Source organism: Notechis scutatus, chromosome 7 (assembly GCF_049901735.1).
Source record: "Notechis scutatus isolate UNSWTSFEM ecotype Mainland chromosome 7, rNotScu1.2, whole genome shotgun sequence".
In the NCBI taxonomy this organism is placed as follows: domain Eukaryota; kingdom Metazoa; phylum Chordata; class Lepidosauria; order Squamata; family Elapidae; genus Notechis; species Notechis scutatus.
Genome location: NC_142015.1, coordinates 26,574,829 through 26,646,484, shown reverse-complemented (window position 1 = coordinate 26,646,484; position 71,656 = coordinate 26,574,829). Strand labels below are relative to the sequence as shown.

The 71,656-nt window shown below is 44.3% G+C and overlaps 1 protein-coding gene across 2 annotated transcripts; it reads left to right on the top strand.

Annotated features, from left to right (window-relative positions):
* The first annotated feature begins 33,249 nt into the window (after positions 1-33,249).
* On the top strand, positions 33,250-69,557 carry DRD2 (dopamine receptor D2). 2 transcript variants are annotated; one of them, XM_087969759.1, is made up of 8 exons: positions 33,250-33,877; positions 62,845-63,145; positions 64,673-64,782; positions 64,970-65,106; positions 66,069-66,265; positions 66,665-66,751; positions 67,609-67,939; positions 68,652-69,557. In XM_087969759.1, the coding sequence occupies exons 2-8, from the start codon at positions 62,873-62,875 to the stop codon at positions 68,843-68,845; spliced, it is 1,329 nt and encodes a 442-aa protein (XP_087825885.1). In that variant the 5' UTR covers positions 33,250-33,877; positions 62,845-62,872; the 3' UTR covers positions 68,846-69,557. The 2 variants fall into 2 exon arrangements, with proteins under 2 accessions (XP_087825885.1, XP_087825887.1); XM_087969761.1 differs by having other exon boundaries at positions 62,842-63,145.
* The last annotated feature ends 2,099 nt before the right edge of the window (positions 69,558-71,656 follow it).

The following is a 71,656-nucleotide window of genomic DNA, read 5'->3' as shown; positions in this document are numbered from 1 at the left end:
TTGCCAAGGTTGGACACCCCTGCGTTAGAGGTCCACATGGACTGTCCTGAAGGATTCCTTTGAATGGCCTTTCCCCAGACCACCGCTAAGCAGAAGAATTTTCTGCAATGGGTTTTTCTAGAGCTTTCCCATGCTTTCCTTACTTCTCCTTCCCTTTCTTCTCCTCTTTCTCCTTGAAAAAAATCTTCAAATTTCTGCAAAGTATCTAAATAAGCAAGGAGTAGGGTTTCATGTATTGCAGGCATAGTAAAATGTGTAGCAAAAATGGACAAGAGGTTTGTTTTAGTGCAAATTGGAAACATGATTCCCCATAACTTGGACCCATGCTGGCGTTCTTAGGGTCGTGTGATGACAATCAGCCAAAAAAGCAATCAACACATTTGTACACACAAAGGCAAAGTGCTTGCTTCATATGCAAATAACCCATGATTACGAATGTGGTTTTTTTTTTTGCCTTTTCTATTAATGTCTTTCTGAAAAAAAGCAGCGACAAAGAAATATATCCACATAGATGCACAAATAGGCTCAATCCTAGCCCTAATCCAATTGAGCTCAATGGGGTTCCATCACTCGGGGGGAGAGAGAATAGGAGGCTGAGAGAAGATTTGTAGGAAAATCGGAGTGGCAGCACCCAAAAAAGTATAAGCAGATCAAGCCACGTGCTGCTAAGGAACATGCATTGGTTGAGGATGCTCAAATTGGGAAAATATTCCATCGGTATCTCTAATTCTTCCGTCCACCAAATATTGTCTTTTTTTCCTTTCTTCCTGGAGGGAGAGAATCTTTTTCATGTCCAGATGCTTGACTTGATCTGGATCAATTAAAAATATATATGAATTGCCTATGATCCATGTTTCTCTCTACTCAAGATACAATTTTCCCCCTTTTTTGTGGTGGTCTTATTCTTTTCCTAAGCACCGTGTCTTAGACTGTTGGATCTACTCGAGGTAGGAAGATCTCTTCCATAGGACTGGGCTATTCTTTTGCAGAAGCATCTACATGCACTAAAAATTCTGGAGATGTTGGGGACATCATCAGGAGTGGGGTATCTTTAGAACTGGGGACCTGTCCCTTGCTCACCGTAGTTCTTTACACCTGGGGATTTGTGGGTGAATTTTGTTTGCTCTGGCCAAACTGAACAAGGTTTTTCTCTTCGCCAAAGGAAAAAAATTAAATATATATCTATATATCCAACTGAAGAGAACAGCTGTAGGCCATCCTTCTGCCTCTGTCAGCTGGGTTGCTAATCCAGCCAAGTGACTGAGCACATCGCAACAAGTCATCCTCTTGTCTTTTCAAAAAGGTATACAAAGGGTGACATGGCAGCCTCCGCAGTTTACTAACACTGAGATTTCTTCCAGATGAAAAGGCCACTTATGTGGGGATTGCCATGGTTAGAATGCCTTCATTTATTTAGTTTATCATGGCCAAAAGTCATGTTCCTAGAAGTGTTCCAGATAAATTAAATGTTAAGATTCTAGGAGATGGAGATAAACTTTATTTCCCCGCTCCCTCCCTCCCTCTCTCTCTCAAAAGCACAAGGAGCTATTTTCTTTGTCTTCTCACTGTATTCATGTCTTCTAAATATATCCCAGAGCTTCTTGAAGGAGCAGAAAACAGACCCATCAGTTACCACAGCATACCACTCATCCAACCAGAACTATCCAGAGGTGAAGTCTGACTTTTCTGTTTATGTTGTCCTGTGGTTGCCATCCAAGTGGCCACAACCAACTTGGGTTAGTGTCACACATTTTGAATTAACATCAGCCCAACATTTCCCCAGATGTTCATAGTGGAATCAAAACAGGAGTAGGTGGATGGAAAGGCATGAATATAATATGTAAAGGCAACCTAATGGGTCCTTTTTCAGAATTACCTTCTTGTGTGCAATGAGAAACATGGTTCTGTTTTCAAGAGCTGTACTTTGGCCAATTCAGCATGGCAGTCCTTAAACTTTCTTCAAGCCAGTTTCATGGAATTAAGCATGCTTTATACACAGCATGTGTAAGACCTTCAGCCAATTACAAATTGGGTCTTAGTGAAGGAGTTTGGGAGACATTTGAAATTCACCTGCGGGGGAAAAAATCCATGATCAGATCAGTAGTTTTACTGAGCTTGATGGAATGAAGAAGGTTGGATAGATGGACACTCTGTCTTCCCAACCTTCTCAGAGAAATGTTTAGGTTTGAGGCCGTACCTCAACTTCATTGGTTTCTCTCGGTGGGGACTAATGCCCAATGTCTCATCATGTCATTGCTCAAATGGTGCAATTCTGTATCGTTTGTGATGGTGATGCCACATGTGTGACGATCTTGTCATTTCTACCAGATGCTTATGGTCAGCTTCTTCCATCTTCTGAAGCACCTTTGCCTCAGCTCTCATCAACTGAGATTCCAAACCAAAGAATCTCCACAAATGGAGTGGGAACATAAGAGAAAAGAAATAGATGCTAAGACAGACCTTCCATGTCTTACAAGAAGAATTCCTCTGGGTTGGAGCCACATTGGGCAGGGTGCGAAGGTAGACTTTTGGGAGCCTAGGGCCAAGACCCAAATGTATTTCCACTTAACCAGACATCTAGAATGGAAGGAGCTGTCTGTCTTTTGGGGCAAGGTTTTAATCTAGTTGGCTCTTTTTAATAGGTGTGTTGTTAAGTTTGTGATTTATGCCTTTAATTTTTATTCTTGTGACGGTTCACTGACTTGAGCCCCACTTTGATCCAAAGCCAAAGGCTCTAAGAATAAGTCAGTCAATCCACTGAGGCACACTTGGCCTCCAGAAACCCGGGAACGCAGGAGGAATCCTAATACCCATTTAGTCGTACGAGGCCATTTAACCTTGAACAGCTTTTATTTTAGGCAATACAGCAGGATGACAGATTTCTTCCACTGCAGGAGCCGAGGATCTCAGCCGGCAAGTAGGCGAAGGGGTGTATGTGTGTCACTCTGCATGTGCAATGAGGTTTTTGTGAACTTTACTTTGCCTGTCTCTGGGGAAGCAACCCCACATGTTGGAGAGACTTGGTCGGTCTTGTAAGGGAAGCTCCTCTCCTTCTGCAAATATTGACACCTTTGCTTGGTGTTTCTCATTAGCCCCCTTGAAGATAGAGAGCAAAATGGACCCTGAATTCCCTGTAGAATCCTGGCTCCGCAATTGTCTTTGGTTTCCTTTCACTTACCTGTCTGAGAGTAGACGCCAGATTGTGCTGCCCTTTGCCAGAGAAAGCATGGTTGATTTATGTAGCTGTGTAAAGATTGGGGGCGAGAGGGTGTTGATACGCAACATTTGTTTTATTTCCAGACCTGGAGCATAATGAGGTTCTCTCTGAATTTAGAAGGCTTCCGCTCCGGTGGTATTAAGGACCTGATAGTTCTGGGCTGAGGAGATTGAAGCTTTTGTTGGGTGCGTGATATTTGTTGTGTGTATTGATCAGATACTCCATCTGTTTGTTGTTTATGAGGACTGTGGAGTGGTTTGATCAGGTTACCACGAATGAATGAATGAATGAATGAGGAAGGAAGGAAGGAGAAATAAAGAAAGAAAGAAAGAAAGAAAGAAAGAAAGAAAGAAAGAAAGAAAGAAAGAAAGAAAGAAAGAAAGAAAGAAAGAAAGAAAGAAAGAAAAAGAAAGAAAGAAAGAAAGAAAGATTAAGAAAGAAATTATGCAAGCAAGCTTTAGGGATTCTGACAATACTATAAATCTACCTGTAGATCTTTCTAATATGATCATAATAAAGACCATCAAAAGAAGCAGAGCGTTATTTGAGTTCAGCCAACTCACATTTCATAAATTGTGAACTTCTGTTTCACCTCCTTGGCTCGTCCACATATCAGGCTGTATCCTGACTTGTTTAATCACGTTTGGCTGGCATTTTACAACACATGGAGCCTAACTTGCAGGTCTCCTATCACCAGGCCAGGTTCACATGACAACATGCTAAACACATGCTAAACATGCTAAAGAAATGTTGTAAAGAACATTGTGTAAAGAAATATTGTCTCCTGTATGTTGTGTCACCCATGTTGTTTGATTAGCACATTGATGGCTCTTATGGGCCTCCAGATCTGCCAATAATGTGCCTGCGAAATACAGAGATGTCCGTATTTCCTAATTTGACGTCCTCTGGTTGTGTGTCAGTGCCCAGATTTTCCAAAACAACTTGAGGCCTCCAGGTGTCATATTAAATCACCTCTAGTGGAACATAAATTTCTTGCTAACAAATGCTGAGGATAAACATCAGGATGATCTACACCACAAACATTTCCCTTACCAGGAGCACTGTTAGTTTTTACATGAATCTTTGCTAGAACTTCTGACCATGGATGGAAACACAAATCCACTATAGCATCATTCTCTTCTCTCAACTTTCAACAGACAGCCCTATGAAGCTGGCATCAATTTCTTCTACATTTCCCTTTCAACTCATCTTCAAAGACTTTGTTTAATTTTTCAGCATCAATAGATGCATATTTTAATTATACTTCTGATTTAAAAAAAAAAAAACTCCAGCGGAGCGTTGGGTCTGTTGTCCTTCCATTCAAATACATTTAGTCCATGCTACAGATGTCATCCCTACCTTGCCTTTAAAAAAAAAAGGAAGGAAGGAGCCCCCTCCCCTTTCCAAAGCTGTGAACTGTAAAATGTGAAAAGGGCCAGCCGTATCCCTTGGAACAGCATCAGTTCAAAGGCTTTTGCCGGGCCCTCCTAGAGTAGATAAAAGCCGGCTAGAAATGGCCTTCATTGTTTCCAAAGAACACCTTCCCATAATTGCAAGCCATCCAGGGCTTTGATGGCATGGCTGAGCGGGCTTCAGAAATGCACCTGGCCATCTCGGCACACATTTAGAGCAGAGGAGAATAGCTTAAATGCCTCTGAAAAGTTAGCTTTATCTCTGCAAGCCAGATGAGAGAATATTACAGCCCTATCGTACTTAGTCAGATGTCCATCTGAGGAACGCTGTGGCACCTTTGGATAGCCATTCCCAGCGCCTGCTCTTGGAATCAGGAAGTTTTTCACCATAACATCCCATTTTGGCAAAAAAACCAGAATAATAGAATAACAGGGTTGGAAGGGAGCTTGGAGGTCTTCTAATCCAACCTCCTGCACATGCAGGAGATCCTACAACATTCTGGACAAATAGCTGTCCAGTGTCTTCTTGAAGCCTCCAGTGATGGAGCACCCACAACTTCTGAAGGCAAGCTATTCCATGGGTTGATTATTCTCACTGTCAGCAAGTTTCTCCTGAGTTCTAGGTTGCTTCTCTCCTTGATTAGTTTCCATCCCTTGTTTCTTTCCTGCCTTTGGAGAATAAGTTGATCTCTCCTTTGAGGCAGCCCCTCAAATATTGGAACACTGCTTTCATGTCACCCCAATCCTTCTTTTCATTAAACTAGCCCAAGGGTCTTCAGACTTGACAGCTTTAAGGCTTGTGGACTTCCAACTCCCAGAATTCCCCCTCCAGTCATGTTAGCTCAGGAATTCTGGGAGTTGAAGTCCACAAGTCTTAAAACTTGTCAAGTCGGAAGACCCTTGAACTAGCCATACTCAATTCTTGCAACGGTTCTTCATGTGTTTTAGCCTCCAGTCCCCTAATCACTCCTCTGTCAGGATTCCAGCGATTGCCCAAATTAAATCATGAGCCTATGCTTGTTTCCAAGTTGCCATCCTCAAGTTGTTGACCATTAAAACTCACAACTTGTGGAGAGGCTCTGAAAACCAAACCAAAGACTTTTGAAGCTTGCTTAGGGTCTCTGGGCTCAGAGAGCAGATCTTGTCCTTCTCATCTTTGTCTTTTTGGCTCATTATGCTGTACTAGGAACAACCAGATGACACAAACACAGTGATCTGATGCAAACCCTCCTATTTGTGGGCCCAGCATATACTCATTAGCCCCATTCCTGGCAAAATCCCGGGTTGCTTCTTCTGTCTCCTTTGTCGCTCTTCTGGCTGTGTGACAATCATTGCCGCAGGGAAAAGAAGACTCAAAAGAAACTTTACAACAGTCTTGTCAGTTCTGCTCATCTGGACCATTGTCCGATTAACCATGCTTGGCTAAGAACAGGCCACCCATTGTGTTTCTTACTCTGTATAGATTTATCTAACATCTTCAATCGAAAAGCATTATCTGTTGGCAGCATGTCCTTCAGGAGCATCCAATAATGAACCTTGGCTTTGAGATGGAGTTCAAAGGAAGAAGAGCAAGAACCTGTGAAGAGGGTACAGAAGGAGGCAGCCTCTGAAGAACCACATTGGGTGGGCCTTTCCTCAACTCTTCAGTCTCTTGGAGCAGAACTCCTTTTTCCAACTGCCAGCCCAGCTAACATTACATCTTTCAGGAGAAACACATGTCCTGTGAACATTTGGAAGAAGGTACCTCTTGCTTAATGGCCCCCAGAGTAAACCAAACAGCCAGTCTGCAAAATAATAAGAATGAAGGGGGGGCTCAGCATTTTTCATGGTAAGTTGAACTTTCTGCCTTCTAGTCTTCACACCAAACTTCCTGTCTTTTCCAAAGTAGCAGTAGCACTACAGCACTTACTTAGATTTATATACCGTTCCGTAATGCTTTACAGCACTCTCTGGGCACTTTACAATATTGCCCCCCCCCCCAACAATCTGGCTCCACATTTTACTGATCTCGGAAGGATGGAAGGCTGAGTCAACCTTGAGACCCATCAGGATCAAACTCCAGACTGTGGGCAGAGTCACCCTGCGATACTGCATTCTAACCCCTGTGCCACCACGGACTCTAAGGGTTAGTTCACTAGCAATGTAGGATTCAAAGAACAGGATTGGAATGAAACTTGGCTATAGTATAAGTTCTGCAAGAAATAGTTCTTGGGCTTTATTTAATCCCCAAAGGGGACTCTGAGTCCTGAAGCAACAAGCGAGCCCTGGGAGCGACTTCCAGAATGGAGACACACTCTTCATCAGCAAAGCCTGGCTTGGATGTTAACTCCTCCAGGTCTCAAAGGGTTTCCCCTTCATGGCTCCACAGGCAAAAGAGGTTAAGGACCACCATCTTTGCAGTGCAACAGAGCTCTTTCCCGGTTGAACAATGTATGACAGGAAGGAGCTTGAGGCAAATATTTATAATCGTTCCAAATGGAAAGCAGAACACAAAGAGAGACTGACAGGCACTTGTCATCAGGAACACCAAACTGGAATCAGAACGGTGGAAGAAGGGCGATTGCTGAAGGCAGGTTGGGAAACTGGGTTTTGTGAAACTGTGTTGCTCCAGAAAGAAGGCATTGGGGTGTGTAATTATACCCCAGTGAGAGAAAGGCCTTGAGGGCAGTGGGAATAACTGGAATTGGATCACAACAAGCCTGTTTTTCTGGGTGACATGGTTTGGGACGAGGGCCACAACTGTTGTGGGACCCATTTGTTCATTTCTCCTTCCCCATATTCTCAACTTTTGGCCTCTCCAATGGATGGATTGGTGATCTTTTCAGCATGAGGGACTCTTGTTAATGTTGTGGTTCGTTGGCAGCCTGTGCAGACGGCAGCGGAATGGACAGTGGGGAAGAACAGGGACCAGTCCGGGAGTCGGGGGACTCGGATGAGGGTCCTGTGTCCAATGCAGAGATGGGGCCAGGACCATCTGGGAGTGGGGGGCTGACTCTGGAGCCTCCGGAGTCTGGTAGCAGCAAGGCAGAGGAACAAGGGGAGCCTGTTCCCAGTGCGCATATGCACAGAGCTGCTAGAAGGCAAGAACAGCTGAGACAAAAGGGGCAAATCGGGAGTAAGGCTTGGAGGTGATTGCCCCTCCCCTAAGGTATAAAGGAAGTGCAAAGGTAGAGAAACCTTTGCAGGAAGCAAAGTCGTTCACTCTGTTCAGATTCAACCTTGAAGCTCTGCATGGACTTTGTACTTTGGTTAGTTTTTTTAATAGTTCATTTGGCACATTAGTTGTTGGCAGCAATTCAAAGGAGATAAAGGTGGGTGCTTATCTCAAGGGACTGTTTGGGACTCATTACAGGCTGGGAATGAACATAATTCCCAGCATTGAAATAAACAAGAGTTGTTTGGACTAAGCGTGTGCTTAATTACAGCCTCAGGAAGCCTTGGTCAGAAAAGTTAAATGCCAAAATATGAGACACGTGTGGGCAAGGTTTTCAGATACTGCTCGGAAGTATTGTGGTGGTTCCAATCTAGATACAGATTAGATAGAGATGTCCAACCCTCTGCCCAAGCAGACCCTTCACCATTTTTGACAGATGGCAGTCCAGTCTCTTCTTGAAAGCTTCCAGTGATCTACTAGATCATGTCCGAAAGTGCCATTGATTGGCACGTCTGGCAGGCAGCTGCGGACCTGAGGGTTGTAGAAGAAAGAGGAGAAGCAGAGGATGTGTGGAGAATGAGAAGAGTCAGGCTTTCTCCACTGCTTGCCCGCACTTGCTCCTCGTGGCACCATCCAGGCTCGAAAATGATCCGTATTGATCTCTGCCTGGGCCAGTTGGGGCCTCTCTCAAATGTCCTTGAAGAGGAACAAACCAGGGAGGCCAAAAATGAGCCGTTTGCTCCGCTGGGAGCAGGCAGGCTGTGATCCCTTGTGGGGAAGAAAAAACAGGCCCAGATTTGGTTTCAATCTTCTCCCCTCAAGTTGTCTTTTGGTCATGCTGGCCAGGAAACAGGATATTTCTAATGACTGCAGTGGTGACTCAGTGGCTAAGGCGCTGAGCTTGTTGATCAGAAAGGTCGGCAGTTTGGCGGTTTGAATCCCTAGCGCCCTGTAGCAGAGTGAGCTCCTGTTACTTGTCCCAGTAGCTTCTGCTAACCTAGCAGTTCAAAACCATGTGAAAAATGCAAGTAGAAAAATAGGGACCACCTTTGGTGGGAAGGGAACAGCGTTCCATGAGCCTTCAAAGGCGTTTAGTCCTGCAAACCACATGACCACGGAGACGTCTTTGGACAGCGCTGGCTCTTTGCTTTGTAATGGAGAGGAGCATTGTGCAGTAGAGCTGGGAATGACTAGCAAGGACGTGCAAGGGGAACCTTTACCTCCTTTTTAACCCAAGATTGGGCCTCATAAAACACTCGACATTGCTCATCCCAAAGCAAACACTGCCCTGTTTGAAATGGGTCTTCCACGGATGTGGCTGAATTATCACCACCATTCCTTAACTTTGAAAATTATCTGCCCCAACTTAAACATGGAGAGATTTAAACACCAGAAGCAACCACTGGAGCTGAATAGTAATGAATAAGAACGCGGATAAGGGTCAATGCAACAGATTTAAATACATATATGAGAAGACTGCCAAGAATCCCTTTCAAACTCTAATGAACCACTTTTTATTCTTTTGTACCTGAAGGTATTGTCTGAGAGATAAATCCAAGAAAAGGAAGTTAAATCCAACCTAAAAGCTTAATGAAAACCTGCCAACCAAAATAGGGGTCTCTGGGGAATGGAGCCAAGGAAGGTAATGTTATCTGCACCCGACTTGGAAATGAGGATATGTAGGGAATTAAGCCGCTTGTGGCATGAAAGATTAGCAAGGAATTCCTTCCAATGATGGAAAACTTCCATTTCACCCTCACACCCAGCTCTCATTGCTCTTTAACCAGTGGAGCATGAATACAGCACAAGAGCAAAACATTTTGCATCTTAACAGAATATCAGAGCTAGAAGGGACCTTGGAGGTCTTCTAGTCCACCCCCCCCTGCTCAAGCAGGAGACCCTATACCATTCCATGGCTGTCCAGTCTTTTCTTAAAAACCTCCAGTGACGGAGCACCCACAACTTCTGAAGGTAAGCCGTTCCATATTTTAATTGTTCTCACTGTCAGGAAATGTCTCCATAGTTCTAGGTTGCTTCTCTCCTTGATTAGTTTCCATCCGTTGCTTCTTGTCCTGCCCTCAGGTGCTTTGGAGAATAGCTTGACTCCCTCTTCTTTGTGGCAGTCCCTGAGATATCGGAACATAGCTATCATATCTCCCCTAGTCCTTCTCTTCACTAGACTAGACATCCCCAATTCCTCCAACCGCTCTTCAAATAAGTGGTGGGACTCATCTCCGGGGGGGGGGGGATGAGTCTGCCTACCGAGATGAGGTGGACCAATGGTTGCTTTTGTGGTGTGGAGACAATAACTTGGTCCTCAACACCAATAAGACCAAGGAGCTTATAGTGGATTATAGAAGGAACAGATCAGACATCCAGCCCTTGCTTATCAAGAGAGACCAAGTGGAGCAAGTGGCTGGTTTTAAGTTTCTGGGTGTTACCCTAAAAGAGGACCTGACCTGGGGGGCTCCCATTGCAGCCCTGGTCAAAAGGGCCCAGCAGAGGTTATATTACCTGAGACTTCTCAGAAGACAACAACTGGATGAAAAACAGTTGGTGACCTTCTACCGCTGCACCATAGAGAGTATCTTAACTTACTGCACCTTTCTATAGTTTGCCAATTGCACAATGGCAGATAGGAAAGCACTTCAGAGGGTGAACATCATTGCCCAGAAGATCATTGATTGCCCTCTCCCCTCTTTGGAAGAGCTTTATAGCTCCCGCTGCCTTAAGAAAGCTCAAAACATTCTCAAAGATCCATCTCATCCTGGGCAGCCTTTTTTTGAACTATTATCACCTGGCAGACGGTACAGAATAATAAAAACAAGGACAAATAGGCTGAAAAATAGCTTCTATCCCAGGGCAGTAGCTCTTTTGAATTCTGCTGTATAGTGCAGTGTTGGTGTGTTGTCGGGGGTTTTCGGTTCAATGTGTGGAGGTGAAGGATGTGTGTTTGTGTTTATTTTCATGGTCATGATGTGCACTGAAGATGGTGTTTGATTTCGTTGTATGAGGTGCAATGACAATAAACTAAACTAAACTAAACTAAAACGTATCTTTTAGCCTCCAGCCCCTGAATCATCTTTGTTGCTTTTCTCTGTACCCTTTCCAGAGTGTCTACATCTTTTGTATAATATGGTATCCAAAACTGGCAGATTAAACCCTAGACTGTCTATTTGCTGGTGGGGAAGTTTAGTCCACACCTACCTCTTTAGACCCTAGTCTGCCTACAGCTCTAGAGCTGGGTCATTAATTTGCCAGTAAAAAGCTGATTATAAAGACAAAGAACTATTGATAGGGCAATGAAGCCGGAGAGGAATTTGGGCCAGCGCGTCCAATGCCAAATTTCTTTACTCATAACCCCATCTCTGCAAAAATTTGCATGGGAAAAAAATCACACCTAAGAATATTTATATCACATTTTAATACATATTTAATAATGTTTCCACTTTCAAAACACATATTTAAATGCACATTAGATTATGCTTGCACAGCAGGCTTTGCTACTTGGGCAAGTTATGGTCTGCATATTAATTCAAGAAGTGCAGATCAGAATATATTGTATTACGTTGGGCCAGGACGGGACCACTCCAGTGTCCTTTCTGGAGCCTGCAGAAAAACAGAATGGAAGCTGAACATCTGTGAGCACAGACAGAGCATTTATGATCCCTAGCTTGAAAGAGGAACTTTGGCATGCAAGAATCAAAGATGTCATATTTTTTTTAAATCTTGCATCAATAATCCGACATTTCTGCAACTGAGTCCAGACATTTAGAGAATGATAGAATATGATAGAAAAAGGCGGTTGAAATCCTTGGTAATAGTTTGAGAAGCAGCCAAAAGAAGAGACATTTTTATTAAAAAACTGGTCCAATGTCTTCTTAAATTAAGTTTTTTTCTCCTCAACTTCCAAACAGGCTTGCTTCTTGGTGCCAACATAATCATATTCACATTTGTCTTTCATAGTCTCTGTCTTTGGGGGCTCTGCTTTTTCATTACAAATTTCTTCACCAATTTTTTTAATCTTTCTTTTTGTCGGCTGGCATTATTTTGAGGATGACATTTTCCCAAAGATTAGAAATGAGAATCTGGCAAGGAATGGGTTGGTTTTGTTTTTTTTGCAAGTGTCAAGCTCGCTGAATAATAACAGTTTCACTCCACAAAGGAAAGTAAATACCTCGGGGCCTCACCTTTAAGAAGGTATTTTGCTAACAACACCCCAAAGAGTTGCAAATTTAAAATCCTGCATTGATTGTAGATTGGGGAAATGAGTTTTGTTATGGAAGAAGAGGTTGGTCTTTCATACCTAATTATCTCTGATAAGTTTGCACCCTTGTGAACTGGAGATGTAAATTGTTGAGGATTTATAACTTTGTGTAATAACCACGAGGTGATAAGGGATGAGCAGGGATGGAGAAATGTTTCAGGAACAAAAAGAGAACAGGGTGAGAGAAATATCTGCTATCCAATATTGGCTCACACCACACCATTCAATCATGGTTTGCTTAGCTATAGTTTATCAGATAAACTACAGTGGCGGGTGTTCCCAATAGCATGTTAGGTGATTAATCATGGTTTGCATGACATAGGGGCTGAGTTTGTACATCATAAAAAGCTAAATCCCAGCAACTATTAATCCATCAAAATATACATTATTGTCAAAAGCAGACCATAAACCTAACCCTTAAAAGCAATTCCAGAAATAGAGAGGCACAAGTAATACATATTAACTTTCATTTTTAAATTGCTTTCCTCATTTGCTGGGTGTTTAGCTTTGATCACTTGGCAGTTGGGTTTGACTACAACTCCCATCATTCTCAGTAAAACTTAATTTCTATCATAAAGTAATAATAATGATACGTTAATGGACACTACCCATCTCCTAACAACTGGGCAATTATTATGGATGGAAACAAGTAATAACGTCAAGTCAATGTTTATTACAGCCAAAGACCAGAGACCATCTAATAATGAATATTTTGACTAGATGTATCATAATGATGATGATAAACGATAAGGCAAGATGATATGATAAAATAGATAAGATAAGAAGATGATAAGAGAAGAGAGAAGAGAAGAGAAGCTTGTCAATTTTTTCTGTGAATACATTGGCACATATTAAAAAATGAAGTTCTGATACACACCCATGCACATACATATGATACACACACACACACACAAAACGTATGTGTATCTATATATATACACACACACATATATAAATCACAGTCCATTTTGAATGCATAGTGGAAAAAAAGAGTCTTGAGAATTCACAAGGTTGATACTAGATGGTACAAAGCTATTACAGAATCTAGAAATGTTCTTCTTCGGATACCCCGAAGCCCCCTCCCAAAAGGTAACAAGGACAATGACTCATGGAGAGGATGTGTAGCATCCCAGTCTATACTGGGGACCCTGCTGAAGCATCGCTTCTATGCCATGCCCTGAATGTGACTGAACATTGGGGCAGAAAAGTTTGCAAGCTTCCCAGTTGTTCTCTGGGGCTTTGCTGATCTAACAGTGCTTCCCCAGTTCTCCAAGCCACTGCCTGAAATTTGCAAAACCCTTTCCGAGAGCCAAAGCATGAATCAGCCCATCAGCAATTCCAATGCATACCTTGTGAAAACCCAAACTTCAGGCAGTTGTAAGCAAACAAGCTACAGGCAGCAGATATTAATTTTGGTAGATGTACAATGGCTGTGGAAGAATGTCAGCCTGGGAGGGGGGAAAATCAGTGCAGACACTGAGCAAATAGGGGAATATGCATTTGGAGAAGGAAATACACCAGCTAGGGATACATAAAGCAATGAAAATCCCCTCGGATATTTTTTCAAAGGGGAAAAAATATCATTATTTAATGCTTAGAGGTAGCAGCCTAGCTGGCTTCTTGCCTCTTAGCGAGGGGAAAATAATTCATGGGTGTTCCTGAGAATATTCATCAAGATGCCGAGGAAACTGGCTTGGCACTTCTGGTTCTTGTTTACTTGGCAAATACAGCAAGAGCAGCGTTGAGAACCAAGGACCCTTTGTGAAAAAAGCAGCCTTAGATTAAAAAGTGGCTCCAATTTTACAAACCTGTCTGTTGTCAAGGGACCTTGGCTTTAACACACAGTGACAGCAGCCTGGCCATCCGGAAATGTCCCCCTGTTTATCTCTATGAAAGAAAGCCGGAAAGGTAGTTGGGTGGTTGGTGTGTCCCAGGGTTAATTTAATCTCTGTTTGTATTTCCAGAATTCGCTTGGAGTCTCAGTGACTCTCACCTCCCCTAAAGGCTCGGTCAGTCTCCCCCTGCAAGTCAAAAGCATCTGCAGGAGGACAAAATGCAGAGGCCGATTGTTGGGCCTTTTGCTGCCCTTAATGCAGGAAGCGTTGCCAGCTGATGGGTCTCAGGAATGGTCTCCTCTGCCTTACCTGTAGGGCAGGCCATCAATAGCCCAGATCTTTCCTGATGATCTTCTTCTAGGTAGCCATGGAAAGTTAGTTTCTGACATCTGGAAACCCACTTGCCAGATGGAGAAATGGGGAAGGGTCTTCTGCTAGGGCAGGGGATTGGACTAGATGACCTACAAGGTCCCTTCCAATTCTTAATCTGTAAGTAAGAGTCCAGCAGCAGCATGCTTCCCGCCTCACTCCGGTGGACTCTAACTATGGCCAGGCCTGACTAAGATAGATAGATAGATAGATAGATAGATAGATAGATAGATAGATAGATAGATAGATAGATAGATAGATGATAGATAGATAGATTATAGATAGATAGATAGATGAATGATAGATAGATGGATGGATGGATGGATGGATGGTAGATGGATGGATGGATGGATGGATAGATGATAGATAGATGAATGATAGATAGATGGATGGATGGATGAATGGATGATAGATGATAGATGATGGATGGATGGATGGATGGATAGATGATAGATAGATGAATGATAGATAGATGGATGGATGGATGAATGGATGATAGATGATAGATGATGGATGGATGGATGGATGGATAGATGATAGATAGATGAATGATAAATAGATGGATGGAGAGACTTCTTTCCTCTCAACTTTCCAAGTTCTGTTTTTCTTCAAAAGCTGGTGGGAAAAAATGTGGATTTTGTTTCCCAAAGTCTTCTGCAGGCCTCTCCATCCATCCATCCAGGTAGGAAGGAGACAGACATTTACCAATGGCCCTTGTTGGAAAACCAACCCCAGTTATTTCCTGGAGAAACTCTGACCTAGAGAAGTTTTATTTTTATATAAGTTTTTCAATTCTGAAGAAAGAAAGCAGGCCGACAGAAAATTTTTAGTCAGCAAAGTGGTGGGAAAATCAGCACAAAATGCCCCAGGTGGAAAACGAAAGATTGCAAATGTAGCATGTCAGCTATTTAATGATACAGCACCTTCACACCTTACACCTTTCAGGATCATTCAAAGGAATCTTTTGCTAGGCAACTGTTACTGCTTCTGCTCTCTCTCTCTCTCTCTCTCTCTCTCTGTGTGTGTGTGTGTGTGTAAGTGTACACTTGTGTGCTCAAGTATTGGTGAAGGAGGTCTAAATAGATCAGGATTTTCCAATCTTGGCAATTTCCAGATATCTGGACTTCAACTCCCAGAATTCCATAGCCAGCACAGCCATTGCTGAGAATTCTGGGAATCGAAGTTCAATTTGTGAGGTCGGGAAACTCTGAAATAGACCAATCCGTTACTCAAAGCCAAATAAGAGGATAAACAGTTTATTTGCCATGTTTAGTATTAAGCAGAGGTGGGAACACTCATTGTGTCTCACCACTATGGATTTTGAGATCTCCACTTTTAGAATTCCTTTTCTTTTACTTAGTATTTAATAGTATTTTAACTGCCTGTCAGGTGGGGCTCCATTCAAAATCCAAGAAAGAAAACCTTAGACTCCATGGTTATAGAGAAAAGGACTTTTACTGAAAATTGATGTGGTAGGATCAGAAGAAATAAAAGATCTGAATCAATAGGCGTGAAAATCACATCTAGAAAGTTACCCCATGTTCCCACCCCCCAATAGTTCAAGCTGGCCATCCAATCTGAGATGTGTATAATGTTATGTGGGTGCATTGTCAGATGGTGTTTCAGACATCCGGTATGCCAAGACGGTTGAACTAGGCAGGTAAGGGCAGTAAGCAAGTAAGCATAGTCAAGAAAACTTCCCAACTTTTACATTTCACCAACTTAAACCTCCAGAATTCTTCCCTCCCTGAAGTCCAATTATTCTTCCCTCCCCCCGTTTCTATGGCAGCCGCAAAGATAAGCAGAAGAAGGATTCTTGGAGGCTGACAGCCCAAAGTAACTCTGGGGACAAAATGTCCCAAAGCATCAGGGCCACCACAAAGAAAGTCCTGGCTCTGAGTTCTAAGTTCCTTCATCTCTTGGTGGTTGGAACGATAAGCAGTAATTTGATGATCTCATATCATGGAGAGAAGCTTTGTGAAGGTTCAAGCACTACGATGTGGCACTGGGTGGGCTGTGGTTTGCTTATTTTGTGTCCTAGCATGTGATGTGAACCCAGCTGTTTAGCATGTCAGCGTAACACACCAGTCTAGGAAAGGCCCAATTTATTCAAGGGTTCAATCCTATGTACATGGCGTCTCTTTGTCCGTTGATTTTTGCAGGGCTCCTCTGAAGGGGTGGCGCGAAATCGATTTGGAGGCAGGCCGATAAGATTGAATCGCTTTGCTTCTTTCAAACCTGATAGCTTTTCAACGTGCCAATAAACGGAGGGGAGGGAAAGGGGAAACAGAATGTGGAGAATGCATGCAGAGATGGGGAGAGCCTGGAAACCATCAAGGTCCCTGCTGCAGGTGCTTGAGAAAGAGACAGACTGTTCCCATAACAAAAGAACATCTCATAATTGGACAATGTGATCATCTCGGAGAGGAAAGAAGGAGAAAGTGTCGCTTAACTGGGCAAGCCTTTGCATGGGAGCTGGCTTTGTTTCTTCAGTGCCAACATGGTGCATCCAATAAAGTTTTACTTTTGGGAATTCAATTCTCCTGAGACACTTCACTCCCCCTCCGCCCGTTTTTAAGAGTGCGGTGATAGGCAGGGCTATCTGTGCGAAGGAGGGGGTGAATTGGCGGTGGAAATTGGTCAAGTTGACTTCTAGTCCAAGGGGCTTCCCACTCCAGAATGGACTTTCTGTCACCACAGTTCAACAGGGCAGGCTGGGCTCAGGAATTGAGCCACCGCAGAATTGCCCAAGTTCTAAGCCACGCTGAAATCTGCGGAAAGGCAGCCGGTCTAGTCATGCCGAAATCGGTTCAAAAGGAGGCTAAACTTGGGAACCTTAATGAGGAGTTTCTGGCTCTTGAATGACACCACCTCAAACACTAACCATGGGAAGTTATCAGCCAATTTGATCTGGCCACAGATTCCCCAGTAGATTTACCTCCAGAAGTATTTTTCTGCTTCCGACAACTTCATTTTAACTCAGGCTCTGGCAAAAAGCCAATGGGGAAAAAAATCCAATGAAAACTGTAGTCTAATTGTCATCTGGGCTGCTCCCCTGAGGGTGTATTCAACAACTTTTTGTGTTGAAAGATGATAGTTACCTGATGTAAGCTTCATGTTATTATATTCTCTCCTTCTGTCTCTCTGTCTCTCTTTCTCTCTCTCTTTCTGTTTTTCTTTCTCTCTTTGTGTTTCTCTCTCTGTGTCTCTGTGTTTCTCTGTCTCTTTCTCTCTCTCTGTCTCTCTCTCTGTTTTTCTCTCTCTCTCTGTGTGTTTCTCTCTCTCTCTCTCTCTCTCTCTCACACACACACACACACACAAAACACACACACACAAAACACACACACAAGCACAGAGAGAGTTTTTGTTTGCTGAAGCCTCTGGCTAAAACAACCTGTTTTTTCAAGGATGGAGGAAGAGGAACGGTTAGTACAGGAACAGCCAACAATCTCTCACAGTCCCCCTCACCCCCACCGTGTCCTCTGCAGTCAAAATCCTGGGATATGAGAGAAGCTGCAGACGAGGCACACGAGGAGCGACAGAATGGATGACAACCAAGAGTGGCTCATTAGAGTGCTGACTTGCCACACAGCAAAGAACTGTGATAACAAAACATGAAGCGGGCATACAGGATTGGACAGTGCCTATCCCATGCCCAAGGGCACCCATCAGGCTAAGCTAGCATTTCCAAATGCTGGGTATTGAGCCAAGCCCTGGTTTCTCCGCTCAATGCTAAATGAGCACCGTGTCAAAAATAAGCCGGGCGCAGCACAGCCCAATTTATTAACTGCCTCCTCTCAACGGCCATCAGGGAGCCTCAGAACCAGCGATGATGCTCAAGGGAGCTGTGATCGAAGTCCCCCCCCCCACCCGCCCAGGGGGATTGTGTGATGTAATGAGTCTTTTGATTGCATATAACATGTTGCAGCCTTCTTTCTCTTTCCTAGCTCTCTCGACTGATTACCAATCTCTGTTTATGGAAATGCTGAGATGTGTTAGGAGCTCTGCAATCATTTCTCATTTCCCAGACATGTCCTTCTCCTCTCCCTCCCTCCCCCAGATTCCTTTCCAAGAGGGTTTTATTCTGAGGAGGACCAATTTCACAACTAGCTTTTAAAGTTCCATTTAGCAATAGGTTGATCTACTGACTTTTTCAGCACCTTTCTAATTTCTGGTACATAGGTGCAGCTCATACCAGGAACCGCTGATCTTTGGAAAACATTTTAAAAAGCCTAAACTAACATTTCAGTTTGGCAGGCATGCGTCAGCTCAGGTTGAGAATTCCTCTGGCGAGGATTAGGAACAACTGGAAGAAAAGGAGGGAAAATTCTTCAAGAAGTAAATTGGAGCTCACTGGTTCTTCCCGTGCATTTGTTGATTTACAACAAGGATAGAACAATCTAAAAATAAATCTGCTTTCCCTTTGGATAATCACCTTAATAGTCTCATTAGCAATTCAAGTTTATCCTTAGCCAGTCATCTTTGAATTCCCAATGTGAGCAATTTTAAAACCTTGCTATAGGTGAGAAAGAAGGAAACAGAAATTGAACATCATAGATGGAAAGGCAGTTGGAGGTCATCTAATCCAACCCCCTGCCTAGGCAGGAAGCCCTACACCACTTCAGACAAATGATTATCCAATCTCTTCTTAAAAACCTCCAGTGATGGAGCATCCACAACTTCTGGTGGCAAGGTGTTCCACTGATTTATTGTTCTCGCTGTTAGGAAATTTCTCCTTAGTTCTAGGTTGTTTCTGTCCTTGATGAGTTTCCATCCATTGCTTCTTGTCCTGCCTTCAAGTGCTTTGGAGAATAAGTTGATCTCCCTCTTCTTTGGGGCAGCCGCTGAGATATTGGAAGGTTGCTATCGTGTCCCCCCTGATCCTTCTTGTCATCAAACTAGCCATACCCAATTCCAGCAACCATTCTTCCCATGTTTTAACTTCTCTAATCATCTTTGTCGCTCTTCTCTGCACTCTTTCCAGAGTCTCAACGTCTTTTTGAGGTGTGCTTTTGCTCATTTCTTCTCCTGGATGGATGGTCCAGGCTCCCGCTTCTCCTGCAGAGCAAATGTGGCAGATTGGTTCCCTAATAACAATGGGGAAAGATTTGCATTGCAGGGAAGTCAAGTTCGGGATTTATGAAGTGAGATAAAGCAGATGTTTATCCACATTTGCCAAGCTAATTACACAAGAAGAGCTCGCCTTCCTGGTGGGTATAGAAAGGGATTGTCATAAGCTCTTGATTAGATAAAGCTGGCACTCTAGAGCGAAGGCAGAATGCAGCAATTATTTCTGGGAGAATGGAAAGTTCAGATAAATGAAATTGGATTTCCCCCCGCCTCCTGTTTTTAATTATTTGGGGATCAAACCTTCTCAATTTTCTGAACCAGTTTGGCTGGACAGGGACCTTCTTCACACATCCCTTGGTTGACTTGCTTCAACCCGCTCTTCCTTACTCTATGCTGGTTTGGGGATTTGGACAGCTCCGATCCCATCCTTGTGAAGGTACCAATGCAGCAAAAGAAATTCAGTTGTGTTCCTTGTGTTTTGTTCTCAAGATCAGAGAGTAGAAACATATAGCTTCAGTAAACCTTCTGACCTTCTATGCTCGCCTTAAGGCGTTTCTGCCCACAGTTGCTTCATCCTGGGCTGAGAGCAGACATGAAGCTTAAGAAATTGCTGTTGAGATTGAAATCAATTTTTCAGCTTTGTTCTCTCCAGAGGATGGTTGCCCAAAACTCCTGGAAAATGGGTCCCTCTGCTACTTCAACCCTCCCAGCTATGGGGAAAAAGGAAAGGACGATTACTTTTTTCCATGGGATGGTTCTTGTGGGACATTCCTTTGGTATGAATCCCCCACCATTGATCCCTTCCGTGTATCTGACACCGTCCCATCTGGGCTAGTGGGCCAGGAGAAAAACCAAGTTACTGTTTTTTTTTTCCCCCTGGGGCTTGCACTGGAAGGGGAAACTGACAGAACTCTTGTCAATTTCACTTTGGAAGAAGAAGAAGTTTCCATTTCATTAATCTACCAGTGAACCTGTTTTAAAATAAAATCCACTGGCTCACCAGTCTTCTCTGAGTATCCATTTCCCCTAACTTTTGGTACAGCCATGGCATATGCTAGGGGGTCTCCAAACTTGCCAACTTTAAGACTTGTGGACTCCTAGAATTCCTGGCTAGCTGAGGAATTCTGGGAGTTGAAGTCCACAAGTCTTAATGTTTGGAGTCCTCTGGCATATGGGAGTAGTGAAATGGTGCTTCAGGGCCTCCCTGTTCAGAACTATAGAAGAAGATGGACTTCTGGTTAACAAAGCAGATAGGAATCCAGTATCTTCTTCCATCTGATCCTCACAGATCTATTTTGCACTGCCTAATTCTGATTTAATCAAATTTTGATGAACAAAACATCAACATTTGAAACTCGATACCGGAGCATCAACAACTCATTTCAGTTGGTTTCTTAAAAAGAAAAACAATTTGGTCTCTCAGTTGCATAATTTTATTGATGTCAACAAATTGTAATCAGCAAAGAAGAGCTGTCATTAAACTGTCCTGTGCATACCTACATGCAGTCAACAAAACTGACATGATAACATTGCTACAATTACATTGCCTAGAGAATGAATCTTGTTCACTCTCAGCTGCTCCTTAAGGGATTCTTTTACAAAGAGGAAGAGGAGAGGATAATTACAAAATGAATGTCTATTTCACCCCACAAATGCTGAGCAGCAGCATAATAACTTCTTAGAAGATGTTATTTCCTCTTTCAATTGTTGCTAAATGTAAATACATTCGTTATGATTCCGAAGTTATAGGCCAGTTCTGTTTAATATTTGTAAAACATGAAGTATTTACCAAGATGCCTTGGATTAAAAAAAACCAAACATTTGAAATGTCACTTACTATAACATTTAACATTTGGGAGTTAGTGATGTAACCTTGGCTAAATTTTATGTACAGCTGCCTTCCAGTCTCCCGGGAAGGACTGAAGTTACAACATACTCAAGATTTGGCCAATGTCTTTTCATCCACTGCCATTTAACAAGACTTGTTCCCAAGTGATGCTGGGCTGTGTAGTTTTGAGTACAGTTAAAACCACTGTAGTTGGAGGCACAGTTGTTTGATGAAAAGTTGTTGGGTATTCTAGGATTGAATTCAAAACATCTGGAATAATAACTGGAATTACAAGACTAGTTCCCTTCAGCTGTATTAAGATTAAGTAAACAACTGTGAATGAAAAACAATCGTAGAAAACACATTAGAAATTCGGAGTTGGTTGAAGATTTTTCCTGGATGTTATCCAAAGTTTATAATGAAATGCATTTCAGGCATATTAAAATGCTCTGGGTGATTTTGTACATCAATTAGCATTCAGTATTTTATTAATTCTTTGTTAGAATATAAACTGTATCCTGCCGAATGGAACTCCTGATCCATTGAACCTAGCAGTTGTTTTTCCAGAGGTCAACCAATTGCAGAATAAAGCCCACCTGTTTCTCTCAGCATGTGACCTTGAGAGGCAGTCCCACTGCCTCTAGGACAGGGGTCTCCAACCTTGGCAACTTTAGGACTTGTGGACTTCAACTCCAAGAGAGGAATTCTGGGAGTTGAAGTCCACAAATCTTAAATTTGCCAAGGTTGGAGACCCCTGCTCTAGGACAGTGTTTTTCAACCTTGGCAACTCAAAGATGGGTGGACTTCAACTCCCAGAATTCCCCAACCATCATTGCTGGCTGGGAGATTCTAGGAGTTGAAGTCCACCCTTCTTCAGGTTGCCAAGGTTGAAAAACACTGCTCTAAACTAACAGCTATAGGGTTTCCAGGTCTTCCATGAATTGTCCCAACTCCTGTTAGCAAACTCCAAAGTTGAATTACACACATTGTGTAAAACATATAAATCCTGCTGTTATTTCAAGTCTGTATATGGGGAAGCATGATTTTAAACCTGTCTGTCAAATGGGATTGACTTCAGGGAGCGGCTCTCAGTAGGACAGCAAGAAACCATTTAAGATAGGAAGATAGTTCATAAATCACATTCAGCCAGGATTTGTTTAACTCAGGCTTATTCAGTAATTGGAATTGACTAGATGTATCCATCATGGCTGACAAGCCAAAGTAGCTTGGGTTTGCACCACACATGCCTGGAAGCTGTAGTCAGCATAGGAAGGTTTAGCATCAGCCCAATCAAGGCTTAGCCAGTCTTGATAAACTCCCACTGTGGGGGAAGCTTGAACTCTTGATTTCTTTCTCAAAAGACCAAAGGTTTGACATGATCTCCTCACTGTTCTCTTCTGACTCTGATTCTCTGACAGTGGAAGCAATCTTCCTATCCCACTGACATGCAGGTTTTGTGACTCTTCCAGGGTTTGAACCAAACCCAGTCAAAGTTCTAATAACCCTTTTGCTGTTTAGTCCAAAAAAACAACGATTAAAGTCCTTAAACATGGACTTCTTCTGCTACAGATGAAGGAAACCCACTCAGTGGTGTAAACCATGCCAATCCACAGGTCTGAAAATAATTGATAAGCAGTCAACAAGGATTTTACAAAAGTGCTTAGGAAAAGAAGTATGCAAATCAAGGTGTCAGCCCTGAAGCTGTATTGGAGCATCTTCAGGTACAACCAGGCCAGCTGAAGCTGTGGGAACGGAAGGGGGAGGTAGAGATAGCTGGGGTTCTGTAGCCATAATAATTATATTCTTTCCCCTGAGAACCAAGGTTGTTCTCACAGGTGGTGGGAAGGCATGGAATGAATCTAACTGAATTGTGACTGTGTGGCCTGATTGGACCATGTGATGGACCCGGGGGAAGGACTTGGGGTTTTAGTTTGGATGGGAAAAACCTCAGATCTCTCAGTGTTGGGTTTTCATCAGCTGTGCCAATATGACATTCCTAATAAATTCTTATGCAGATGATACCACTCTAATGGCAGAAAGTGAAGAGGAACTAAAGAGCTTCTGGATGTGGGTGAAGAAGGAGAGTGCAAACGTTGGCTTGAAACTCAACATTAAGAAAACTAAGATCATGGCATCCAACCCTCTCAATTCCTGGCAAATAGATGGGGAAGAAATGGAGGTAGTGACAGATTTTCTTTTCCTGGGCTCCAAGATCACCGCAGATGGGGACCGCAGCCAAGAAATTAAGAGATGCTTGCTCCTGGGGAGGAAAGCTATGGCAAATCTAGACAGCACACTAAAAAGCAGAGACATCACCCTGCCAACAAAAGTGCGTAGAGCCAAGGCTGTGGTTTTCCCAGTTGCAATGTATGGCTGTGAAAGTTGAACCACAAGGAAGGCTGAGTGCCAAAGAATGGAAGCCTTTGAACTCTGGTGCTGGAGAGTCCCTTGGACTGCAAGGTGATCCAACCGGTCAGTCCTAGAGGAGATCAACCCTGACTGTTCTTTAGAAGGCCAGATCCCAAAGATGAAACTCAAAGACTTTGGCCACCTAATGAGAAGGAAGGAATCACTGGAGAAGAGCCGAATGCTGGGAACAATTGAGAGCAAAAGAAGAAGAAGGAGATGGCAGAGAAGGAGGTGACTGGATGGAGTCACTGAAGCAGTCAGTGTGAGCTTAAATGGACTCCAGAAGATGGTAGAGGACAGGAAGATTTGGAGGAACATTGTCCATGGGGTCGTGATGGGTCAGACACAACTTTGCAACTAACAACAACAACAAAAACAAAAACAAATTCTTACTTTGAGGAAACTCCAGGCCTCAGAGTCTTGATTGCATTGAGCCTGTTACTTGGAACCCTGACACAAGAGTCCTTTGAGACAGTGACCATGTTTTGAGCAAAAAGATAGCTATTCCTTCATCTCCCAGAGCCCTAAATCTGCCGGAGACTATTGTCTTGCAGTGTCCTCACAAGGAGCAACCGTATGGAACATTTGTGGCTGATCTCAATTCCTCTCCTTATCCAGAGAGGAATTATGAAAACATTCAGTTTACTTGCTGGCTTTTCATCCTGCTGAGTTGTCTAAATGCAGAATTATCTTCAACCGGCCATTTCTCCACCCCCGTCAAAAAAATTGCTGAAGTTTAGAGCAATATCTTCCTTAGTTCTCATCTCTGCTCAAGGACAGCAGGAAGCAAGTCGAAAGGCTTCAAATTAATCAACCTTACTCACCATCTTCACAAGGCAAGGATTTAATTAAATTCAGTTATTTTTCTCCTGCAATTAATTGCGCAAAGCAATGGGAACTACAAGAATACACAAACAGATTTTTATATTCCCCACAAAGAAAACAGGAGCCCTTTTTGCTGAGAACTTGTTGGTGTTTGGTCCCAAGTAATTGCTAGAAGAATGGAAGGCCTCCAATAGAACATATGCTGAACATCTGCATGAAGGGCGAAACGAAAACTCACAACGCCATTTGGAGGATTGACAGGCAATGCACGGATCTTGGAGGCTTATATTAAGTTGAACGAACCCTTATGGATGTACTCACCATTGCACCGTCTGTTGCTGTGAAGAGGTTGGATTGCTACCAGCTGTCGCGCTGAGTAGTAATGCAGCCTCGACGATGGTTAAATCTGTCATAGCTTTCAGAAAATTAGTCTGCCCTATGGAATTATTTTCCTTATTGCAAGAAAAGAAAAAAGAAAAAGAAACCCAGGTTAATTGGACGCTTAATGCGTCCTTGCAGCACCTTTGCTACAAGGCTAAAATGTTTCCTGGGTTTATAGGAAACTAACGAGGTTCGTGGTTTTCCTAATTGTGAGAAACGGGGAACACAGGAACCCAGTTGCCAAAATGGTCTTGCCAGGAGATGCAGAATTGCAGACTTCCTTCCAGTGAACAAATGCACCGCAGTGAGTTGGTCAGAGGAGGCCCCATTGTTGGTTAACTTCTGACGTCTTCCATGGGGCAGGAGCTCCTGTTTCACAAGAATGAAAATTCCTCAGTATTTCCCCTTTGAAAGAAGTTCCTGAAGCACAATCCCTTTCATCAAATGGAATGGGAGCAGTTGATTCAAAGTCAATGAAATAAACATAAAAGGTCATGATTTATTCACAAAGCTTACTTTTCTGGAGATAACCAGAGGAGGGATTTGGAGTTCTTGCTACCCCAGGAGCCTCCTCCACCCCATGTCTCCTCTGAATATAAACATCAGCTGTCAGCAAACCAAACATATCTTAGAGTACATACTTCCTGTTCCTCCCAATGGATGTTCTTTTCCCCCCCTTCCTATTTCTTTATTTGAATCAAATCACTTTTTTCTAATTTTTACCCAATTATGTCCAGATTGGAGGCAAACTTGGAGGCCTTTTCTTCTCACAGTCATTACATGCATACAGAGAACCTGTCAAACCCCACCCCGCTGCCCTGCTGGATTTTGGAGCTTTCCTTTTGCACAAGCTGGTCAGATGGTCATCTCCTCATTTCATGTTTTGGAATTGCTCTTCCACTTGGTGGCTTTGATGGAGACCCACACATGATGGGGGCCTATTTTGGTCAGCTGCTATGATAGTTTGTGTAGCTCCAGATATGACCCATCCTGGTGTGTAGTAAGTATGAAGCACAGACCCTTCTCTCAGCCATAATCTGGTTTCTTGATGTACATAGGTTGGGAGGAAGGAAGGAAGGAAGGAAAGAAGGAAAGGAAAGAAGGAAAGATAGAAAGGAAAGAAGGAAAGATGGAAAGAAAAGAAGGAAGGAAGGAAGGAAGGAAGGAAGGAAGGAAGGAAGGAAGGAAGGAAGGAAGGAAGGAAGGAAGGAAGGAAGGAAGGAAGGAAGGAAGGAAGGAAGGAAAGGAAAGGAAAGATGGAAAGGAGAAAAGGAAAGATGGAAAGATGGAAAGAAGGAAGGAAGGAAGGAAGGAAGGAAGGAAGGAAGGAAGGAAGGAAGGAAGGAAGGAAGGAAGGAAGACCATTCTCTTCCTTGTTTCACATAAGAACCTGACAAAGAAATTCAAGGCAATACTGTCATGGTGTCAAGAGAGGGTAGACAAGAAGACAGCCGATGTGATGCCTAAGAAGAAGAGGAAAGGCCTGAGTGGATCTAATTTTAGATATCCATTTTGCAAACACGGATGGAACTTCTGGCAGGCTTAGGAAGGAGATCATCCCATGGCAGCGAGGCTGTTCCGGTGCTAGTAGGTGAATGCAGAAAACCGGTGGGGCTCAGGTGAACGTTGCTTTGTCCCAACCCCACCCATCAAACAAGAAACTCCTCACCTGGGTGAGCCTTGCAACTTTCTTAGACCTTGTTTCTCCTTGCAATTCGAAGCCACCGAAAGGTGCAGGAAGGCCAGCATCTTCTTCACAAGACACAAGACCCTTCTTCCTATTGTTTAGAAAGCAGCTCTTTGGCCCCCATTCTCCAAAAAGGATTGCCGGGTTTCGTGTGTATACTGGGCCATCTGATTTCTCCCCGGAACTGAAGACTCGGCCTGGCCCTTATCTATCCTGGCGAGTCTTGCAAAAGGAGGGGGAGAACATTCATCTTGCTAGATAGGAAGGCAAGCAGAGATGGGTGCTGCTGGCGGTATCTGCTGCCCTTGTTAACATCCAGTCGGGCTTTATCACAAGAAGGAAATTAATTCCCACGTAGATATATGGCCATGTGCAGCCTGGCGACCCATAAAAGGAAAAAAAAAAGGCACCCACCATCCAAAAAGGGGGAGGGAAATGCCCCATTTAGCAACTTACATCTATCACTTTCCATTTGCCCTTGAGGTTGGCCCTAAAGAGAAGCCCTCTAAGGCAGTCACCGTTTCTCTTAAATTAGTCCAGTTAATTGACCAGGGACAGCCAAAGAGCCTGCTCTGCTACAGGAGAAATATTCACAAGGAATAATAAATTGTTCTAAAGCAAGTAGTTACAGATTTAAGGTGGACTTTTTGTTTGTTTTTTAAAAAAAGGTCTCTGCGTAGAATAATGTCAACTTAATTCATCATTAGACGTACCTTCAGGCTGTAGCAGGTAAGTTAACATTATTGATTTCCCCCCAAACCCCCAGCGGTTTATAAGCAGCAGAATTGAATGTGCATGTTTTATTCTAGTGATGTTAGCAGAACTGTCTGTGTCTGTGAGGAAGGGGATTTTAATACCTCCCCTCAAAAAAATATCAACAGGAGGCTGTCGGCGCCTCTTCAACCAAACCGTTTCATTGGGTTTAGAATTTTTTGATAACATTTTGTGAGTGAGAAAAAGCTGCCACTAGACTCCTGATATTTCTTTTGTTGCAGAAAAACGGAACGTGTCTTTCCTCCTACAATGTTATAATGAAAGCCCAGCAAGTGTTACAAATTTTGATGCAAATGCAAATTCCAGAAAGGAATTTTTTCTTTTCTGTGTTGTACTATTTGTTTTTTGTTTTATTTTTAGAAAAAAAAATAGATGTGGTCAGGCAGAACCCAAAAAGGAAAAAAGAAAAGAAAAGCATGCATTAAAAATTTGCAAACTATAAAAATTACATCGGACTTTACAAGAGGTGAATTGAAAACAAAAACCAAAAGTATTATTCTTATTATTCTTATTCCGTGGAATTGGAACAGGCTTTAAGAGAATCGTGTATCAGCTTAGCGCTTTTAAGAACCAATATTAAAATCATGTTAGCAATGGTCAAGACGCTAAGCTTTCAGTCAAATTAATAAGATTATATTAAGGATTAATAAGGATTTCTCATTAATTTGGAGGAAATCTAATGCTTTAAACCCTTATCTTAAAAGACTTTCAAACTTTGAATACGGCTGTAGTCTATGTTTCAAATTATCGTACAGGTAGTTTTCAACTTACAACAGTTCACAGCAGGGGTGGGATTCTACTGGTTCAGACTGGTTCTATAGAACTGGTTGTTATGATTCTGCGCAGTTCGGAGAACCGGCAAATCATGACCATGGTTGGCCCCACCCCTCTCTGCCCGCCTCTCCCCTCCCTGCCCAGTCAGTCCTTATCGCGCTCATGCCCAACATCGCTGACTGCGTTCTCCTCCACCCAGTCACTCCTTAAGGTTTTTTTCCCCTCTCCTGACGATCAGCTGTTGCGATGATCAGCTGTGCCGGCATCCCCCTCACTGTCTTACTACTTCGCCCAGGAGGCTTCCCCGAGGCCCGGAAGGCACAAAGGGGAGCATGGGGTGGGGGAGGAGGTGAGGGTAGGTGGGTGCTGTGCCCCTCCCTCTGCACTTCATTTTTTTGCCTTCCTGGGCCCCAGGGAAGCTTCCTGGGAGCAAAAACACCCCCCCCAGGAGGCTTCCCTGAGGCCCAGGAGGCAAAAAATGGGGGAGGGGTGCTGCAAAGAAAAAAAAAAGGAAGAAGAAGCCACACCCACCTAGCCACGCTCATCTAGCCACGCCCACAGAACCGGTTGTTAAATTATTTTAATCCCACCCCCCGGTTCACAGTGACCATTCTAAGTTACAATGGCACTGAGAAAAGTGAGCTATGACCCTTTTTCACACATTTCAGGTGCTTGGCAACTGACTCATATTTACGACGCTTGCTGTGTCCCCAGGGATCCTGCCATCCCCTTTTGTGACCTTCTGACAAGCAAAGTCAATGAGGGCAGCCCAATTCACTTAACAACTGGCTTATTAACTTAACAGCTGCAACGATTCACTTAATGACTGTGGCAGGAGAGATCGTAAAAGGGGGTAAAATTCACTTAACAAATGTCTCACTTAGCAACAGACATTTTGGGCTCAGTCGTGGTCATAAAAGTCAAGGACTAACTGTAAATAAATGGTTTCCAAATGACGTTAAAGTTCGTTTCAGGTTTATTTTGTGTAGGTGTGAAGTTGCACATGGAAGTGCTTCTTTCCTTTTAGTCCTCTAGAGTAGTGTGTATGCGCACGCGGGCACCTTAAATTAAAGATTGACCCACCAATCATGTCTATTAAAAAGTTTTGGAAGCCATTCAAGGTAAAGAACTTCCAGAAAGTGTTTGGGAGTTAGTACAGTGTTGACATCCTAATAATAATAATAATAACAAAAGGGTCGTATGCATTGTATCTGTATATATTTTTTTCCTCTGGCTTGTTTCTCCTTGGGAGACCTTAGAAGAGCAGGTCACAGAGAAAATATGTGGTTAATAAGAGTCGACAATGACTTGAAGGCACACAATTAATCAATCACAGTTTATGGCTCAGCATAATCTGCCAATGAGGTCCCTGAGGCATGTTTCAAAAGCCACGATGAGAAAACCTGGGCTTGGGCATTCTGTGCGAAGACCCTGCTCTCTAAACATTTATTTTGAGTCATTCTGCTTGGTCTGCCCCTCCCCCCCCCCACTCCTGGTTCTCCAGTGCAAACTCACTGTGGTGGTGACGCTTTGATCGATCTCTAGATGGAGGAATTGAAATCTTTGGACTGCACCAACTGCTCCCTTTCGGGCATGACATTTCCATCAATACAGCTGCAAGTAGAACTAGGTCAGTGGGCAATCAGAAGCTCTGAGAAGGCTGCAAATTGTAAGCGTGCAAATTGCCCAGTGAACAGCAGTAGGTTCATCTGCTCCCCCAGAACTCTCCACTCCGGTTTCCCTAGAGACGGGGCTTATGGTGAGCCAGGAATGGTCACCCTGAACATCTGGAGGACAGCAAGCATGGAAAGGCTAGTCTGTTGCGTGCTTCCATCTTCTGGAAAATCGGGATGGGAAAGCAACGGATTGGTCCCAGCATCGCAACTTTAAAAGTCCTCCTTAGGCAGAACTTTGAATGGTCTCTGTCAACTCATAAAATATTTCCATGGACTTTTCTGAGTTGCCAACAGAAAGGGAGGGGGGAGCAGTGCATCAGCTTGCAAACCGAAACTGCAATCCATAAATATTTTCAAAGATAGTAACTAGGTGACCAAAATTTCCGCTGTGCAAAATTCTAACTGGAGAGTGTGATTGATGACTCTTGGCTATGGATGTGTCCCATTGGAGAATATGAATTATGATACACCCAGAGGGGTGGGGGGGAAAACCAGGGACAAGGGTGGCAAGGAATTACATGTCTCAGAGTCAGCTACACCCAGGCAGTGCCGGACAAGTTAACTCCCAATAAATCCTTTGGAAGTTTTGGAAGTTTGGCTCGAGACTCAGCATTTAATTGGGGTGGGGGGGAGGGGTGTAGCTGCCGGAATCCTGACAGTCTCTTTTGGGGGCCACTGGCCAGATTAAAAAGTCTTCACTCCACCTCAACATTAAAAAAAAAAAGAACTTTAGCAGTTGCTCAGGTCTTTATAACTCCTAATTTTATTACAGTGAAATTTTACTGAATCGTAAGTTCATGCAATGCATACATTCTGAAGTCCCCCTGTGTGTTTGTGTGTGTGTGCATGTGAGTTTAAATGAAAGTGCAGCCTACACACTTTAAAAATTATAATGATAAAAGAAAATCCTCTCTCACTGTTTGCCTTCCTCAGCAACTATCTCTGTCATGACTAATTAGTCTGTTGCTTCGCCTCATCCTTTTTTTACAGGACGGATTTTAAAAACACGAGCATCTCACCCCAATCATTGAGTCTGCAAATAGATCGGGCCAACTCCCTGCCTCTTGAAATCTGCAGAAGGGAAGTTCTCCGTGCCATTATTAGATTCTCTCCCATCATCTTTGGGAATCAAGCTTCCCCCATCTGGGTCCTCTTCTGCTTCGGGGCCGGCCCACGTGGGCGAAACGTGTCCCTGGTTTCCTTTGTTTTTTGATGCAACCCCTCGGGGTGAGGTGGGGGGAAACTGGCCAGATCGCAATCCGTTCCATCCCAAGACCTGAATGATGGCTCTTCATGAGAGAGGGAAAGATAGGACGAGAGCCAATATAAATAAGGCTATTAAGGGCGGGCAACTCCACACCTCCCTTGCATTAGGGAAGCTTTTAAATCAAAAAGGCCATATTGACTTGGGCACAGCATCTTGGCACACGAGAACAAATCATGTTGCAAGCCAATCCCCCTTCCTGGGCCACATGGTTTTTGCCTTTGCCTCGCTCCTTTGTTTTTCTTCCGAAACAGTGATTTTTTTTTTCCCCCTGGCTCTCCCTCTCTTGCTCCGGGACTTAGAATGCAAATCAGGGAGATGCTAAAGGTTTCTGTGGTCTAAAATAATTAGGTTGATTTTTCTGAGTTTATGAGAAGCTTGAAGAATCTGAAAGCAACAATTGTACCGTGCACAGCCAATTGCTCACTGGAAAAAAAAAATTACGCATTTCCTTTGTCATGAAGCAGAAAAGGATATAATGGTCCAGAATTACTTTTAAAAAAAAAGAAATATAGAATTAGGGTTGACCTATAACTGTGCAGCTTGCTAGGGAAGGCAGATTATCTTAGACAGATTGAAAGGGCGATGGGAACATACCTACGCCAGGAACCTGGGCTGCAGGTTAAATAAAGCACAGGAGAAGACTTTTAGCATACGAAGGGCCCACTTTCTCCCCACTCTTGTAAACCATGGGAAAATTGCTGTAGGGCTTACAGACTTAACAAAATTAATTTTATTGTGCAAATCAAAGGCACAAGGTCATCATTTAATAACCATGGTCTTGATTTCCCAATGCTTCTTTATAACAACCAAAGATCAATCAATTCTGTGATTGGTTTGGTGGCTAGGGTCAAATAGATGAAGTACAGTTGAAAAACTCTAGTACCAATACTGCTTCAGTACATCTTCTTTACTGTCCTTTAGTCCTTCACGATTCTTCCAATACTCCCCTTTTTTCTTCTTTAACCATCTGACGCAACCTTCCAACTTATCGATGTTCCTTGGTAAGTGGAGTCTTCAACATCATTGTGGATGAAGGGGATGACTCATTGTCATTATTTTTCTGGTCTTCCTACTGGGGACATTTAGTTCTGCTTGAGTAGGGCCCCGCTATTCTAGCTGTGCATCTAATGACTGGAATTGCCCAGGTATTAATTGCTTTAATGGTATTTCCTCCGTCGAGTTTGAACTTTAAGATCTCCTTCACTCTTACGATGTATTCACTACTAACTTTCTTCTTAGTTGCAGTGTGCTTGATGTTGTCAGCTTGAAGGATGCCCAGGTATTTGTAATGATCGGCTTCATCCAGACTCCTGAGATTATTTCCATGGGGCATCTTGATTCTTTCAGTTTTCTCTATTTTTCCCCATTTGATGGTGACGGTGGCACCTCTGTCCAGTCGAAACTCCATTGAAATGTCTTGGCTGTATGTATGGACAGTGTTGAGCAGTGATTCTATTTCAGATGGTGTTTTGCCATACAGCTTCAGATCATCCATGTAAATGAGGTAGGACAGCCTGGCAGATATTTTGATGTTTGACAGCCATGGCCTGAGTTATTCTGTATTGTTGACAGAGGGATCAATGAAGCCACAAAGAGTGATGTTGATAGCAAGTGTTCTTGAAGGATCTCTCTCTCTCTCCCTCCCTCCCTCCCTCCCTCCCCCCTCTCTCTCCTCATCCTGCTTTGCTAGTCCAACTCTTTCTTTCTGCTCCATGCCATCCTATCTCCACCTACCACCTCCTCCTCCTCCTCCTGGCATTTTCTCTGACAAATGCTTTCTGTTCTATCTGATCCTTTTTTTCTCCTGTTTTTGTTCTCTAGAAACTTCCCCTCCCCCCCAAAAAAATTCCTGACTGAACAATCCAGGGTGTACCCATGCTACTGGCAGAGGTTTCATCACAGGGCCTGATTGATTCTATCTTGACATCCCTTGGCTTTTGTCCAGGGTCTGAATTGGGATCCAATCTCTACTCCCAATCCAGTCCCAACCTCTTGCTCTTTCCCTCCCTCCCCATCGCGACCTTCTGCCTGTCTGGCTCCTGTGTCTCCTTCTTCTTCTGTGGTGCGTCTGCCAGACACAGACACCCAAGTGGGGTGGGGGTGGCAGGCTCTTCTGCCCGGGGGTGGGTGGGTGGGTGGGGCAGAACCAGGCAGCTGCATCCCATAGGGGGCTCCTGGCTCCGTATGGCGGGGACAGGCGGGTCAGGGGCAAATTTTCACTGGGGAGGATACTCAGCACGGCGCACTCCAACCCTTCCCTCCCCTTCCTTTCCCTCCCTCCCTCCCTCCCCTCCACCACCCCCGTCGCTGCCTGGCGCTCCCTCCATCCCCGCGGAGCTGTCCTTCCTCTTGGTGCTGAATCGTCTCCCAATCCCGCCGCCAGGACTCGCTCTTAGCAGCTTCCTTCCAAGAAGACCCCCCCACCCCGTGTGCGTGTATTTTAACACTGCTAGAAAATAAAGTGTGCGGGGCGGGGTGTGTGTGTGTGGGCTGGGCGAGTCGGAACAACAGGATAGCAGAAGGAAGTGTCAGCCCCATTTGGGCTGAAGGCTCCAGGGGAGAATGAGCGCTAGTTATTGGACTTTGGACAGAATCCCTCCCTCCTCTTCTCTCCTTTTAGTTGCTTTTGGAGCGGCGAGTCCCCTTCAGCCGAAGGAGCTTCTGCCCAACCCTTAGACCCATCCCCCCTTTTTTTTTGGGGAGGGGAGGGTGAAACTGGGGAGAGGGGTTAGCATCTCTGCTCCACGGGGGGTTTAATCCATGCTTGGTTGACAAGACTCAGAGCTGTCCATCTCTCCGGGATCTCGCTCAGAGAGCCAGAGGCAACGGGAAGTCGCTTAACAAGCTGGGAAGAGAAGAACCCAAAGGCGGAAAGTGATAGTTAGAGCAAGTCCGCGGGAAGCCTGGTTCTCCGCACTCTTATGGCTTGAAGGTAAGGAGGCAAAGAGAGCGGCAAGGTTTATTCGTCAAGTTTTGTGGATGAGTTTGCATTGCGGAACAGAAAATGTCTAGAGTTTGGGCTGGCTGGATGGCTGGAGAGCAACAGAATATCCGGGATGCACAGATTTCCCCTCCCCCCCCCCATTTCAAATGTATATTGTACAATAATTTACCCGCAGATAATGTCACTCAATAAAATGTCAGATGGAACCATTTCCCGAAATCGGTGGAGAAATGCCAATCTATCAAATTTCAAATTTTAGAACGGCAAACCTCCTGCCTTGTCAAGTCATTTCTTAACTCTGTGAATAAACGTGAGGATAGATTGGCACCGAGGCTGTGACCGTTATAGAATGCTGATGCTTTCCTTTGCCTTGTCGAAGGTGGGGATTCTGTGTTCTTTAGTACCGATGTAGGAGAGGATCACAGCTCTTTCTCCCTGTTAGGATTTGTTGTCACTAATCTTTTTCTTTCGTGGGAATGAGGTAATATAACCATTGGGCCAGCCCAACGATCTTTAGACAGGCTAGCCGCTGAACGCAATCCTATTTATGCACTTGTGTCTATTCTCATTAAATGTTTATACCCAACAATGCTGCTAGATTTCTCTGAGGTTTTAGCTGTTCAGTTTGCTCTGCTCAATACTCTCCAGAGGTCGTTGATCTTTGTTCCTATTCTGCATAGGAATAACTTTATTGCCAACCCATCTCTCTGGTACTTATATCCGGTCTGCTGCTGCGTCTTTCTCTCCAGAAATCAGGAGAAAGTTGATCGCAATTCCCATCCATAGGGTAAAATAAGTCTGGCCCAAGTCCAAATATTGCAGTCCTTTTAAGAAGGGCTGTGTGTGTGGGTGTGTGGGTGTGTTATTTTGTTCATTGTATTTATTTTTTAAGTAATTCTGCTTGCCACCAGCCTTGACTACTTCTGGGAAACCCCACCGGCACAAACGGTGCCACCTCTGAGCTGAGTGGTCGCGAGAGTTTCTAAAACTATTGAGAAAGGGCCACCTTGCAATGCCATCTGTAGCCCTGTCCCATTCTTCCAGTAGGGTGTTCATCTATGGGACTGGGAAGATTGCCTGAGGCAGAGTGCAGGATGCCTTTTAAAATAGTGATACTTTTAAAATATTCTGATACAAGATGGTGTGAAAATGTGCTGGTAGAACTGAAGAGCCTAGTTCAGAAGTCACAGAAGTTCTGTGGAACAGGGAGGGGAATTGCTAATCAGAAGTAGCTCCCTTCTTTGCAAACACGCAGCCATTTCTGTGGGAACATCTCTAAGTATCTATTTTTTCATGTAAATATAATCACACAAAGACTTTTTACAGCATAGCTATCCCCCATTTAAGGACGTTTATGGGCTTCAGATGAATTTTTGTGGGTTGCTACTGGCAACCTAAATGGGTGGCTTTTATTTTGCCCTTTTGTTAACAAAAAAGGAAATATTTGAAAAATGTTAGAAACCTAAAACAATGATTTCCCTGGAAGACTGGGGTTTTCTGCACTTACATACAGCAAGAGACAAGATTTGTTTCCATACCTGGGATTTTTTCACATTATTTTTCATGACGCCTTAAAGGAACCCTGTCTTAAATACCAACCCAATCAGTTGTTGTTCGCAAGAATCCAAAATTATACTGAACAAGAACATTGGAGCAGAGGAGAAAATGGAAAATGGACTCTTATCGATCTAGCAAAGTTCTCTATAAAACAAAACTTCACCTTATAGCCAACCATGCCATCTGAAAGAATGGCAACTGAGAAAGATGAGAGATTATTTGATGGATCCTTTTTGGTGGGGGCAGGGTATTTGGACTTCATGAATTCTTGGCTGCCTTCACATAAATCAGTCAAAGTAAAACAAGGTTAATTGTGGCACAGCATGTTGTGGAACACAGGCACCATTTCGGTCTGTTGTGCAAATAAGGCTATTGTGTTAAGCCATAACCGTGTTGATTTGGCAATAGACGTATTTGGGCAGAAGTGTATTTTATTTACCTGGGTTTAGATTTTAGCATGTTGTGTAAGCCCAGCCCTTCAGTTAGGTGCCTTCAGTTTTCTGGGTGCTGGCTGACTTGATTTGACAGGGCATGTTTTCTTCCCAAGCAAAGGAAGGCGACTCAACCTTTTGGCCTGTGAAAAAGGACAGCTGATGCGAGTTGCAAAAAAGAACAGAAATGTCAACTTTTTATAAAAGCAAAGCAAAATCTGAACTTGGATGGCAGGTGACTTAAGGCAAGCAGGTGAACAATCACCCCATAAAGAGGATTTAATGCTATGATGAAACAATGCGACTGTAGGGTACAAATGCAGAAATGATTGCGTGAAGCTGAAAGTCATATAATGTGGCTTATTTAAGGACCAGGAAAACCCAGAAGGCTTCATTGCTATCAGCTTTTAAGTGATAAGCCAAAAGGCTAAAACTTATAAAGAACGGTTGCTAGAATCGGATAGGACTAGGAGTGACATGATAGCAGCGTTCCAATATCTGAGGGGCTGCCCCAAAGAAGAGGGAGTCAAGCTATTCTCCAAAGCACCTGAGAAGGCAGGGCAAGAAGCAACGGGTGGAAACTAATCAAGGAGAGAAGCAACTTAGAACTAAGAAGAATTTTGCTTACAGTGAGAGCAGTTAATCAGTGGAACAACTTGCCTCCAGAAGTTTTAGATGCTCCAACACTGGAAATTCTTAAGAAGAAATTAGACAACCATTTGTCTAAAACAGGATAGGGTTTCCTTCCTGAGCAGGGGGTTGGACTAGAAGACCTCCTAGGTCCCTTCCAACTCTGTTAATCTGAATCTGAATCTCAGATGACCAAGATTGGAATCATAGCTAAGGGGATATATCTCTACCTTTAGAAGCTTCATTATGTGCCAAGTATGACTTTCTTCGAACCCTTTGCTTTTCCGTAGAGTTTCCCTAACACCCAGGGCAAGCACCCAGGCACCAATCTGCTTCCCACATTTCTAGGCCTTCCCTACTCAATACTTGTTTCCCTAGAGGTGATGGTTGCCACCAGTCTATGCCAGGGGTCTCCAAGCTTGGCAACTTTAAGACCTGTGGACATCAACATTCCTGGCTGGAAAATGCTGGGAATTGAAGTCCACAAGTTGCCAAGTTTGGAGACCTCTGGTCTATGCAGCGAAGATAGGATTCTGGTGTCCTCTGTACCTTCTGCTCAAGAAGCTTGTAAACAGGAACAGATGGGCTTGAGTCATATTTATTCTCGGTGGCTTACACGGACAAGCCTGTTAAAGCTTTCATAGCCATTGTGTGGAAATATTGTTGCCTTCTTACTGATTATCTGATTTCCCTCCCTCAGTTTGGCTCACAGCCCTGGTCTCCTGGTGGTGACCCATCCTCCTTATCTTCCCTAGGCTCCAGGGCCAGATGAAAAAATCAAGTGGCAATTAATTAAAACGCCACCAAATTAAAAACCAAACCGTGTTCCTATTGATATGTTTTGAAGAAAGGGCCGTTCTAAAGGCCTACTTGACTTATCACGGGAGTTAAAATGAATTTCACCATAAATCACAGGTTCTCACTTAGCCCCAGAAGCCTCCCTATTACCATAATAATGGTTTCAGGTGCATACTGATTGCTCTTCAGTAATCCAAATACCTACCTAATTAAACAAAGGATACAGAACTATTGTATTTAACCCAGTTTCTGGACGAAGCCCCCGCTGGCTCAAGACCTCACTCATAATTGAAATAATTTTAATTTGCCAATTGATTGCTTCCCCTAATTCCAGCAACACAGGCTGTTAATAAGCTCTCAGGGCAGGCGAAGGAACTGCTGTCAAAGTAAAACAGCTCTGGCTGGTAGTTAGTAAATATTTAAAGAGTGCTGTTCTAATAGATCAGGTTTAGCGAAATACAGCGGGAAAAAATCCACTTCTTGTCCGATAGATGTTAACAGCAGGCTGGTGGAAGAATCAATGGTTGCATTAGGTAACTCTTCACACAGGAGAATTCATGGGCACAGCTTCGACATCAGGACTCAGAGTAACAGAATAACAGAGTTGGAAGGGACCTTGGAGGTCTTCTAGTCCAACCCCTCACCCAGGCAGGAAAACCCTATACCATTTCAGGGAAATAGTTGTCCAATCTCTTCTTAGAAAGCTCCAGTGATGGAGAAGGAAGGAAGGAAAAGCAAGGAAGGAAGGAAGGAAGGAAGGAAGGAAGGAAGGAAGGAAGGAAGGAAGGAAGGAAGGAAGGAAGGAAGGAAGGAAGGAAGGAAGGAAGGAAGGAAGGACTGACTGACTTGTAATAGTACTTAGACTTATATACCACTTTATAGGGCTTTTACAGCCCTCTCTAAGCAGTTTACAGAGTTAGCCTCTTGTCCCCAACAATCTGGGTCCTCATTTTACTGAGTTCAGAAGGATGGAAGGCTGAGTCAACCTTGTGTCAGTTGGGATCGAACTCCTGGCAGTCAGCAGAGTCAGCCTACAATACTGCATTCTAACCACTGTGCCACCATGGCCCTCCCTCCCTCCCATCCCCCCTCCCATCCTCCCTTCCTCCCTTCCTTCCTTCCGTCCTTCCTCCCTTCCTCCCTCCCTCCCTCCCTCCCTTCCTTTCTCCCTTCTTTAGCATTTACCAACAGCACTTAGACTTATATACTGCTTTATAGTGCTTTACAGCCCTCTCTAAGCAGTTTAGAGAGTCGGCCTCTTGCCCCCCAACAATCTGGGTCCACATATTACCCACCTTGGAAGGATGGAAGGCTGAGTCAACCTTGAGCCAGTGAGGATTGAACTCCTGGCAGTGGGCAGAGTTAGCCTGCAATACTGCATTCTAACAGGAAGGAAGGAAGGATAACAGCATAACAGAATAACAGAGTTGGAAGGGACCTTGGAGGTCTTCTAGTCCAACCTCTTGCTCAGGCAGGAAACTCTCTACCATTTCAGACAAATAGTTGTCCGACCTCTTCTTAAAAACATCCAGACTCAAAACAAGGCCAATGTCATAATATCAAAGCACTTGAACTTCCCCAGACACCAAATGACGGATTTGAAAGTAGGTGGTTGGGAACAAAGATTATTTTACCAGCGCAGTTGAGTGAGTGAATGTGGATTTTATATACGTGGAAAGATGTTGCTCTATCTTAGGAAGCCTCAACAAACATAATGGTGTTTTTTTAAAAAAAAACTCTTTACAACAGTTAATTAACAAGGTTCTTGTGACCTGCATCAGTCTATAATGACCCTTCCTGCCAGTCTGCACTGACCAGCCTTATCCCAATTTAAATCCTAAATCCTTTTAGTCACTCCAGGCTCCTGATGAAGTGAGCTGCATGGCCTCTACAGAAACTGATGCCTTTTAAATACAAGGGAGTAGCGAATCCGAAAAGATGCCTGCAGACTCTTAATATTTTTTTCCCTCACCGTAGGGCAACATGGCTCCCCTGCTGCTAAGGCAGAATCACAGACCAATTGCCCTCCACTTGTGAATCCCTGATGCATGTACGCTTCGGGTTTCTTTCCAGCCTTTGATCTGTGATGACTGGAGGCTGAACCCCACGCCTGACGCTGCTAAAAAGGCTTTGATGTGACGTGACTGATGGGTCTGTTGGTGGAAGGAAGGTTGGAGGCAGCTGATGTGCCAGACTTGGCTGGCAGTCAGGGCCACCGTGATCATGGAAACCTGTCCCCACCAAGGCCCTACAGACAAGCAGCCCCCTCCTCCTCTCCTTCCCATCTGTTCACCCCACTGTCCTCTCCAATCCCGCAGAGCCAAGGCCCCTCATCAAGCTCCTTTCCTTGTTGGGGTGCCCTTGTTCTCCTCGGTTTACTTCCAATTCCCTCCCCCCGCCCATCCATTTGATAAGGAAGACCACACCTGGATTCTTTTATGATGGATATCCAGGCTGCTTTCTCCCTAGACTCAAAGCAACTCACTATAATAAAACACCCACTAGGAAACCGTAGCCCCCACCTAAAATAATCCATGGAGCTCCCCATCTCAAAGTCTGTTGCAGGACTTGCCATTCCTCTCCAAATAATTGCCTCCTTCAAGAAAGCCACCAGAGTAGGCAAACCAGGAGGGGGGAAATCTCATCTTTGGTGTCAGGTCTTCTACAGAGTTGGGGTTAGAATAGAATAGCAGAGTGGGAAGGGATCTTGGAGATCATCTAGTCCAACCCTCGAGTTGCTTGAGCAGGAGAGTCTATTCCAAATATTAGCCTCTACCTAGGATCGAACTCACAGCCTCCTGGTTGTGAGGCAAGAGCTCTATCCTCTAGGCCACCACACTGGACTTGTATCAGCAAAAGTCCCTTTTCACCTCCTTATAGTTAGCCTTATAATTAGCTATTCAAAAGGGCTTCCGTCCGTCCGTCCGGCAGAGAAGCTCATGCTGTGAAAGCAGAGCGTTAGACGCTCTGTGGATGAAGAGCTGCAGGATAAAAGAAAGGAAAACCTGAATGGCTAGAGACGGTGCAGCAAACCTTTCCCTAATGATGTTGGTCCAAGCAGCAGAACGGGGGAGAGATAGCAAGGGGGCCTCTTTGAAGTGGGCTCAAAGGACCTTTGCTTCCCCTTTGCCTGGATTGGCCTATTTCGGGCTGCAGATGGCAGACGGGGGCGGGGGGGCTGTTTGTAGTGATCCTCCTATAAGATTAAAAAAAAACCTCCACCTTCCCGCATCTGGAAATCTAGTCTGGAAGAACAATGCCCCGTTTGCTTGCTTGCTATATTCAGGGGAAGCTTGATATGTGGGCATATGCATGTTTTGTGGGTGTGTTAGAGAGACAGAGAGACAGAGTGGGAGTGACAGACAGACAGACAGACAGACAGAGACAGAGAGAGAGACACAGAGAAAGCGAGAGACAGAGAGACCATTTAAACTGTAACCTTCCTTTTGCACCTGGCTCTGAAACGATGCCAGGACATCGGGATAAAGATGTCCTCTTTCAATTATACTGAATAGAAAGAACACAATTTTTATCCTCCATTTTTCCAAAGTCGACCCCCTTGAGAAAGTCTAAAGCAGTTCACTATTGTCAACTATTCTTGGCACGAATCCCCTCCTATCCCAAATCGTTCCTCTCCATTGTATTTTCTTGGCCTGCCCCCCCCCCAAAGTGCCTCTTTCTTAGCTCTGTCTGATTCTAACACCAACCCCACCCCTTGCGTGCACGCACACACACACACACACACACACACACACACAACACAACTGCAGGAGCTGCCCGTGCAATGGGAGCTCTTTATATGCCTCCCTAATTACCTCCCCCACCTTCTCTCTCCCCAAAGCAATATTGTATATTTTTGATTCCCCAGCCTTCACGTGGGAAGTGCAAATTTGTGATTAGCCCATTCAGAAAATGTAAATGACTTGCCCACCCCACCCCCCACTTCCAGCCTGAGTGGTACGCAGGGATGGGGTAGAAGAGAGGAAGAGAGAGAGAGAGAGAGAGAAAACCCATAAATCAGTCACAGACAGAGAATGCCGTTTTTTTAAACAGCACGGAGGAGTTTAAACAACTGGGATTGCACTGTCCCCAAGGCCTTGCAAAAGCCAAATTAACGGAACCAACCACTGAGGTGCAGCTTATCACCTTGAGCATAATGCAACACCCCCACCCCCCAGCACACACCCCAATTCTGACGGCGTTTAGGATTATTGCCTTCCTTGTCACCCTTACCTGCCTGCAAGATCATCTACCTTGTTTCCTGAAAGATGCTGGGAACATCCACAGCTGAGTTGGCGCTGCCTGAACCATGGATGGTTGTCTATTGCTCAGGGTCAGGTGGTGGGATTTTATTTTATTATTTTATTTTTATTTTTGTGCTTAAGCGGATAAGCTCAAATGGGGCCCTTCATTGAACCAAGAAATGTGGGCAAAAGAATTTGGCTGCAGGAAGCAACAGAGTCAACCCAACGAGCAGCGAGTTGGAAGAGTTTCCTTAGAAGGAAAGGGTGAGATTTGGGCAGAAGACCACGAATGGCGGTGCCTTCGTCAAATATACAGATCAGGCACAGTTGGAGAAGGTTTCCTTCTGGTCTCCTATGATTATTCCTTGCAGCCATGCAGTGATGGCTACACATCCAATGGCTTTCCTATTGGGAAAAAGAAGCGGGCGGCTGACTTTTTTTAAAAATTAATTTTTAGATTTTATTCATAAACATTTTAATACAGCATTTTGACTGGATATATTATTTACAAAAACACAAAAAACATAGCTAGTACTGTAAAAAATATTGTCCCATTTACTACTAATAATATAATAACACATGTTAATAACTCTAATAATACTATGATAGTTCCCATACAGTACAATTCCCACTCTTTGTGTTTAGTTCATTCAGATTTTTAGTACTTATAACGATTATAGTTATACACCATCCCTGTTTTTGATCAGATCGTTCATCGTTGTTCTTCCTCTAACTTCGACCCTTTGTTTTTAACCACTCATAAAATCTATTCCATGTCAAATAGTATTCCAAGTCTTCTTTTTCTTTTATTTTTAAAGTTAATCTGTCCATTTTAGCACATTCTAGAATCTTCCTAATTACCTCTTCATCCGATGGGGTATTCTCATTTTTCCAGAATTTTGCATAACTAATCCTTGATGCTGTCAGAATATGTAAAACTTAATAGGCAGTTCCTTTATCCTAACCCTAAGGGGGCAGCTGGGGTGGGATTCTACCAGTTCGGCACAGTTCAGGCAAACTCCAAAGTTCAAGGTATTTCCTTTTATTCCCCCACTGATCAGCTGTTTTCCAAAGATCAGCTGCGCTGCACGATTTAGATTAGCTAGAAAGCAGGAAATTGTCAGATTTCTTGTTAATCTAAAGCGTGTGGCACAGCTGATTCCCCCCTCACTGTTGTACTGCTTCATCCAGGAGGCCAAGTAAGCCCAAAAACAAAACCCCCATGCCCACCCAGTCACATGACCACCTAGCCATGTCCACCTAGCCACTCCCGGAGAACCAGTAGTTAACAAGTTGCATCCCCTTCCTACTTCCAGTGGGGTAGGGGATAGAGCCATGGATTTTCAGCAGTGATTTCCCATAGCTCTCCAGGGTTCAGGCAGACCATTTTCCAGCCGTCCTTGGAGATGCGAAGAAAGGCCTTCAATCTGCCCGTTTTGAGTTTTTAGAGCTGGGCTGCTTCTTTTCATCCCTCTGCTACAAGGACTGGAGCAATTCATGAGGGTCTGCATGGGACCTCCCAGATCAGGGTCAATCTATCTCTGAATTCCTACGGGTGGGAGCAGGTGGTCCATCACTCTAATCTTCTGTGGTCAGCCTTGAAGGCAGCAACAGAACCGTCATCCTATTCATCGCCTGCCCAATGGGAGGAACTCAGCAAGGTTTTTCCTAGGTCCTCATTGAATGTCCTCACAGTGGAAGTGAGGAGGAGTCTATGAACTCAGCCACATAGAAGCACCTACAGAATTTCTTTTGTGGTTAGAACTATTTTCCTACGGAAGCATGGATTATTCCGAGCAGCCAGGCAAAAGGAAATTGCTCTGCTTTTACATCATATGACCTATGATCTTCGAGCCAGAGATGAAAAGGGCTAATCCAGTGTGAAAAACCGAAGCCTTTTTAAGTGAGCGGTCCAAGGATAAAATAATATCCTCTTTGTGGATATTTTGCTATGGGTAGAAAGGGGTGTTAGGAAGACTTTCTCTTTCTTCTGGCACAGTGTTCATTTTGAGAGGATGCTGTCTGTGACCCCTAATCCCAAACATCTGATCCACAGAAAGACCATGATGCTAGAACAGGGGCCTCCAACTTTGGCAACTTTAAGAAGTTGAATTCTGGCAGTTGAAGTACACAAGTCTTAAAGTGGTTGCCAAGGTTGGAGATCCCTGTCCTAGAAGATCTTGGCATCCCACCTTTTAAGGTAACGTAGGCAATGCAAGGAGGAGATGAACCTGGGTAAGGTAATCATGAAAAACGAGACTGTCAGAGCTTGTCCTCAGTCATTTGTGTATTGCCTGAAAGATACCAATGTTGGGCCCTGGCCAAGTCCTTCCCATAGCCTCCAGATGTCGCTTATGACATCTGAGGACACTGATGGATACCTTGATGAGGAAAATATCACTTGCTACACAAGATCTTCTGTTGATCAGTTTCTGGAAGTGGAACCACCGATTGCTTTTGGGATGGATTCAAATTCCAATCAACTGTGGGGTCCTGGGTGTTCAGTTGTGTCAATTGTGGGGTTCTGGGTGCTTACTGAGTTTGGTTCTTTTTTTGCAGGTGTTTCATGATCAACTAGGTAGCATCATCAGTGGTAGAAGGGAATGGGGTTTGCGGAAGAGGAGGAGGAAGAGGAGGAGGAGGAGGAGGAGGAGGAAGAGGAGCAGCAGGAGAAGGAGGAGGACTGTGGGGTCCTTCGTAGGCTCTGAACTTGGTGGTTTTCTTGAAGACATTTCACTACCCAACTAGGCAACATAATCAGTGGCTTTGCTCTCTATTTTTATGTAGCTGTAGAGGGAGTTGATAATCATCATTCCCTTCCCTAGCTTTGCCATGTTAGAAACCTGGAGACCATGAGATCTTGTCTGCCTTGGGCATGAAGGTGGTGGGGTGACCTTGGGCCAGTCCCTCTCTCTCAATCCCAAGAAGAAGGCCAGGACAAAGGCAAATACTTCCAAAAACCTGGCCAAGAACCCTGTAGGCAATCATGAGGAACCCACACTGACTTGAGGACCCCAAATTGTTCCATATGTTATGAACTTGCAATGCGGCTCTTGAAGTCCCTTTGCAAGAGGAGCAGGTGAGAAGTTCCTCCTCTTTGTTGTTGTTGTTGTTGTTGTTAGTTGCGAAGTCGTATCCGACCCACCGCAACCCCATGGACAATGTTCCTCCATTTAAGCTCACCCCGACCGCTTCAGTGACTCCATCCAGCCTCCTCCTTCTCTGCCATCTCCTTCTTCTTCTTTTGCCCTCCATCGTTCCCAGCATTAGGCTCTTCTTCTCCAGGGAGTCCTTCCTTCCTTCCCATGAGGTGGCCATGAGTTTCATCTTCAGGATTTGGCCTTCTAAAGAGCAGTCAGGGTTGATCTCCTCCAGGACTAACCGGTTTGATCTTCCTCCTCTACCTTATGGTTAAGGAAGCCTCACAATAACGGGGCTGCAGCAGTGAAACGGAGGGCTCTTCAGTTCGCAATTAAGCCAAATGGACTGCTTGAAGCTTTCACCACCTCTCCTTCTTTGGCTTCAGCCTCCTGTAATAACAATTAAAGCTTTTTCAATTAGCTTGGCTCTCAGGGGGCAGCCAAAAGTCAATATGTTCTTTCCAATGCAAATGAAGGGCTCTGCCAACTGGATAATCCTTAATGATTTGCAGCTGCACCGGAAAGAGTAGACCTGGCCCCATTTTGGTAGCGTTGAGTCTCCAAGATGTGTCTGGAAAGAGGGATAAACTGGTTAGCCAGCATTGCTTTCGATGAGGTCTGTGACGTCATCTTGGAAGGAAAAAATGTGTAAAGAACCCCAGCTTTTGCTCTGCTCATGTTTTTGCCTTGTTCCCGTGAAGAGGATTCATTCCTGGCAGCAGAATAAGGTCCCAATCCAGCCAGATCAAGCCTCTCCTTCTCCTTTGCAGGCTCCCACCTTCCCACCTGTGGCTTAGGGCCCACCCAGCCCTCACATTGAGGTGAGTCATCAAAGATCCCAAGCTGGGTCCATGGATACCTGGCACATCCATTGTGTGTTGACTTGTGGATTTCAACCTGTCATTTGCTTCCCCTGGATGGGGTGCCAGAAATGTAGCGGGTATCCTCTGTGACTTTAATTAAAAGAAGGGTCTGTTAATTACATGGCTACCCATGCTGCAAAGTGCTAACTTCTTTCTCTTCAGGTAGCTGACAGGTTGTGCTAAAATAGAGTCAGGGGCACCAAGAGGAGGCCAAGAGTCTTGGCAACATGTTGTGAGACTCACAAAAAGGATGCAAAAGCAAAATAGTGAATCTGGATTTAACATTTTAATTTTCTGAAAATCAGTAGTTGCTGAGGAAAAATAAAACCAGGGGCTGCCTTGAAATCCAGGCGACTCCCTCTCTGGGCCAAAGATGGAGCATCCAGGCAGTCAGACTTAGCGGGACTTTTTTGCTTTCTCAGGCAAATGCTGGGCAGGTGGGCGGGGGTAGTGGTGGTGGTGGCAAGAATTAATTAGAGGGATGTTCCTCATGTCATGCAAGAGCAAACAGAGATTGAAAAAGTGGTGAGATATAGGTAGCTGACAATATCTCAGGAAAAAAGTAGAAGGTTGCCAGAAGGAAAGCAACTTGGAGTCCTTCTCTTCTCTTCTCTTTTCTCTTCTCTTCTCTTCTCTTCTCTTCTCTTCTCTTCTCTTCTCTTCTCTTCTCTTCTCTTCTCTTCTCTTCTCCTCTCCTCTTCTCTTCTCTTCTCTTCTCTTCTCTTCTCTTCTCTCCTTCCTTTCCCCTTTCTTTCCCCTCACCTCCTCTCCTCTCCCTCTCCTCCCTCCTCCTCCTTTCCTACCTTGACAAATGTGTTAGTCATAAGTTGCAGGTATTGGATGCTACAAAGCCTTTATTGAAGTCAGAGGTGTCCACAAAGCATAACCCCAAAAGTCATGATGTTGACCCAATGGTTTGTCATGCATAGAAAAACAGGCAGAGCTCCAGTTGCACCATTTGTGGTCACCTTCTTGACTTTTGAGGATAGTTCTGATCGTTGCATACCAGATTTGTGCCTCCAGAAAAAAAGGTACCCCTTGAAATCTTTTTGTAAATTTGTAAATCGGATTGACTTTTCTCTCATCCCAAGACAATCCTACCTGGGTTGGGTTGCGTTCTAGAATAAAACAAATTTGGGTTCAAAAGGAATGGAGAGGGACTCACTCCTGTCCAAGGGAGTTGTGTAATGCTTTCAAACTACATTTTATTTATTTATTTATTTATTTTATTTGATTTGTCAATTGTTTACAAGATAATAAGTATAAATGTATACATAGTTGTGAATACATGAAATGGGTACATATAAGAAAAATAAAAGAATAAGAGAAACAATAGGACAGGGACGGTAGGCACGTTGGTGCGCTTATGCACGCCCCCTACAGACCTCTTAGGAAAGGGGTGAGGTCAATAGTAGACAGTCTAAGGTTAAAGTTTTTGGGGTTTGGGGAAGAAACTACATTCCTGGCAGGCATTTACAAGCTCGCTAGCCTCTTTTCTGGGCTGTGCTTAGTGAATTGTGTGAACTTTGTTTCCTATTCTGCAAGAGTTTGTTTCTAATTTACTCCGTAGCCAGTCCCTGTGTGTGCTCCCATTTACTGAAGTACACATAACATTTTTGCAGAATTGGATTTCAGCCTCTGAGTTCTTATCTTGAATTCTTTTCCATAATCTTAGTTCCATTTGCCCTCTATATAGTTGGGAGCTAATGATGTTCTTGTGTGATTTTGTAATGGATTGGAAAGCCTTGGTCATTTGAGACCCAGATAAGCAAAGCATTGCGTATTCAGAGCACGGAGCTATGCTAGACATTCATTCCTCATTTTTCCTTCCCACTCGGGTTCAGATTTGCAAAGAATAAATAAACTGGAAGATGCCCGTTAACCCTGCTGTGGAGAGTGAAAACCGTCAGATGACAATAGAGCGGTATCTTGAGAGTAGCTGGGTTGTCACGATGAAGACAGGCACACACAACTGACGCATGAGACAATGGTTCTTTCTAAGTTTCCTGCTTGAGTGTTGCCAGGAGAGCATTTCTGTTTTGACCCATCAAGGAAAAGCAATTGGAACATAAAGGAAGGTGTCTGTCAGCATGTCAACATTAGTAACAACTCAAGAATTTTGTCTGCCTCTCTTTGTAGTCAAAACAACATTTTTGACATCCAAGAACAACAGAATGGGAAGGAACCTTGGAGGTCTTCTAGTCCAACCCCTGCAGATGCAGGAGACCCAATACCATTTCAGACAAATTATGGTCCAATCTCTTCTTAAAAACCTCTAGTGTTGGAGCACCCACAACTCCTGAAGGCAAATTGTTTCACTGATTAATTGTTCTGGCTGTCAGGAAATTCCTCCTTAGTTCTAGGTTGCTTCTCTCCTTGATTAGTTTCCACCCGTTGCTTCTTGTCCTGCCTTCTGGGTGCTTTGGAAATTAGGTTGACCCCCTCTTCTTTGGGGCAGCCCCTCAAACATTGGAGCACTCCCATCATGTCACACACACACATGCAGTCCTTCTTTTCCTTAAACTAGACACATTCCTGTCCATCTGAGTCTACCATATGTATTCTTCATAGCCCGTTTCCCGAGAAGCAATCTTATTGACTAGAATACTTGGCATTATAAAATAGACTCTCAACTCTTGGGATGGGAATTAACAGTGGATTTCGAGCATTAAAGGTCCAGCAAAACACCTGGGAACCACCTATGTATGGAGAAAGATTATTGCAGGTCTGATATGAATTAAATTGGAGCTTAAGGAAAAATGCAAAATGTAACGACAAAAGGCCTTCAGTAAACTTCTAGACCCGTGTGGTGAACCTATGGCACTCATTGTCAGCATTCCAGAAAACCTCCATTCCAACAAATAACTCTGAGACAGGCATCTTCTCAAAAGTCCTGTTTTATTTGGATAGTAACCTTGCACATCTGGGAAATCCCAAATCTGAAAGTTCTGGGCTTCCTTACAATAAGTAAAAACTACAAATCCACCCCCTGTACCCATCATCGCATAATATGCCCCAATCACTCTCCATCCCAACTAGAGATGTCCCCTCACCCAGGTGCAGACATAACATAACCTTGACTTAGAAGAAGAATGCTATTATGTCTAACCACGTACACTCCAAGAAATTCCCCCCTCCCGTTTTCCCAGGCTCAAGAATGTGGCAGTGTGGAAGTGTCTGGTCTCAATATGGCTTCCAAAGCTGAAACTCTTGCCACAGGTGGCACGCTGAGCCCTCTCTGAGGGGACGCACGCTGTCACCCAGCTCAGCTCCACCGCGCATGTCTGCGCACCTCCCACCAGCCAGCTGGTCTTCGGACCTCTGCCATATAGGTTCAGGGAGTGAGGTGTATGTGGGGGGGGGGGATGCATGCACAGGAGAGCAGGACACATGCATGGGGTGTGTGCGCATTGCATTATGGGTATGCACACACATGCTTTTGGTACTCGGTGCCAAAAAGGTTCGCCATCTCTGTCCTAGACTGACCCAGAATCCAGCCCTCAGTGAGCATCCCATGGTTCGAGACCAATTCCCCGTTCAAAATCCTTTAGGCAGAAAAAAAGGACCATTGACAGAAGTTGTGTTTCTCCTTTGCGTCATTGTCTTTCATGCAAAACCGTAATGAAATTGGCATGATCTCTCCATTGAGTTCCTTTCATCCAAAATGCCCACCTTCTTCCATGCAAGCTCTCACCTCCATCACATGGACCCTAATCCACCTCCCATAATTAAAAACATTAATGTTCCAGTTGACATCTGGGTGTGAAAGATTATACTTCCCCCGAATAATGAGGGTGGAAACTTTCAATGAATATATAGAAGCTCATTAAGGACTTTTTGGAATTAAGTGAAGACAGAGCCGGTTTTTCCATCTCTTGATGGGAGGGAGATGTAGATGGGGGGGCAAAGTTCCATTGCTTGAATCCTTCCGCACAATGTTAACTTCACATCCTCAAGGTACTAATTTGAAATTAATCAGTGTAATGGTCTGTTCTTTCTCTCGTTCCACCGCTTGAAAATGAATGGTTGCTGACAGCAAAGACTTCGTAATTATTTGTTTTTAAAAGGCTTATTGAGAATTGGAGAAGAACAAAGATTTTTTGATGAAGCAATAAAGTCAGTTGGGCTACACAGACACTCCAATTCTCCTGCTGACCCAGGACAATTTGCACTGAAGGGTACTGCCCCATTAAAATGCAAAATTAAGCCCCTTCTTGGCTGGGTAGAATCATAATTTCAGAACTCAATGTAGACTTTATTACACAAATGGATGCGCACACCAGATGCTGGCGCCTTGCTCCCATTTCATGGCCATTATGTTTGAATTGATGTTGGCACCACTGTGACAATTATGGAATGAGAGTTTTCGGATGTTAGGTTTGTGTGGAAATGTATATATTGTCCTTAAGGTGAAATTGCAGCCTTTTCTGCTTCAAATATAGCAATAGCACTTAGACTTATATACCGCTTTATAGTGCTTTACAGCCCTTTCTAAGCGGTTTTATAGAGTCAGCATATTGCTCCCAGCAATCTGGGTCTTCATTTTACCCACCTTGGAAGGATGGATGGCTGTGTCAACCTGGAGCCTGGTGGGATTTGAACTGCCAAATTGCAGGCAGCCGATAGTCAGCAGAAGTAGCCTGCAGTACAGCACTCTAACCACTGCACCACTGAGGCTCCAATACACGGTGTTGAATGTGTAGGTCAAAGATGCTGAGTAGGCAAGTCTTTGGATGTTGGTCAGTGGAAGCTCTCAGAAATCCCCATCATTAGCCAGGTTGGTTAGGAAGTGACATGGATTCCCACTTATGGCCAGGGTTAACATCATACGTCAACTGATTCAGAGACTTTGGGTCGGCTGGCAGAGATTACCATATCTTCTTATGGATTCATGGCACATCATCTAATTCATTAAAACATCTTCCATGTCTACTTAAAATGGATGGCAGGAGAGCATAAGAAACATCTGACCATGCAATTAGAATAGGCTGATTGGTTTCTCCAATGATTCCTTAACGTGCTGCATAGCTAGACTTGATGGAAATCTTAGATTTTATGTAGATTCTATACATTTCCAAATTACAGAAAGTGCCAGAAGGACTGGATCAACCTATTCTCCAAAGCCCCTGAAGGCAGGACAGAAGCAACAGATGGAAACCAATCAAGGAGAGAACCAACCTAGAACTAAGGAGAAATTTCATGACAATGAGAACAATTAATCAATAGGAAAACTTGCCTTCAGAAGTTGTGGTGCTCCATCACTGAAGGCTTTTAAGAAGAGATTGGGGAGCTATTAATCTGTAATGGTATATAGGCATCCTGCATCGGCAGGGGGTTGGAACAGATGACCCCCAGGGTCCCTTCCAACTCTATTATCCTGTTACCTGTGTGTTATGTGTTAGAAGTGTATAGGAACCAATTCTTCAAAGAGCCCAGCTCTCCTTCAAGGGAAGTCCATTGCTGAAGTAGCCCTTGGGAAAGCTAGCAGGGCACTGCAGCTCAGTTGCTTTTATCATCCTTCAGAGGGGTGAATTACGCTACAAGATTGGCGGCTGGGGAGATGGTTGTTAGGGTACAGCCAGCCCATGAATCTTAATTGCACTTCCTTGCCCTAATGAAGTAAACAGAGAGAAGGCTGAGCCAAGTTTATTCAGAACTCACCAAGATGTGACTTTCCTAGAAATCCGAGCAGATACAAACCAGGGAGGTCCACCTCTTTCCGCCTGGGCAGGAATGAGAAGAGAGTTCTCAAGGTATGAGAATAATTCCGAAGATGAATTTGGAATTACAGGTGGGAGGCGGGGATATCCGCAATCCCATGATATTGGGGGGGGTAGGGCAATAGTTCTAAGTATGAGGAACAACCATTAAACACTTTTTTAAAGTGCTGTTGTAACTTTGTACCATCGCTAAACAAATGGTTGTGAATTGAGAACTTTTTGTAGAATATTTTTCAGAAGAGCATAATTATTTGTATTATATTGACAGTCTTCAGTTGCAAGAAAGAAAGGGAAACTGCTGTTTTATCCTTTCCTCAACACAGAACCTCCTGAAATCTGGACTGCAATTCCTGGAATTCCCAGTCAGGGTGGATGGATATTCAGAGTCCTGGAATGTCAGCGTTACAATTTTAAGTGGAAATGAGAGAATCTTTTGAAGGCCTTGGATTTTTGAAGGATTTGGACAAAGATCTTAAACAGGACTCCGTTCTGAAATCTTGATGATTTGTGTGGCTTTGAAAATGGGGCAACTTCTCTTCACAAACTTTTATTGCTGTTCAGTAAATTAAAAAACAACAAGCCATCACTCTTCCTTTGATAGTCCAAAACACAATATTTTGTGAGGGAAATGTTGCATCAGATGGAAGACCTCATGCTGGCTGGGGAATTCTGGGAGTTGAAGTCCACATGTCTTCAAGTCACCAAGGTTCTCCAGAACTGGTCAGAACCTGCTGAAGACCACCTCTGTTCTGTAGGCACCTAGAGTTTGAGATGAGTTCAAGCTCTCCACTCAGTCTGAAAATTGCCCACTAAGCTTATTTCTCTTCTAGTTTTCTTGTACTTTTGGGAACGTGGTGGGTTGGGTTCTGGAGAATTCTTTCTGATGCCATTTGGAAGGTTTCTCATCCCCAAACAGTACAGACAAAGCCAGCAGGGCCTTGAGTGGACCAACACTTACATATACAATGTTTTCCCAATCATTTCCTGTAACCTTTCAGTGCTTCACTTCAAGAAAGTGAACTTGTATTATGGAACAAGACCTCCTTGGTTGCAAATGATTGCAATTATTCAGCAATGAACTGCTGGAGCTGGCTAAATATTGTGGCATTCGTTAAACTGAGTTACGTAAAATGTTCCTAAGCATTGCGTCTTTCTCAGAAGCTAGCAATAAAAATCTTCCTTACGTTTTACTGGGGGTGGCTGTGCTACTCAGCTTCTTTGAGGCGGGGGCACTGTCTATTGCATCCTAAACCAATGAGAAAAAGAGCAGTTTTAAGCAGGGGTGGGATTCAATTTTTTTTACTACCGGTTCTGTGGTTGTGGCTTGGTGGGTGTGGCTTGGTGGGCATGGCAGGGGAAGGATATTGTAAAATCCCCATTTCCACCCCACTCCAGGGGAAGGTTACTACAAAATCCTCATTCCCTCCCCACCCCACTAACCTGATTTCCAGCTCCGTTCTCCTGTGCAGGACAACCAAAGAAGACCCAGCCGATCAGCTGGGACTCAATGGGAGGCAGAGAGGAGATGGGGTTGGCGGGGCCAGTCAGAGGCGGGATTGGCTGGTTCTCCAAACTACTCAAAATTTCCGCTACCGGTTCTCCAGAACTGGTCAGAACCGGCTGAATCCCACCTCAGGTTTTAAGGAAAAGGAGCTGGATAACTTTTGCAGAGCTAGCTGGTCCCAAAGAAGGCACCCCAAAATTGTTGGGAATGTCAAGGGTTTTTTCCTCCTATTTCAAGTGACAGTAACATCTCCTTATTTGATTGATTGACTGATTGCAAAGCTGCCTGTCAGAAGAATTCAGGAGACAAACAATGCACTGTAACAATAAAAGAAGAACCAAATAGCAAACAACCATCAGGGGATTTTATAAAAATGAAAAACAGTCATAATGTTCTCTTTTTGCCTGATTAGAGAGAGGCACCTTTAAGTTCTCTTTGATGCGATAAATGCAACTTCTTGGATCAGCACACCCAGCATTGTTAAATGATTTTGCTTCAAGGGCAATTAGATTGGATTTCTCAACTGATAAAGCTTTCTGAATTAAACTGGAATGTTGATTCAGACAACCCAACGGAAGGCTTCCCCATTAATTCCAGAGGCTTCTGTGCATGCACAGAAATGACTTTTTTCTTGCCGATTCAGAGATTCAAATGGAAGGATTTATTTTTTTGATTTGTCAATCACTTATAAGGTAATAGATATAAGTATAAACATGAGTAAGAATGCAGGAAATAGGTACGAATAAATGGGGACAATAGGACAGGGACCTTTTTAATATTCCCCAAAATATTTCATTCTCTAGGAGGGCGGGTGGATGCTGACTTTCTACAGGAGGGAGAGGCAAGAGGGTGTGCAGGGGGTGTCAAAAAACATCAAAATGTTTCTATGTCTGTTGCAGTGCAGAGTGGTTGAATCACATGGTCGGGGCCCTAATCTTGACTTTCTGATTCTCCAGAACTGGTCAGGACCCGCTGAATGCCACCTCTGACCAAATGCCCCATGGAAATCTCTGGGGAGGGAGAATCTGACTCCGCCCTTGAAGCACCCGCTTTTCCAACATGGTCTGCACAAATATCCCCTTCTCCCAAGAGGCCCCCTCCCCCCACCCGCCCTCTGTCTCCTGGAGGCATGAAACAGCCCAGCAGCTTTTGTAACTCAAACACACCGGCCGTGTGAGAAAGGCGAGAACCCAGTTGGTATTTAAGGGCAATCTTGCCTTATTTAAGCACCCAGAGTGTCTAAATGTCAGCGCCGACCCTGGTCTGCCTTTGGTCCGATCAAATAAAAAGGGGCTTTGAGTCCAACGGCTTAAGTTAAGAAGCTGCATCTCATAACCTTTTCCCTTCCACTAATTCCTCTCTGATTCGGGGGGAGGGGGGGAGGCAGAGAAAGGCGGGCAGCAGACGAAGTCAGGATGCAGCCTCCAAATTCTACCCACTTCCCAATTCCTGCACTGGCCTGTAGCCTCCTCCAAAGGAATTTTTTTGAGGTTGCAAATACTGTATCGGGATATGCATCCTGTTTCAAGTAGAAGTGGACCGTGTTTGTTTCCCCAAAAATGCAACCTACCCTGAAAGTAAGTCCCTAGCTTGATTTTTAACATGTGTACCCAATATAAGCCCTACCCCCCAAAATAAGCCCTAATGAAGATTTCTCCCACTCCAGAGTGCACGGGTTAAAAATTAAGCTAGGGTAGGGATGGGGGGAGTACTACTTGCCCTACTACTTGCCTTTGGACAGTTATAGCCAGGCCTTGCACACACCCCGACACCTGCCTCGCCAGCACATTTCTTCTGCAGCCGGCAAGGCTGGCAAGGCTTTCCTGAAGGCCTCTGTAGCTGATAACAAAGCTCTGGATCGATCCAGAGCCTCCGATCTCGGCCGACTCTTCCATGCACAAGCTGGGAGGAAGAAGGCATCTCTTGAGACCTGCTTGAGCAGAAAACTGATTCCCAGTGTTGCAGAACTGCCTTTCTTGAAAACCCATCTCCCCGCCCTCATCTTGGCCCCAAGAGGCTCCCTTAGTAATTGATTTGGATGCATCTTGGTGCCAGAAAGCAGAGAAAACCTGCTGTTTAGCTAATCAGGCCTATCAGTTATGCCTCAGCAGGAACTGCTGTGAGAAGCAACTCCCTTTTTCTCTTCTCCTCTCAGCCTCCTCTCTGTTGCATCGGAGATAAATCCATGTTGGAGGGGCAAAGCCCCTGAAATGCATCGCTTAGATCCGGCCTTCTCTTCCAGTCACTTCCCCTCTCGGAAGGATTCAGACAAACAGGATTAGGCTCCAAGAAAGGTGACAATGAAGAGGTTCGGGAGATGGACGAAAGACTCCCTGGAGGAAGAGTAAGCTTTCGGAAAAGGGGATGGTTGCGCTTTTCAGTGATCTGAAAGTAGAAACCAAGTTCTTCTTTTCCAGATGTCTCAAGTGCCCCCAAATAATGGTTATAGGAAAGCAGCAGGTTCCTTTGCTGGCTGGGGAGTTCTGGGAGTTGAAGTCCATGAGTCTTAAAATGGCCCCCTCATGTTTCCTGCTCCCCATCCACAGCAATCCAGCTTTTGTGAAAATCAGCAGCCAAAGCTGACCAGGGCTGCGGGTGGAGAACAGCATCAACCAGCTGTAGCAATGAGATGGCCTGTGGGTGTTTGGCCAACTTACCACAGCTGGAGGAGCTGGAAAGGAACACACACACACACACACACACAGAGTACATTTCTTGCTTTTCCTGTAGAGCAGGGTTCTTAAAGTTGCCAAGGTTGGACACCCCTGCTGTAGAGGGATGAAATTTTCATATCCAAAGACACAGGTATGAAGCCACATTTGTGGTCTGGGATAAGAGGGGTGAAGAATATCAACCATGAAACTCTCTGAGCTTCAGGGCCTGCCCAGGACATGGGGGATGGGTAGAGTTGAATCAGTTGATGGCAGGATAACAGGGAAGAGAAAGAAGATGGATAGAGGAATCAGTTTAGGAGTCTGGACTGCTCATCCTTGCTTAACCCAGACTATCCTTGATGGAGAGTTACTTTTATTCTTCCTCACTCAAGTGGCAATAAGTCCCGTGTCAAAGACAGAGAGTTCTATTGTTGGTCTCTAGGATTATGGAATTTTTCAGCACAGTTCCTCTAATATTGGCCCTTTGCAGCTTGGGTGAGTTTGTGCTCCAACCATAAATTGATCCCAAGGCAAGAATTGGAAATGAGAACCAATACTGAAAGTGTCAACAAAATGGCAAAGTTCAAAGTCAGCCTTTCAGTACAGGGTAGCCTCACTTGCTTCCCACCTGCCTGCTCTTTCTTCATTGATTAATTTCTACCCATCTTTCTCCCAATTTTCCAGTCTCCTTGGCAACCATTGCTGGGGGTTGGGGGAGGAAATGAAGATTATCTGAACTTTCCTTTCCCATGTCCCTCGTCCTGGTGGATTTTCCTGCAGCAGCCTCCAGATTTTTGGAGCTTGTTCAAGAGACCCTGAAACCCACCAGGTTACAGAGCCCCAAAATATCCCAGCAGAGATTTTATTTATTTTATTTGTTTGTCAAATATGTACAAGATAACAAGTATAGGTAGGAACATAAACAAGAACAAAGGAAGTAAATACAGATAAATAGGGACAGTAGGACAGGGACGGTAAGCACGGTCGTGCGCTTATTCATGCCCCATTTAAGAACCTCTTAGGAATGGGGTGAGGTCTGCAGTGGACAGTTTGAGGTTGAAGCTATGAGGGGTTGAGGCTATAACAACAAAGTTGGGTAGGGCGTTGACCACTCTGTTGCTGAAGTCGTATTTTTTGCAATCGACTTTGGAGCAGTTTTACCTTGAGTTTGTATTGGTTGTTTGCCCATGTATTATTGTGATTGAGGCTGAAGAAGTTGTTGACAAGTAAGACGTTGTAGCAGACAATTTTGTGTACTATGCTTAGATCGGACGGCAGGCGGCGCCATTCCAGATTGTCCAAGCTATCTCTGCTTGGCCAAACCAAAACCATTGCTGTCAAAACTCCTTTTTCCAAACTATAACTTTGCCAGCCACCAGCCAGAGCACAAACTCAAAATCATCTATTGGATCCTTTCCAATATTTGGGCAAGATTCTTCAACCATGGATGGTCTTAATTTCCAAGACTGCCAATTCCTTGTTAGAAGGCAGGCAGTCCCAATTACAGGCATATGTTCCTTTCAAAAGCCTGTCTCAAAGTAATTCTTTTCATCCCCTCTGATTCTTAACCCGAGCAGGAAGAGATCAACCACAGCTCTATCTGTACTTTTGCAGGATTAAATACATTCTACTTGTTCCTGTTTTGCTGAAGTTGGAGGAAAATGCTAAAAGGTACACCATGTTCTAAATTATTCAGAATTCTGTCCTCAAGACTTTTGGTAATACTTTCCTCCTGATGTTTGCAACAATTCTTTGTTTATTCTGTCATGTTATTTCTTTACTATTTGATTTATTCACAGACGTTTCTGTCCTGTTCCATTCCCGATGGGTTAGAAGCGCATATGCTGGGGGGGAAAGAGAGCAGAAGATTAAAAATAACAACACTAGCAGGAAGCTTTAGAATAACATTGACCCTAACAACTTCTGTTTTTAAAAAAATGAGATAAGATCATATCTGGAACCTTGCATGTGCTACCCATGTAAAAAAGGTGTGGCTTTAGTAGCGTGATCGTAGTCATTGCTTTGAACTTTTTAATCCTTTGCTGACCAACCTGTTGGATCATTAGCAGTAGCAATAGCCTTTAGACTTATATACCACTTCACAGTGCTTTCACAGCCCTCTCTAAGCAGTTTTCAGAGTCAGCCTCTTGCCCCCAACAATCTGGGTCCCCATTTTACCCACCTCGGAAGGACGAAAGGCTGAGCTGACCTTGAGCCAGTCAGGATTGAACTCCTGGCAGTGGGCAGAGTTAGCCTGTAATAGTGTTTTCTAACTACGGACAGAAGGAAGGAAGGAAGGAAGGAAGGAAGGAAGGAAGGAAGGAAGGAAGGAAGGAAGGACATAGCACTTAGACTTATATACCACTTTACAGTGCTTTACAGCCCCCTCTAAATGGCTTACAGGTCAGCATATTGCCCCTAAACAATCTGGGTCCTCATTTCACCCACCTCAGAAGGACGGAAGGCTGAGTCAACCTTGAGCCTGGTGAGATTTGAACGGCCAAATTGCAGGTAACCAGCAGTCAGCAGAAATAGCCTGCATTACTGCACTCTAACCACTGGCTCTTAACAATACATACAGACCATCTGGTGGTTTGGGAGGGGCAACAGGTTTCCCTCAACCTCCTACCAGTTTGCATTTCTACTACCAACAGAGTAGCCATTGCTCTCTCCTTGTCCTGTTGTTATTCTCAAGTGAGGACATGTCAGAATTGCTCACAAAGTCGACTTTCGGTTTAAAGCCAAAGACCCCCATGGCAGTTTTCTGTCACTGAGACGAAGTTTTACAAGTACTGGAAATTGGCCCATATTTTTACAGTTGCTAGTCAACACTGAAACAATTGTTTTTCTCCCTGTTGGATGAAGGAGGCTTTTTTTTCTCTATTGGCTTGTTGGCAGGACAGAGATCCTAAACAGCTGTTGCCTGTCAAATGTTTGTGATCTGTGCATCTAAACTTTGATCAATGAATTAGTCCTCCTGTTGGGACTGGAGGTGTTGTACAAATGAAGCTCAACTCGTGGTGGCTCCATGCAGCAATTGGACCATCCATGTCAGTGGTGGGATTCAATTTTTTTTACTACCGGTTCTGTGGGCACAGCTTGGTGGGCATCGTGTGGCTTGGTAGGTGTGGCTTGGTGGGTGTGGCAGGGGAAGGATAACTGTAAAACAAGGGTCTTCAAACTTGGCAAGTTTAAGACTAGTGGAACTCCCAGAATTCCTGAGCTAACATGCCTGGAGGAGGAATTCTGGGAGTTGAAGTCCACAAGTCTGCAAGCTGTTTGAAGACCCTTGCTGCAAAAATCCCCCTTCCCTCCCCACCCCACTAACCTGCTTTCCAGCTCTGTTCTCCTGTGAAGGGCAACCAAAGGAGACCCAGCCGATCAGCTGGGACTCAGGCAGCAGAGAATAATAGATGGGGTTGGCAGGGCCAGTCAGGGCATTTGCCGGTTCTCCAAACTACCCAAAATTTCTGCTAACGGTTCTCTAGAACCGGTCAGAACCAGCTGAATACCACCTCTGATCCATATAGCTTTCACAACAGCTGTAGAGAGCAGCAGTTAAAGTTTGAAGGGACTTGAGAGAAGGTTAACTTACCCACAAAAGAAAATGTTTGTAGTTCAATGTTGAACTGTGGGATCCTTGATGCTCTCTAATCTTGTGCGTTTGTTTGTAGACGTTTCATTACCCAACTAGGTAACATCATCAGTGCTAGGTAGTTAAGTTATCTGCCTCCAGTTTTAGTGGCTTCCCACAGGCAGCTCAGTTCTTTAGGAGGACAGACTACAGATCATAAACTTCATGAAAACTGTCGTCCCCCCCCCGCCAAATTCACCCCTCCCAATGTTAAGATGTTCTAGACTTCTTTTTATATCTTCCATCTTATGACAACCTTCTCCATTCCCGACATCTTGTCAGCATACATCTTTTTAAAGTCCCCTTTTGTTTTTTATTCTCTTTGCATTGCAAGATACCGCTTTATTATTGTAAATTGCTTAGGTATTGTTGGTGAGGAGAATTGCTATGCAAACACTTCCATCAATTTAATGAGGAAATAATAACCATTTTATCTCCCGCAGTTTAGATGTTTGATCCACCATTTCTTACTGACGGAACCATTTCTTTAAAGAGGACAAAGCTCCTTGTACATTTGTAGGAGCTCTAGGGTGAAGTGCTTAGTGTAACTTCAAGAAACACAAAAATTACATCCAACTGTTATCTAGCTATCCGATCCTTTGTTTCACGCCCTGCCTGACTCTTCATATGCCAGCTCCCTTGACAGTTATGAGATGCAATTAGATTGCTAAGGAGATGTGAAAAGCAGCACAATTTATTAATTCAAGAGAAAGTTGAGAGTCGTCTGGGTAAGAGGGAGATTTCAAAGGAAGGTTGGTCATGCAGCAATCCGTCTATTATTTATGCAGTATTTTGAAAGACCAGCTGAAGAAGGGAATGTGGCCGTAGACCTCTTGGATGAGGGAAGGGACACCAAGACAGGCTTCATCTAGTGGGACCCCCCCCCCCCGAGTCCTGGTATTGGTTCAACCTGGGAAAGATCGAGCCAATGCTGGGTCCAAGTTGCTTTCCTTCAGGGAAGATCTAATCCCATTTGGAGCAAAAGGAACAGAGATGGCCTTTCCAATCTGATCAATCTGCATGGAATTTCTCTTCGCCATGGCAGGTATTTTCTACGAATCTGCCCAAAGTCACTCCAGAAGCTTTCATGGCTGCCAGAGGGAGGGAGGGATACAATGGGGGTCTCCTCATCCAAAACTTTGACCACTGCATCATACTGCCTGTAAAAACTTCTTCTAAGTTTTAACCCAACAACCTTTTTCATAGTATGGGAAGATCTTAATTGCTATGCCTTTATAACACGATGGGTATTTTTATTCTTTTAATCATTTCTTTCTTCTTCTTTTTTTTACTAGCCCCATACTAGTAAAGTACTGTATGCATTGTTTTTTAAAAAAACACTGTACCAAACGGAGTGGATTGTTAGTGCTTCTCTGTTCTCAAATTGATGTCTGCCCAAAGACTAATGGATTTAATGGACTGGAGTGTAGAAAAATAAACAGACTTTGTGATCCTACTCCTTTCTCAAAGCAGTTCCCCACCCATCAACTGAAGCTGTAGAATTGCAAATAACAAAATGTACTCCTCTCCCCTTGGTGACGTCTTATAATTATGTGAAGGCGTTGAGTGTCATAGCGTCAACCTTTGGAAAACAATTTTGTTTAATGACTAGTGCTTAATTAGTGCTTGAACTCATCAAAAGCTAACTAGAGATCAAGACAGCATCAAACTTGGGTGGCAACATCTGTTGGCCATTATGTAAACTTCTCAAACTATCAGGGAGAGGATCTGCTGGCAGACTTTTCCGAACAGAAAGAAAACTTTAAAAAAAAAGTTTCAATACTTCTTTCCTTCTGACAAGACATACCAAAAGGATTGGAGCATTTATTCATTAAATGCAAAAGTGTTCCCTAAATTCCGGATGTGTGCATACAACAATATAAACTTGCAAAGAAGTCATCCCAAAGGTGCTTTTTCAGGAGGCAACTGACTTCCTTGATTTTTCTGTGAGAATGTTTCGCTTCTCACCCAAGAAGCTTCTTCAGCTCTTGATAGGATAGTGGGGAATGGAAGGATTTATACTCCTTGCAGACAGAACTGATCATTTGCATCCTTTTTAGAGAGTCACTGAGGCCACTTGGAGGTTGATCTGTGTCCTCAGGGTCACCTGAGTAGTGCAAATGGTTCCTATAGCCTGCAATTTTTTCCTCTGGAAATCCATTCCTCCTCCCACACCATTCCAAGGGGGTTCATCCTAAATTGTATAGCTAAAAGTTTTTGCTTTTGCAAAGAAGTATCAAGATTTAAAGGATTTTCTAGCTCACACCAACAGGAGTAGGAATAATAGTAAGTAGTAATAATAGGTGTATATGTGTGTGTGGTGTGTGTGTGTCTGTCTCCTATGACTTCACTGGTCTAAACACTCAAAGAAAAGTCCTTAGGAACTGAAATGAATGAAAACTTACTCTCAGCTACTCACTAGTGATAAATTAATGCAATGCATTAAAACCACAATTCACAACTTGACAAAGGCTTAGTGACTGCTTTCACGCAGCTTTTATTAGGTCATGTGAACTGAGTCTGTCTAGTTATGTTGATGGTTTAGTGGCTTGTACACATCCAGAAAATGGATTCAGTAACTCGCTGCAGGGCTACATGAATGGAACAAATATATAAATACATGTAATAATGATTATTATTACGGGTGGTCGCGCAGTCAGCCAGATGTTCAGACTGGATTTGGCATTTTTATCCTCCTCCTGAGACCTTCCCAAGGACCTGAGATAGGTAGACATTTTTATTCGATGGCATTAGAGATATTATTGCAGGATATCAGCTGTTCCAAGTCAAGCTGCCTTTTGCAATTGACCGATGGGGATTTTTTCAATGCTGCTGGTGTTCAAGTGGTGCTCCAGATGTTTGGGGATTATTATTTTGGCTTGTCGCACAATCAGCAGATGTACAGACAGGATTTGGCATTTTTTTTATCCATCTATTAAGTCCTTCCCAAGGATTTGGAATAGGCAGATTTGATGGTGTTACAGATACTGTCGCAGGATGTAAGCAATCCAAATAGTCATGTACAATAATTGCACTCTGGAATCTTTGTGCCCCAAGAAAGGGGGAGGCTGTGTTTGGTCATGAACAGAGACCTGTCCAGTTTTAGCAGATTAACAGAATTGGAAGGGACCCAGTAGGTGATCTAGTCCAAACCCCCCACCCAAGCAGGAGACCCTGAACAATGTCTGACAGACGGCAATCCAGTCTCTTCTTGAAAGCCTGCAGTGATGAAGCGCCCACAACTTCCTAAGGCAACGTCTGTTCCATGGGTTGATTGCTCTCACTGTTGGAAAATTTCTCCTTATTTCCAGGTTGAATCTCTCCTTGTTCAGTTTCCATCCATTGTTCCTTGTCTGGCCTTCGGGTGCCTAGGAAAACAGCTTGACCCCTTCCTCCTCTCTGTGGCAGCCCCTCCAATATTGGAAGACTGCTATCCTTGTCTCCCCTGGTGCTTCTCTTCCCTAGAATAGCCAGGCCCAGTTCCTGCAACCGATGATCATATGTTTTAGCCTCCAGTTCCCTAATCATCCTGGTTTCTCTTCTCTGCACTTTTTCTAGAACCTCAACATCTTTTTTATAGTGTGGTGACCAAAACTGGATGCAGTACTCTAGGTGTGGTCTTACTAAGACTTTATAGAGTGGTATTAGTACCTCCCTTGATCTTGATTGTATCCCTCTGTTAATGCAGTTTAGGATTGTGTGGGCTTTTAGGCTGCCACTGCACACGGCTGGCTCATACTTACCCAAACACACCCTGACTCATTCCTTCATCTCAAGCAGGTGTCCAAACTGAGGGTGCTTCTTCTCCATGGATTTCCCAAATATCTCCTGGTACAACGACAGCTATGAAAACAGGACTCTCAATGGCTCCAGCCTGGAGCAGAAGCCCACCCAGTACAACTACTATGCCATGCTGCTCACTCTCCTCATTTTTGTCATCGTCTTTGGCAACGTGCTGGTCTGCATGGCTGTGTCCAAGGAGAAAGCCCTGCAGACCACCACCAACTACCTGATCGTCAGCCTTGCGGTGGCCGACCTGCTCGTGGCTACGCTGGTGATGCCATGGGTGGTTTACATGGAGGTAAGGAGGCCACGATTGCAACTTCTGGAGGCAGAGGCCTGGCAGATGTCCGTTGTAGGCATGCCATGAAGGTTCCTTTGGCAGCAGGAAATTCCATAGAGAAAATGTGGGCAACCAAGAAAAATATAACGGTGATGTGAAATGTCTCTTGAAGGCTCTTGGTTAAATGTCAGGTCTGCACCCCTGGATGTTCTCTTCTTGGGAGAGGAAGACTAACTCCAGAGGTCAGGTTTCCTTCCAATGGAGCAGAGCTTCTGGTGAATCCAGGCAAACAACAGGACCTTTCGTGACAGGGTTACGTGATCTAATTTTTGGGGACTTCCCAATCTAGCAAGCAGGCTGGGATTTCCCTGGGACAGTAACCAGTGTTCGGAATGCGAACCTTGTTCAGCTTCCAAGCCCAGGCAATGTTTCCTGGTGCCTCCACCAGCCAAGGCTAATAAAGCATCCGTACCCCAAGCCCACTCAACAACTATTCCGCAGAGGATTGTGCACTTTCAACCGTAGTTGTTCCTTGTCGGGAAAATGCATGCTTGGATGGCTGGGTTGCATTCATGAAGCATAGCGAACATGGATGTGGTTGCGTGATTAGGAATGCATCTGTTGGAGACACGCAGGGAGCGAAAACAACAGGTTCATTGCCATAAGCAATTCACATTCTGCTTTTCTGCATTTCAAAAGATGGGGTTTGCAAGCCATATTTGCAAGTCGGTTTTTATGAGAGCCTGAAGGTCTAAACAGGAATGGGATGGCTTCTTCTTCTTCTTCTTCTTCTTCTTCTTCTTCTTCTTCTTCTTCTTCTTCTTCTTCTTCTTCTTCTTCTTCTTCTTCTTCTTCTTCTTCTTCTTCTTCTTCTTCTTCTTCTTCTTCTTCTTCTTCTTCTTCTTCTTCTTCTTCTTCTTCTTCTTCTTCTTCTTCTTCTTCTTCTTCTTCTTCTTCTTCTTCTTCTTCTTCTTCTTCTTCTTCTTCTTCTTCTTCTTCTTCTTCTTCTTCTTCTTCTTCTTCTTCTTCTTCTTTCTCCTCCTCCTCCTCCTCCTCCTCCTCCTCCTCCTCCTCCTCCTCCTCCTCCCTCCTCCTCCTCCTTCTTTGATGCCTTATCTCCATGGCATGGGTGGTGAGGGGGGGATGGGCTCCCAGAGATGGCAATGCTGATCAAAATCAAAGGCATCCCATGAACCAAAATGGCTCAGACTTTTCTCTGGGGACATGGGCAGAAGGCAGGCCAGTGGGAGGTTGCTTTGAGGGCAGAGTGAGGAGGTCCTGGTCCTTCATCACATTCATTTCCAGTGGCCATTATAGTTGCAGAGCAGAAACTCTTTCATCCAGCCAGTGCTGGTAAAATATTTACCTGACGCCGCTGGCAGGATGGCAGCCAAAGTCAGAATAAAAGATTCAGCAAAAGGGAATGAACCCCCCATTTTTGCACGGACACAGGCATGCACACCCACCCACACCTTTGATCCACGCTCACCCTTTTTGAACCTTAGCCTGATGGTGCTCCTTTGTTCCTTTCTCTTCTCTTTCCAGGTGGTCGGCGAGTGGCGCTTCAGCCGCATCCACTGTGATATCTTTGTCACCCTGGATGTGATGATGTGCACAGCCAGCATTCTCAATCTCTGCGCCATCAGCATTGACAGGTGAGACATGCCCTCTGGGTTTGCCAGGCCAGGCCTCCAGCTTCCCTCACTCTTTTTTTCCCCTCTCCTCATCCTTGCCAACTCTGGACCCACATCTCGGGAGAAAAGGTCTCCTCTCTTGGCTGCTTTCAAGAGGCGGGATGTGCTCCCCATGTCCCCCCTGTTGTTGTCGTGTCCTTTCCCACAGGTACACTGCGGTGGCCATGCCCATGCTGTACAACACCCGCTACAGCTCCAAGCGCAGAGTCACTGGGATGATTGCCGTGGTGTGGATCCTCTCCTTCGCCATCTCCTGCCCTCTGATGTTTGGGCTGAACAACACAGGTATGCAAGAGGGCAAGATACTCTCTTGGGGTTGAATTCAAGTTCCCTTTAGGGGTTCCGGTCTCTGCCCTGAATATTGCATGCTTTTCTCACTGAACTGAGAGAAGAAATGCCATAGAAAAGAAATGTGCAGAGAGGAAATCCCCAGAGCCAGGAAAAATCAAGACTCGTTGCAAAGGTGGTCAATAGTTCTTCTGAGTCTTTTGGTCACACCGGGCTGTAATTGGCAAACTCCCTGGTGTCCCCCGCCAGGCCCCTTTTACCACCACTCGCTCTAACCCTCTCAAGTTGAAAATGCAGCTTGTTCTAGTTGAAGATATTCTTATTCTAGGTTTACGTTTGATTGATATCAGTGTAAATGATGGGGTGGGAGTGGGGAAGGGGCACTTTCACTTGTCCAGCCATGAAAGTGTTGGGAAACTGCCAGCCTGGCTGGAAGGAGGAGTCAAACGAGGATCTAGTTTGGAGTCCTTGCATAGCTGCGAGTGGCATAGGCTTGATACTCCCCCAGATGCATGAAGCCTTATTTGGAGGTTCCCAGGGGAAAGCAAGCAGCCGGGTGGGGTTCTTGTAATATAGGTAGTAGAGAATAAAGTTGCTGGTTTTAGTTCTGTTGTGGCCCTGGTGGCTTGCATCTGACAGCAGGGGATGGGCTCAAAACTTGGGGGTATTTTGCCACCCCTTAAAAAGCCTTATTTGTGAGTAGGGGAAGCTTTTGCCCCCTCCTCCAATTCACCATTGCTCTTTATTTAAATCTGAGTAAAAGCTGTAGCTGTTCCACAGTTCTTTCCCTCAAATGGAAACATCTCATCCATTCCTCAGAACAAAGGGTGAAGAAATGGGATTCCATTTCCAAAGGAACTTCTGTTGCCCTACTTGCACCCACAGCTCACTGGACACCCAGGCTGACTGTAGCTCCTAATGGCTGGGGCAACATTCCTGCCCTCTCTTGTGTCTTCCAGAGAAGAATGAGTGTATCATTGCCAACCCTGCCTTTGTTGTGTATTCTTCTATCGTCTCCTTCTACGTTCCTTTCATTGTCACCCTGCTGGTGTACGTGCAGATCTATATAGTGTTGCGGAAACGCAGAAAACGGGTCAACACCAAACGCATCGCCAGCCATGTGGGCCTGGACGCCGACACGCAGGCTCCATTGAAGGTAACCCCAGCTGTCTCTTTCCAATATCCATCTTCTCGGCCCCACTCCTCCAGTTACGGTTTCCACCCTAAGGGTTTCTCACTCTTTGGGTCTCCTCCCCAATCAACGGTGTTTCGTGTGAAGGTGGCTGCAAGGAGATGTTTCTCCAGGGCACAGAACAGGCAGCAGCCATGCATGGAAATGTTGGCTTCAGAATTAAGTAGGGTACTTTGCCAGACTGATTAATTGTCTTATCTGTAGCGTTGTTTCTCCTTGTGGGGAGAATTCTTCCCTGTTCATTGCCTTCTTTCCTGATCTCCAGATCTTCGTCCTTGGTTCTACTCTGGATAATTGCTGTCTTATGCCAACCATCCCTCTCTTCTTTCTTCCTCTCTCTTTCTCTTTCCTCTTCTTCTTCAGGAGAAATGCACTCATCCAGGAGATGTCAGGCTCTGCACGCTCGTTGTGAAGAGCAACGGGAGCTTTCCTGCTCATAAGGGCAAAGTGGTGAGTGTCCATGCCAAGCACCCCAAGTCTACGCAGATGCTGCATAAAATGTTGGCTTTGAATGGATATGCTCCAACCACAAAATAGGAGCTGGTGGCATATCCATTTGTATACAAAACTGTAACAAGCCTTCAACGTCTAGGAGGACTTTGTGCTCTACCCATGACAAACCTCAGTTCCTTCCCACAACAATCACGGGTGATTTCCCTCGTGTTCCCCAAAATATGTTTGCCTTTCTGGAGCCTAATAGAGAAAAGAAGATACTTTAATCTTTCTCCCTGCTGTGTCCTTTGATGGCTTTCTTTCATTCTTACAGAGACCCCATAGAATGACCCCATGGAGATTACTCCAAACTACCCTCAGACTATTGTGTTGCCTTCAATCTCCTTTTCTGCCTGACCGCAGAGGAAACTGACTTCTTTAAAAGTTTTTCTATTTGGGTCCCCCAAAACACCGGGAGGAAAAACCAGAGACGTTGGTTCCAGGTTGTTCAAAAGTTTTCCATTTCTGCTGTTAATATTTTTAATTCCAGAAGTCACAGACCCTCACTGATGTCATTGAGGACAACTTCCAACAGGGTTTGACCCTGCTTTATTTGTTTTTGAACAGGAGTCACCCTTGTGACTAGCGTGCTCTCAACAGGTCCATTGAATTGGCACTGTTTTGCTGCTACATTTCCACCATTATTCCTTTCTATTAGTCATGTTCTACTTTGCACCTTGGTAAAAGAAATTTGCATTCATTGGCTTCATTGAAGAAGATTTTCTTGTTCATATTTTTCTTTTCCTTGTCTCAGTATTTATTTAATGTCGTTTGGTGTTTGATTATACAGCCCAATGTTTCTGATCACTATGCAGGAGGCCATGGATCACATGGAGGAGATGGAGATGGCCACCAGTACCAGCCCACCAAAGAACAATGTTCAGCCACCTCTGCCAAGTGACATGGAACCAGCTGAGCCAGCTGCTCCCATCCCCTGTGCCAATTTAACTCCACCATCCCCTGAAAACAGCCCCCTTGACATGCAGAAGAATGGGCATACCATAGACAATTCCAAAACGGCCAAGGTCTTTGAGATTCAGACGATGCCCAATGGCAAAACCAGGACTTCCCTCAAAACTATGAGCAGGAGGAAATTTTCACAACAGAAGGAGAAGAAGGCCACTCAGATGCTTGCCATTGTGCTTGGTAAGAGTTTGATCCAACCTCCCTTGTGGAAGCTACAGCTTCAGCGTTTCACTGGATTTATAGATTGGCAAATTAGAAATCTGAGACGGGGAGGAGGAAGTGTTTCCCACTCCATAACATAAACGAAGAACTTCATCACTAGTTGTTACGTGGAATATTTGTTCAAACAAATGTGCCAGTTTCCAATCCCAAATCACTGGCTATTGTTGCCTGTTGTAGCTATGATGTCTCCAAGTAGGAGGTAGGCAGGGAGATGCATTCAACAGTTGTGTCAGGCTTGTCCCAGCTTGGACCTTTAAAAAAGTAAGACCCTCGATTCCACTTGTAGCAAAAGGCATACTTTTACTAAAGCCAAGTGGTTATAGCATAAGAAAAGCTGGATCTGGCTATTCCTGCATAAACCCTGCTTTTTCCTCTTCTCCCAGATCCTCCCCTCATTGACCAATTCGTTAGTGTCCAATTATATTCAGAGTAGGTGTTTTGGTAACAGTCTTAAGGTTTGGCACCTCTTTGGTAGACTTTTGCATTCCAGTCTCCTGCTCATGTCCTTGGATTTGCCAGTCTGTTCCAGATTGGCACCTCTGGTTCCTGTCAACCCCCTCCCTGCGTTTATGTAAGGAACCCAGTGAAGCAAAGCAGGCTCAGGTGATTACGATGGCAGACCTGACCGGTTGCACTGCTAACACGGCCTCTTTTCTTGGTCCTCCTGCAGGTGTTTTCATCATCTGTTGGCTCCCTTTCTTCATCACCCACATTATGAACATGCACTGCAACTGTGAAATCCCACAGGTCATGTACAATGCCTTCACGTGGCTTGGATACGTGAACAGCGCAGTCAATCCTATCATTTACACCACCTTCAACATTGAGTTCCGGAAAGCTTTTATGAAGATTCTTCATTGCTAATCTCTGCCTGAGGATCAGTCGTCTGAATCCCCCGGCCGGATTAAGGCCGTGTGTTGGAGCACCCAGCTTGAGAGTGCCATGCCAATATATTTTTACAACTGGGGTACCACAGGTCCAAGGTTGCCTTGCACTCAAAGAAGCATTGAAACTCGGGGAGACTCGGGTGGGGCCGTTTGCTTCAAATGCAACCTTTGGGTTCGGCTGAAAGGAGAAAGCCAGCAAGCCAAGTCTCACCACCAAGTGTTGCATGGGATGAAGAAGATCTCCATGGGGTTCATCACCAATTTTAGCTGAGCCCAAGAAGGGGAGACCATGACTTGCTCACGCCTTGCTCTTACGGTCCATTTCTCACCAAAGATGCACCCATTCTTGTCTGCTTCGCACCAGGAGGAAGACTCCTTCGTTGAGGAAGAAACAGCTTTCCCAGGAATTATCTCTGTTGGCGTTGCCTTCAGACTTCAGGGACACTGTGAAGTCCACCGAACTGCCGAGGCCAAATCATGCAGCTGCTGTCATGGCTTAGAGTAGTCGCAACGCCATTGCCACCAGACATGTAAAAGAAGAGGGGAAGAGGAGAAAGTTGTGAGAGAATGAAATCTCAGGGTGGAGGGGAGAAGCAAAATTGTTTTTTTTTTCTATGATGCCAATGTACATACAATTAAATAGAATGAACTGAGCAGAAGCCCAAGCCAAAAAAAAAAAAAAAAAGAAAGTGAAAAACCAATCAATCTTATTTTGCATGGAATGCATTGTAATTAAAAAGCCATCTCTGCTCACATACACCAGCATATATGTGGTTGAAAGAAACTTATTCGATTCCAGGAATGAATTTTGTGGAGAACAAATCAGATCTGACAGGGAGGGAAGGATGGATGGATGGAAAGATATGGACTACAAGGCCCTTGTCAGGCACTTAATACTGAATTAACATCTGGAGAAATCTCAACCAAGCCAAAGTGTTAGCTCAAAGGTAAACTATGTGGTTTGTATATATGCAGAAGATCCATGTTAATCCCAAGTTAAAACCCCTGTGGATTTAAAAGAATCGGTTAAAAAGATGGAGAAGAAAATTCTCTGCCTGAAATTCCAAGGAAATTATTCCCAGTAAGAGAAGGAGATCTTGGCAATTTAAGTGCCAGGAAGATCAATTAGACAACAAGCCACCTTTTGAATCAACTGTGATTAAAAGGAAAGCAAAGGATGAGCTTTCCTTTCTCTCCTGGGTTAGGCTTATATCTGGGTTGTGAAAACCAACTAGATGACAATAAAGAGAATTTTCTGGGTTTTTTTTTTAATGAACCAGATATGGTTTTCTTTGTTCTAGACCAGGAGTCGGCAATCTTAAACACTCAGAGAGCCACAAAGGTCCTAAGCAGAAGCCCCCTGTTCAGTTCTGGAGCTGATCAGAAGTCCAGTTCCCCCACCATAGAGTCTGTGGTGACCTTTTTCCTCTACTTGTCCTAACTGAAAACCCTATCAATTGTGGAGCTGACCAGTGACAAGGAGCAGAGGAATGAAAGAGCCACATGCGGCTCCAGAGCCGCGGGTTGCCGACTTCTGGTCTAGACTATCTTAGATTTTATTTCTGTCCTAGGGAATCTGTCAGAAGGAAGATTAGAAGGGGTGACACAGATGGAGAGACCTGGCCCCCAGTGATATAATGTACCCTACATCTCTTGGATGATCAGAAAAGATCTAGCTGGCATCATCTGCACTGCTTGGTGGGCACACCTGTTGAGACAGGTGACACACTGACACTTTTCAGGATTCCACTTGCTTTGTTCCCAATGTAGTGCAACTTTGCAAGTCAACCCACGCAGGAGAAGAAGCCATTGGAAAGGTTATTTTGATGAAGCTGCCTCAGACATGATTTTTGTTTGGCGTGCTGACTTCACTTCTGTCAAGATTATATTTCCCTTAAAGCAGAACATCTGGGCCTTGGTGTTTTCAAGAAGTTTTTTAGGAAAAAAAATTGAGACTCATTTTCTTTAGGGCAGAAAAATCTAAACAACACAGTTGCAGGTTGAAGGAGTTTTATTTTGGTTTTTTCCTCTCTCAGATCTTCTGTTAAATTTTAAGAAGTATTGACATCCTTCTTTGACTTTCCAAATTGTTGACAATTTCTTAAGGAAACCAAATAAAGATCCATGTAGATCTTCCTCATATTTCTATCTTGAATGCTCGTGTGATAGCCAGGTCTCCTTAGATGTCTTATCTTTTCTCTACAAAATGGTGGCTGACAGTTGGATCAAAAAATTCCATGTGGTCCGTTAGCCCTGGTTGGGGTGATGGGAAAACTACTTACTGCTGAAACCTTTTCAACCTTTTCTCCCTCTAGGAAAAAATAAGATCGTCAAGTCATTAGCAAAAATGGTCAATCCATCTGTGGCCGATGCTGTTATTGCTATCCTTTACCAAATTCACAGTATTTTTGTAAGATGCTACAGAAACTGTACAAGCCAACTAATAAAATGGCATGGAAATGGGTTTTCCTGAGATTTTATTTGTAAATCTGAGCGGTGAGTAACAGTGGAGTCTAACCATGGACATCTCAGGTGCTCTTGGGAAGAACAAACTTGAAGGTTCTTGTGCAACCTTCTCCATTTTCCAGGTTCCTCTTCTTGTATTATGTAAAATCAAAGCTACGGTTGACCTTCCTCAGATGGCTCTCTCCCCTAGATGGTCTTCAACCTTTAGGACCTCTTTGTACTGACAGTTCCTCCATTATACTTAATGGTCTTGATGGGTTAGAGCACTTCTGAGTAGCATGGACACAAAATATGGTTTGTTGGATCCAGGCTGTTCTACCTT

Coding starts and splice junctions, on each gene's coding strand:
- DRD2 (XM_087969759.1), top strand. CDS start 62,873: ATGGATTTCCCAAATATCTCCTGGTACAACGACAGCTATGAAAACAGG. Junction 64,783..64,969: donor TGCGCCATCAGCATTGACAG/GTGAGACATGCC, acceptor CCTTTCCCACAG/GTACACTGCGGTGGCCATGC. Junction 66,752..67,608: donor CTGCTCATAAGGGCAAAGTG/GTGAGTGTCCAT, acceptor ATCACTATGCAG/GAGGCCATGGATCACATGGA.